Genomic DNA, 72,089 nt, shown 5'->3' on the forward strand with positions numbered 1-72,089 from the left:
ATAATATAAGAGCATAACAAATAGTTGGTGAATAAATTTAGCACACCTAAAACCTAAAGGAGGTAAGAGAGGGTAGATATCAGATTGTGGATATGAGTACACAGGTTGTTGCGGTGCTAGCATAGGAAAACGATCCCATACCCATAAATGAAGTAATGATAAGCATCCTCCAATCCCATTCTCAGTCGGGTTAGTAGCATTACATAATTTTCTTAGCTAAAACTGTCGATCCCCAACTAAATTTTCCAGCTTCTTGAAAATCACAAAGTAGTGGAAGGTACATTAGATATACCCTGCTATCTTATCTATCTGGCATGAGATATCCACCAATCAACTTGATGATATATGTACGAGTGAATTGTTGAACATGTATATCATCCGCATTATCAGGGAGGTGATTAAAGTTCTCTTCCAACCAACTTATAAGTAGTTGTTGCCCATTTAGTTTATCTATAGGTGGTCTAATACCTAGAAGACATTCACACATGTCTTGCTAATTAAAGTTAGTTCGGCCAATAACTGTCATTCCTTCACATGGAAGGCCCAATTGTTTAGCTACATCCTCTAGTGTTATGATGCATTCTCCACCTATAGTGTGAAATGTATGAGTCTCAGGATGCCATCTCTCAATAAGTGTTGAGATCAAACCTCGATCATAATCAAACTGTCCTACTCGAGCAACGCCATAAAATCCAGCTAATATAAGATATTCAATTATTTGATTAGGTGAGTTAATCAATCCAAATTGTACATAATATAACATGTTCTCTTTTCAGTACAGTTTATTATGTAATTGGACAGTTCTTTTTTTATGTTAGTTCTATTTGTAGCTAAGACAATTAGTTAAGAAAGCTTAAAAAATTACGAGTAAAAGCATATGGAAGATTATTCTCACAAAGAAATTTTCAAAATATTGCTATTTACTTACCTACTTGTAGAAGAAACAACGAAGAAATCATTCTCTCTCAATACATGGAAGATTATTGACCGAAAGTGTTCACTTAATAAAGAGCTTTGTGTTTGTTTAGTAAATAAAAAGCTTTGTGCTTTTTAAATGAATAAATGCTTTTAATAAAAAGAATAAATAGCTTCGCATTGTACATATTTTTGTTAAAATTTGTTTTCAACTTTAGTTGGATATATATATACATCTTTTTTTTTTAGTAGCAGGAAAAAAAGGGGAAAAAAAAGGAGTTCGATTTTGTTACAAAAATCAAGATATATAACATATTTACTTTTTATACTACAAAGTTCTGCTCCTATATTTTGCAGAAGTTTTTAATTTATGTGACTTCAAAAAATCATGACTTGTTATGGTTATAATGATTTTATATTTAATACTATTTAATTATACTCAAGCATTGTTAAACTCAATTGAAATAATTTGGTTACTATGATAACTTTGTAATAAAGGGAACTCGGGTGTCCATAATTTTACATTCTCAGCTTTTAAGTCTCACAGCATATCTCTCTAACCTTCAACTTCTGACACTTATATACAGGGATCGCGAGATAAGCCTCAGTTGGATATTAGACGAAAAATCTCAACCATTTTGTAAGTTGGCTTATAGCATGAACATGTATGATATAGGGCCAGGGGGCTATGACTGATATAAATGTTGATAGAAAGTATATCAGAAAAAGGAGATACTGATACATTGGCAAAGGATACAAAATCACATTGTATGCAATGAAATAGCCAAAGAGAAGCATACTTTCATAAGAAAAAATAATAATCATATACTAAAAAAAAATTAGAGCTTATATCTAAATCTTAACATGTTAAAACAATATAACAGATGATAGTTTTACTGTTAAAATAAGAGGCACCTAGTTTAGAAATAGTAAAAACATTCCAAGATTGTTGAACCCACCACTCACCTCCTGAAAATTAGAAGAATAAAATATTAACTCATCAAGGGTAGTATGCATGAAAAATCAAATTCTATATCACAGCTGCAAATTTTTTAAAAGAAAAAAATAGAAGAGAAACAACATACCCACAATAGCAGTAAAAGAGCTTGTCTTATTTGGAAACAAGAGTGAAAAAATAACAGAGCAAGAGAATAATAAAAATGAAGCAAGAAGAGAGAGCACGAATTTTAGAGATGAAGAGAAGAAGAAGAAGAAGAAGAGAGCAGGAGATGAAGTAATTCACATGTAATGTATATAAGACCACACACGATGCTGTAGCCTCACACGGGAATAGGAAAAATGTGAATAGGAAAAATTGGCAGAGTGTTATAGTGTCAAAAATTCTTATTCTTGCACAAAATTGGTAGAGTGTCAGAGATTCTTATTCTTGCATGCAAAATTGAGATTCTTTCGCATGAGGTAAATAGGAAAAAAAGTGAAATCGTTTTTGGTGTAAACTATTTCAGAAATCGTTATTCACGTGAACGATTTCACTTTTTCATTTAAAAAAAATTCAAAAAGTGAAATCGTTCACGCCAAGAACGACTTCTGAAAACGTTCACTCCAAGAACGACTTTTGAAGTCGTTCGCGCTAAGAACGACTTGTATGTAATTTGAAAGTTATTCTTACTAAGAACGATTTTAAGTGGTAAATACTTTTAAAAGTGCAACATATTGGCAAATAATTTTACTATTTACAGTATTTTGGTAAAAAAAACCTGGAAAAAGATGTTCAATATTGCTGAATGTGAGTGACTTATGGAGGAAGAAAATTATTGCATCACCCAGCTCATTGACAGTGACAAGGTGTTCAATGTTGCTGGGTTGATGACTATGGTCTTTCCTGTACTATAAATGAGCAAATTCAAATTTGTTGTGCTGGCTCATTTTCTTGTTATATCATAAATTTCACTGGACATAACTATCTCAATTTAAATTTAAATTAGGCAACTGAAGTATCATTAGAAAGCTCTTTGAATTTAGTTTCTAATAAAATAATACACATTCAGAAAATATTTATATTTTTAAAGCAATAAATAAGATAGTGAAAAAAAGATTAGAAACATCATTTTAGATGTGACCTTTGATTAATATTATTACAATATCTCAATTAATATTATTACAATATCTCACAAACCCTAAATATTTTTGAAGTGAAACTTGTTATGTATAAAAATAGCCTCTACAAGTTTTCAATAACATTTACCTCAATAAAAAATATTTTCATATGAAATATATATATGGTTTTTCAAATCTGGTTCAAAATATGGAGAAAAATGTTTTTGACCCTTACTCACTATTTTGATCATAACTTTAAAAATTACAAAGTTTTTTTGAATGGGTCTTGTTGTATTAAAACTAAACTCAAAGAGCTTTTCATGATAGTTACTTTCCCAATTTGAATTTAAATTGGGAAAGTTATATCTAATTGAAAATTGCTCTTTTAAGTATGTCCAAAACAGAGTGTCTTAGTAAGATATAATGAAATTAAAATTTTGTGCGAAAGTTAAAATGTATAGCTCATGAATTGGAATTTGTTGATTTCCAATTAATAGCAATAAACCCATGGATGAGCTTTAAACAACGGTAAAGAAATGTGTGCATTCAAATGTGATGCGTATATTTACTGCATCAAATTCAAAATTTCTTGTGTAGATTTGAATTTGATATAAAATTTGTTGAATTTTTGGCACCAAAATTGATTTTGTTTACTCCTTTTCTTATCGTATTAAAACTTAAATTTCATTGTACATAACTGTATCAATCTAAATCTAAATCTAAATTAGGTAAATGACCTATATCACTGAAAAGCTGTTTAAATCTAATTTCTAATTAAGTAAAATCCATTCAAAAATTTGAATTTGATCCACCATATGGCTTGGTGACAATTCAATAAAATCTTCTGCTCTTGAAGTTTTGAGTAGGAAGTGAAAATCTGAATTGATAGAGACAACAAGAAGTATAATGACCAAAAACAAAATATTGGAGGCATTCAAAACTACAAGCATTCGAAAGAAGGGGTTTCTGCAAGAGAATAGATAAGAGATCTTTGAGATAATCTTGCTTGTTAAAGCCGTAAGACTTAAACAATCCGTTTAAAAAAATTTTGCACGTTACTATTTAATTTAATTATTTATTTCATTTTTATTATTGTTAATTATTTTTTTATATAAGGTCATGCGTATCAAAATAAAATTGATTTTATTTGATATCTTAACAGAGGTTATCTCCGTATTATTATTATTTATATTATTTATTTAATTTTGTTAAAAATAATATTTATAGTATCTTTTATGAAAATCTATGATGCTTTTATATTTATATTGAGTATTTATATTTATTTATTTCAATTATAATTTTTATTAATTTAATTTTTGGATTATTGAATTTTTAACAATATTAATATTCTTTAATGTTAAAAAAGCTCTTTTTATTTAATAATATTAAATTCTCTCATTGCGGGTAACATGGTAAAATTGCACAATTTTCCAACCTGTTTTTATCCAATCAAACAAAACAAAAAATTTCATCAACCCATTTTGTATTTCAGTGCTTACGAAATATGCCATTACTCAGAAATTTTTCATTCATTTCCATTCTTTTCCATTTCAACTCATTATTCCTATCAAACCGGCTCTTTATAATTCTATTTTGTTGGATTATTTATACATCAATATTTTATATATTTATGGGTTAATACTTTTTTTTCAAAATTGTACTCTTTTCAGGATTTTATAAGAGTAATTTTGTCTATTAAATTAATATGCAAATCTACCTATAAAGTATTCTATTATTAGCTTTTGACGATAATTAAGTCAACTGACATTTTTCATAAACTTTTATGAGGTGCAAATTTATAGGTGGAGTTTTCAAAATGGTGCGAAAATGCTACAATAGTTAGGTCAACTAACATTGACAGTTTAAGTTTAACAAGTACTACCTCCAATCTTTAATATAAGACTTTATTTGATTTTTAGTTTGGCCCTAATTATAATATCAATTTACCTTATCTGTCATATTTATACATTTTTCTCAAAGTAGTCATTCCTATAATAGTAGTTCTATAAACTTGATTGGCAATGATATTTTAAGAAAGACAACACATATTTATTACAAATAACTAACTTAACTTATATCCTTAATCTCCTCAAATTAATCAATTTATTCTTATAATTAGGACCAGAGGTAGTATATATGTTAGTAAAAAATAATGCGAAAATACCCATGAAATTTCTAAACTGGTGTGAAAATGCCACAGCCTCTAAGTTAACCAACATTAATTGTTTAACAAACAGTCCCCACACGTGTTACATATTGTTTTTGCTCTGAACAGCCTTGTCTGTCCCTGTGGGTTTTCTTCAAAACACAATGGCTGCACAACTCCTCTTTTTTTTTTTGGTTTATTTTCCATCAATGAATATTATCCAAGGATTTATATGCGTTAATTTGTAATGGCAACGCCCCTAATTTGCAGCTCGTTAGCTCCTAGGCAAAAATCGCAAATGACAAAAAATCCGAAGTAAAGGACAATAGATTAAGGAAGCGGGGGAGAGGCATCTTCAAAACCGAGGAGATGCATCTATTATGTTGTGCCAAAAGACCTTGTGATGCCGGATAGGGCCATTGGGAGCAAAAATGTTGCACAACACGTGTGGGGACTGTCAAGGTTTGTTGACTTGATTGTGGCATTTTTATACCTTTTTTGTGCCAATTTTTGACTGATATGTTATGCTAAAATATTGGCTTCGTAACCTTGATATTTTTGCATTATCTTGAAAACTTCATATATATATATATATATATATTTTGCATTCAAGTTATAGTGTTTGGCGTTCAGAACAAAATATTTTATGGGTAGATTTTGTACTTTAATCTTTATATAGTTTAACCAAATTATATGATGATTAGGTTTATCTAGTTCAACTACAAATTTGATCACTGACCCTTTGAACCATACGTCAATCAGTTTATTGGTTGATTTTATTTTATATACCTTTTTTTTATACTCCATTTTATATACCCTGCTATACACCATCTTGGATTGAATTTGGTTTTGTTCATTAATATTAAAAAAAAATAAACATGAGTTTATAATTTACAAAGAATTACAATCAAGTTTTAAGAAAGGAATTTAATTACTTTGAAGTCTATTGACAAATGAAGAGCAAGTAATAACAAGTTTTAGAGTGAGAAATAACAACAAGTCCAAGCTGGTTACTTGTCATTGAGACTTTTTGGTAATTAAATTTATTCTTTAGATCCTCTTGGTAATTCTCCCTATAATTTATTATAACTTTTTTCTCTGTAGAATTTTAATCATCAGCATGAAAAGAAAATATGTTTATAATGTCTTTTCAGGTCGATTAAAATTCTACTATGGTAGAAACTATTATAATCAAAGGCTCATGTTTAAATTACCACTTGCACTTCAATATCTCTTCGTATATATAATTATCGAATTTCACTGCCAAGCCACGCGTGATTGGCCAGCTTGATCTTAATATTTCGTTTTGTGAGCAGATATATATATATATATATATATATTTCACATAATTGTGAGAAGATATTACATCACATAATTATTCTTAAATTATTAATTTAAGAAAATATAGCTGCCACTAGCACCTCAATTATCTTTGGAATATATGTATATTTATTTATTCTGTATTTGTCAAAATTCATGGTCAAGGCACATGTGAACATGCCAACTAGATCTTAATATTCGTTAATTTGTTAATCTAATTTATCAGCTTCTGGACAAAAAGCGGGTGAATATTAATATATTATATCACATAATTATTAATTAAAATAAAATACAGTAATCACCCCTATGTCAGGATAAGGCCTGATATAGTTTTAATATTATATATGTCATATTTGATATATTACCATTTTTGGCATAATATGAAATATTTTGTATTATTGTACCTTGTAGAAAATCAATTAATATCATATGGTTGGTGTATAAATCATTAATAATATCATCACATGTGAACATGCCAACTTGATCTTAGGTATTCCGATTTGTTAATTAATATGATTAATCAGCCACAGGACAAAGAACAGGCAGATATATTATATCATATCACCTATATAATTGTGAGAACACATTATATCTCACAATTATTAATTAAGAATAATTGAAATTGAAAACGAGGAGCTGAGATGGAATCTTATATATGCATGTCTCCTCTCTTCTATCGAATTATCATCTTGTACTTCTATATCTCTACCCTTTAGACATATATGATATACCCCTTTAGATTTTTATTTCAAAACACCTCTAATTACCTTATTAAAATTAAGAAAAAGTTGTAAGTCATTAATTTTATTTGAAAATCAAAGAAATGTCTAAATTTATCAATATCTAATATCACGATTAATTACATTCAAGAAGTTACATAAGAGTAGAAAATTTCAATTAATGAGATTTTAAATAGGGCAATCTTAAAAAATTGTAATTAACACCTCAATTGGTAACTTATAATAAGGATTGGATGGAGTATATATCTATTATATGAAGACAGCTAAATATTATAAAAAAAATACATTCATTTGTTTTTATCAATACAATAATAATACATTTTAAAATAATTTAAATATAAATAAAAAAGAGATACTGCATACACACACACACACACACTCACGCATGGAAATATGATGCAAAACCAGTATTTAAAGCGTAAGTTTTTCAATAAGCTTAAAAGGCCATGCCAGCAAAACCATATATAACCCATCCAAACATATATAAAAGCTTGCATATGTCTTGAAAAATTTTTGAAGCTATAAAAAAGTTATATATGATTTAATTATTTATTTAAATAAATATAATTTAAATTTACGATAAAATAAAAAGTTTTTCATTTATTACAATACTAACAGAAACAATCCCAAGAATTTAGTATTGCTGCGCACCAATAGTCTAATAATAATTTATTCTTTATTTATTAGATGGCTCTTACAGGATGAATCAAGTCATTGTCATTATGGAGCATATTCAATGCCCATTGGAAATCGATTTTGGCTAGTAATTGGCTAGAGAGTACAAAAAAAGAAAGCCCCGTGATAACAATTGTCTTAGTAAATAGAAATAAGATAAAAGCAAATCATCCGTTCACTAAGGAGTATTTTCTAAAATCAATAAATCACAACAACTGGCTTAAAAAATTAAATTTACCTTTTTTTCGCTTTCATAGAAAAAATTAGGACAAACTCCTAAAAATTATAACATTTCATTTGGACATCACTAAAATAAACTCAATAGTTATTATGATTCAACAAATGACACAAATCAAGGAAAAGAAAATGGCTAGTATTGCCTTCTTGAGCTATCTAGCAAAAAAGTAGTAAGAGAGGTGAGTGGCTCATGAATGAAAGGGTTGAGCTTACTTGTGAATGGATGGGATGTGAAATTTAGGATTAAATTAAGTTAATAATTTTCTAAATAATTCGTAAAATTAATTTAGATATATTATATATAACGGTGCAAAATTAAAAAGGCAAATACGTCAGACCTGTAGCCTTGTTGGCTAAAGCCTTATGAAAATAGGCACGGTAACTCCTGGTTACCTATTGACTAAATAGACTAAATTAGGCTTAAAATAAACTAGGCTATAACCAGTTAATAGGTGTTCAGCCTCCTTCCGGACTTACACAAAAGCTCCTTTGTAAGTGATACGTCCAGACAAAAGTTTGATCCCCTTAAAACCTTAAGTAATTAACGTCTATCCCTATACATCCATAAATATATATTAGTATAGTTCTAATGTTAAATATAAAATTCACTTTTGTAATGCAAATTGAACTATGACGTGAATTTATATTTCGCACAGGTAATTAAATACTTAAACAATACAATACCTATAAAGTTTACTTTTGGCCGACATACGCACATGATATTTTTTACTTAATATAAATATTATGAATACTATAAGTTTACATTCAGGGGGGGCGGCGAGTAGGGTTGTAGCCTCCAAAAAAATAAAAGAAAAAAATTGTGTACACAGATCTCAACTTTATGCTCTATGTCATGTTTCAAATAAGTTAAACTTTTGAGTTAATACAATTTTTTGTTTTTCAAATTTGTCCTCATTTTAGTTTTGATCCTTCAAATTTCAAACCATAGGTTTTGGTTCCTCAAATTCTTTTTTATTTATAAGATTGGTTCTTATAATCTAATAAAAATCTAGACGATTTTGCCCATTGATAGATCAAAACTTATTATTTGAAACTTGAAAGATTAAAACAAAAATATAGACAAACTTGAGGAATCAAAGATTATAATGCCTTTGGTCCTAATTATAAGATTTTGTTTGTAAACTACAAATGAGGTCTTATAATTAGGACTGGAGGTAGTATTAACCCTAAACTTTTATATCATTGAAGGGAATATTTTGGAAATTGGAGTAATATAATCATTATATTTCTGTTTTATTTTATTTTTCTCATCATCTTAGTTTTCTATAATAGTCAAATAGAGATTTTGAAAAGCCTAAATAGAGAAAATGTTGGGTTCGGGTATGATGAAAAATCGTGAGGATATGCGGAAGGGCCTTCGCTGTCCCAACAGTAGTAATTAAAACTACAATTAAATATAGTAAATCACCGGATGTTGACTAATATAATAATAACATTAATGTATCCCCAAAACGTCATTAATTATGGCACCACCCTTGTCCTTAATATAAATCACTTGTAACACATTCTTGCATATCAAAGAATGCATTAAATAGGCAACATTTTCTAATTTTACTCTTATTGAATTTTCATCTCTCCCCTATCTCTTCCTTCTTTCCATCCTTCCAATAAGAATTAAATAACAGTAAAATTGAAAGCAGGCACTATCTCTGATCCTTTATAAGACCTTATTTATAGATTACAAATGATATCTTATAATTAAGACTGAAGGTAGTATTAAATATTACTACAACTTTACAAGTGACTTGCATTTATGACCAAAATTTTCTCTGACAAGTGACTTGTACTTTGGACCAAAGTGGTACTGTGAACCTTCTTATAAGTGACACGTGAATGACATGTGAATATGTGCAGCTTTGTCTTCAAAAAAATACTCCTATATTTCAATGGGAATGGAGGTGTGTGTTCGTGTATATAAATGCACACAGGGCTTTGGTTTTGAATCAAGTTGAGCTTTGCTTCGGCTAATCAAAGAGCATAAGCAAAAACCTCTAGCTAGCTCTTTCTTAGCCTTGTTCTTCAGATATGGCATTGTCTTCAACTTTTCTTAACCCTCTCGCTACTTCGGTCACTCTTAATCCCCACCCTAAGGTTGCCATGGCACCAATCATTGGTTCAAACGCCTTATGTACCTTAAATTTACCATAAAGGCCTTCTTGTTCTAGTTATTGCAAGTATAGTTACCATGTGATAGTTTAATGTCTAACTGTTTCTCATTACTGTGTTTTAGATCAAAAATGCTGGAAAGAGCTTCAGAGTAAATTGCTTAATCAAAATTGAGCAGACTGTGACCAAACCGGCTGTTGTGGAAACCCCTGCGGTTCCAGCTGGTGATGGTTTGTGATGTGTTTCTTGCGTTGATGCTCTGTGTGTGTGTTTTGTCTTCTATGCTAGTTAATAGTTTTTTCTCCTATTTGCAGAAAAAGTTGTGAAAGATCCAAGTATGTCCACAGTGTTGGTGAATTACCATGCTGATTGGGATCCTTTTCATGCAACCTCTACTCCAATTTACCAAACTGCCACTTTCAAAATGGTGGGAAATTATGGATCCATATGCTTGCTAAGAATTAGAAACTAGATGAGTTTAATTAGGATCTCTGTGGTAATTGTCTTCTCCACTTGTTTTGTTTTTGATGCAGAAATCTGCGACGGAATTTGGTGAATATGGCTATTCAAGAAGTGCAAATCCTACCCGAAACACTTTGGAAAAGTAAGGAGTTATGATTGTTGTTGTCTTGATTTTTGTCTGTGCCTATTTCTTCTTTCTATGCATTATTCTCTTTTATTTGTTGGCTTAATGTTTTGTATTCTCATCAGGTTATTAGCAAAGCTTGACAACGCAGAATATGCCTATTGCTTCAGCAGTGGAATGTCTGCTTTGACTGCTGTTTGTGAACTTGTTAATCCTGGTGCTTATTTCTCTTCCCGTTGGAGACTATATATATATATATATATATATTTGAATTAAAGGGGCAGGCACTATTGTCATTTACTTATAAAATTCCAATGCAGGTGATGAAATCATTACTGTTCTGGATATCTATGGGGGTTCATATAACTTCATAAACAATCTAATGGCAAGGAAGGAAGGAATTAAAGTGACGTAAGAATGATTTTTCAGCTTTTTCCCTGTGGAGTAATATTATCGTTGGATTGATTCCCAGAAGGTAATGTGGTTGTAATATTCATGGACAGCAAAGTAGACACAAGTGATATAGAGAAGTTCAAGGAAGCTATGTCTGACAATGTTAAGTTGGTGTGGCTGGAGACTCCCAGTAATCCTCAGCTAAAAATATCTGATATCCGAGTAAGCTATTTTAATTTCTTTATGGGTTGGAATTTTTTTTTTTTTGGTTTATAAATTCTTCTCTTCAGCTATATAATGACCCATCAGTAGCTTTCCCTCTTCTCTTCTTGAATAAGTAAGAAGTATAGATCCATGCCTACTATATAACACTAAGAAAGTTATTCCATGGACCCAACATGTATAGCCGTTAATTATGGCAGATTTATATTGGCAAAATGTTAACCCGTCAGAACGTGGGTTGTTTCAACCCGTTTTTTGTGGAATAATATGTATGAATTATGAGTATCACTCACTACTAGTATAAAATTCTTTAAAATGTTGTTGATTTATGTCCAGAAAATGTCGGAGATAGCTCATGCACACGGAGCTATTTATTTCTTGACAATAGCGTAATGTCCCCGGTGTTGAGTCAGCCATTGGACCTTGGAGCGGGTATTTCATCATCACACACTTTCTAAGATTATGGAATATATATAATACACACACACACACACACACAAAAAACACACTTAAGGTTTAAACACTATAATTAAGGGATACTTCTATTTTTTTTTTTTTTTTTGGTTTCCAGACATTGTTATGCATTCGGCTACAAGTTCATTGCTGGAAACAGTAGTTGCCTGGCTGGTAGCCTTGCTACGAATAGGAAAGAGTAGGACAAGCTCTTTTTCTTTGTTTTTTTTTTTGGTTATCTTTATTTTCCATTTTTTATTCAACTAATAATGGGAAATTTTTTTTGGTTTTTTTTTTTTTTTGGCCTTTGATCATCATGGATCATCCTGTAAATTAAAGCTTGGCGGATCACATAAACTCTTATAAAAATGCGACCGGTTGTGGTTTGTCTCCGAAGGACTCTTGGATATGTTTGGAAGGAATCAAAACTATGGCCTTGCGAGTTCACGAGAAACAGGTACCTAACAAAACATTCTATTTTACTCATAGTTTCAAGTCATTATATGCACAATATAAATATGAATGATGTTTTGAGATTTGTTCGTAACTCTTTTATAGTGGCAGTGATTATTTCTACCAAAAAAAAAAAAAAAAAAGCAACTTAGAATTAACATATTGTATTTTGCAGAAAAATGCACAAATTGTTGCTGAGTTTCTTGCCAGCCATCCAAAAATAAAGGAGATACACTATCCTGGTCTTAAAACTGATCCTGGATATGAACTGCATAAATCTCAGGTGTGATTTAATTTACCTGTTGTAACTTAATATTAATATTTGCTAATAATATGTATGTCTGTGTGTGTGCTTGAAATGATTTTATTCATTAATGGAGCTCCTGTTTCACAGGCATCAGGGCCAGGATCTGTGCTTAGCTTTACAACAGACTCACTGCCGCTCTCAAAGCAGATCGTGGAACAGACTAAATATTTTAGCATGACTGTTAGTTTTGGTAGGTATTTTGGGGAATATACTTTATATCATTTACATATATATTTGTTTACTTTGAGAGTTAATCAAAATGGTGAGAAGGTAGGTATGATAGAGAATCTTGCTGCTATAATTAATGACATTTGTTAGTAAATTTATGTAGATAAAGAAATTTGGTTAAAATTAACTAATGCCTTCAAATTTTCGAAATTACCTCAAAAAAGTTTGTTACTTTGAGGACATTGTTTGATCAATGAGTTACAAGATTGTTTAGTTAGTCAGGGAATATCAAAATAAAGGACATTTAGCCAAAAAATGATTAATAATTTGATTAAGGGCTTGTTTGGGAATGATGATTGAAACCTTCGAAAACAACTTTCAATCGTGATTTATGGTATATGAGGTAAATATGTGAAAGAAGTTTTATCTCCATTTACACAAACATGCTTATGATAAACAACTCTAAACAAGCATACATTCATAGAAGATGCTAAACCTTGTATTAATTTTGATGTTGTATAGGTGGTGTGGGTTCCTCCATATGCTTGCCTTGGTATACATCCCATGGTGGTATGAGTGACAAAGAGAAAGAAGAAGCAGGTTTAACTAAAGATCTTGTGCGTGTTTCTGTGGGAATTGAGGATGTTAAAGATCTTATTAATGATCTTAACAATGCACTCTCAATTGTGCCGCTTTGAACTTCATGTGTCAGACCTACGGCTTACGTGCTTCAAATAATGAGAAGATCGAGGATGTTGATGATTATTTGGTGGTGGTTCTATTACCATGTTCTATTTCTTCTTCTTCTTTTGTTGTTTTCTATTTGCATTATTGTACTTGGCTGCAACAATTTGGAATAATAATAATAAGCTTGTTAAACATAGGCATTTTTATTATCTCACATTGGTGTCTTCTTTAATTACCTTTCTTTCTCCACCTTCTTGCTTGATTAATTTAATGCTTTTATTTACGTTTCCAGATGATGATTATATCAATGATGATGTGTTTTTGCTGTATCTTGAGATAATCATAATACATATACATGTACATACACATAAACATATATGCATATATATAATGTGGGGAGATTTGGCACATGGAACAAAAATTTTAAATTTAAAAGCTTGTAAATATTATCTTTTTGTAAAAAAAAATTGAACCTTTTTAGACTGCTTATAATAGTACCGAATGCATATTTTAGCATGGTTGTATGCACAACAGCCTAAAAGTTTTAAAATATTATTTCTTAAACAAATATTTTTAATGCTTGTTAAACCGGTTGTACAAATACCCAGTTTAAAAAGTATATTTTAAACCAGTTATATAAGGAATTGATCTAAAAAGTCTATCAATATTTATAAAAATAGCACCAATCAAATTTTTCAAACGATCTCCAATGAACGGTCTTAAAAAAAAATGGTTTAAAAATGTTTTTTCTAGTAGTGTAAAAGCGTCCAAATATCAAATTAGGTGTTTGATAACTAAATTAAACAATTTATATGGTATCTAATAGGTTAAAATTTGTCCAAAGAGCATTCTTTTGGTTTTTTTAACCACTATATTAGTCGATTAATATCATTTATAATAAGTTAAAAACACTTCTAGAAGCATTTGACAATTCAATAACTGATTAATCTTTAAAATTAATCATTAATATTTTAAAAGACCATTTGCAGAGGTCATAATTAACTCTTTCATTTTAGCTACAAATATAATGACCCATGATTCTTGAAGGAATGAATGCATGTATGAGCCGTAAATCTGTAGTGAGGGCCTACTGGGCTGGATCTGTGGCTTTCCCCAAAAAAATTGGCCTTGTGGGGTTTTCGTTTTAGTATCAATACATATTATATAAAGCATAATAATACGTTGGATTATTAATTAAGCAAAATATATTAACTAATCTCCCCTCTATTTCATCTTAATTACATAAAATTTCTTCTACTCCTCAAAAATCAAATGTCGTATAACATAAACTTCACTGCCCTCTTTTTTTTTTTTAAAAAAAAAAAAGATTTTATATTTTATTCATCCAATTGTTAATTCACCTTTAAATCATATGTTTTACATCAAAATACCCATCTTTAACTAAAAGTTATTTAAAATTATTTAGGTTAAAAAACTTTTATGCATATATTTAAAATTAAATGAGATTTGGATCAAGTTGAAGAGACCACAATATAATGAGCTATAATACTCAAATTGCCATTTTACTAAAGCTTTGTGGTTCGGCATTTTTTACTACCTATATCCAGCTTTAATGACTTTGGCCATTGAATTAGAACCACTTCAACTTCATAGAGATGAGGAAGACAATTTAGTTCATGGCATAATCATACTTTTCAATGTTGTTTGGCATAAAAGAAACATGTTTCATCAGGAAATTAGCAGCTCCTACCATGTTTCATCTGTTTTGTCTGAGAGCAACTCTTTTATGGATTCACCGTTCTGGACTAATGTCTTCTTCTGAAGTTCCCAACGTCATATGCATCAAGAAGCAATTTATCAGGCTTCAACAACCATCTGTTTCTTCTACTGGATCAATTGGGCAAGATCTTCAATTGCTTGTATCTTCTTTTTCAAATGCGTTCATATTCTTTAGTCATCCTCGTTTCCTTATGAACTTATTTTCTTCTTATTTTTGTCCTTATACACACTCTGTTTTGTAATATCATTTTATCTTGTATAATATATAATTGTCTTTTTATTAAAAAAAAAAACTTAGTATTTCTTGCAAGAGACCCTAATTTTCTAGCCATAGTATTGGTCAGTGTCCTATTTAAAGGCCCGCTTGGTACAAGGGAAAGGAAGGAAAGGGAAGAGAAGATTTTAATGAGTTCATTTTGAAAAATTGAAGGAGTCACGTTAAAATATTTTAATTAATTATTTTACTCTTTTATATTACATCTTTTTGTTAAAATCTCATTACCCCATTTCTTCAATTTTTTAAAATGAGCTTGTTAAAATTTTTCATCTCCTCCTATTCTCTTCATTTCTCTCGTAACAAACAGACTCTAAATCTAAGCAATAGTAAATTTGTCATTATACAAATTATATATATGGATGCATATATGCTATGCTGCTCTGGCCAATTAGGAAGACCGAATGGCTTATAGTTCATGGGGGTTTCTAACTCCAATTTCTTCATCAATTTTCTGCTTCCATGGATTCTAGAACTCTCCCATGTAATTGCTTCATTTTATTATACAATTTTGTTAACTTATGTTTCGCTTCAAATGGTATATAGAGCTAAGGTTTTATCTAGCAAAATTACCACCAATTTAAATTTAATTTATTACGAACGATCAGGAAATTTTGAAAAGCTCCCTTTTGGAAATAAATCAAGTAGGATTTGATGACTTTTTTAGGAAGGCTGATAATGCTTCAACTTTATATTGAGAGAATTATTTTAGTCAAGCCTTGTAATATTGTGCTTTACAATCTAATAATTCGAGATTTTTTTTTTTTTGATAAAGCTCAATTATAATTCTAGAGATAACTATATATTTAAGAAATTTGGAAATACTGAAGAGGGTGGAGGACTGTATGTAACATCCCATTTTTTTAATTTATTTATTTTATTTGTTTGGGGACTTAGTACGGGTAGTGTTATATATAAAAATTATTATAAAATAAAAGAGAAGGGAAACAATGTATTTATATGTAAAGGTTAAATAGAAAATAAGAGTCTGAAATAATTAAAGAGAGCTATGTATAAATATTTAAAGATAAATAAAAAGGGGATCAAATATTCAAAAATATATATATTTAGGAAAGAATGATTTAAATTTTAAATGTACCATATCTGATAGGATTTTGATAATAATAAGAATAATAAGTTAAGATCAGATAAGGGGATCGAGTTTAAATTTTATAAATTCTACAAATACCCAAGAACCTAGTTTCTATCTCATTGGTGGCTACCGCAATGCAAACCTAATCGCTCTGTAGGTACCTTCTTTGTCCTTCCCTTTCTTTTTGTATTTCTTCTCTTATTCCATCCTTTTGAGCCAAACCATCAGCAATCTTGACCGACCTTCCTTGTTCTTTCTGCAATCGACAAATCACAGGCGTTGTCTTCTCTCAAAGGTATATAAACATATATTATTTCCTCTCTCACACACTCCTTATATATATATACACACACGCGCGTGAGCGCATATCCCCACTGCTCCCTCTCTTTCTTTTCTACAATCTTCCCACCTTCAATATGTGTTCGGTTATGTGTCGATCACTATATACCCGTCCAATCATCAAGTTGTAGCCATATATATGTGTGTGTAGATAATTTAGTATTACATGAATGAAGTAAAACACTCATGGCGTGAGCTATGATCAAAAGGATGGAGTTCGGTAGAGTTTTCGGGGCTATGTATCTATTTATATGTATATATATGAATGTTTAGAATAATTTAGTTACCTTGCCCATTTTACGTTTCAAACTCAGAATGTGAACAAATAGAATAAAACACATAACTAATGATTTTGGATTAGAGATAACTTACTCCTTTTCGGCTAGTCATTGTTTCTTTCTCCAATACATATATGTACATATACATGATATTTTCGTCTCTCAATAATTTTATATCTCCTGTAGGAAAAATATATATAATAATAATAAAAGATTTGAGTAGATTATATACAAGATCATCTCTTGTCCTATAATTGATTTAAAAGAAGAAAGTCTATAATAGATAATTAAATAGGTATAAATTATCCACAGGTTTTACTAAATATATTTCAAAATCTATACCTATTTAGTTATGAAAATAATCATTATCAATATACAACATCAATCTAGTTTATAAGCAAAAATCTGAAGGTTTGGAAAGTTCTAAAAGAATTCAAGACCTTCATATAATTTACTATTATAGTGAACTAATTAAATTAGGAAGCAATATGAATTTAAAAGAAGATTTATATTTTCAGGGATAAATTATAAGACATTGGGATAACTTTGGAGAAACTTTGGTATAGGTCTAGGATAGACTTTTAATAGTTCTGAGCTATAGATATTAATATTATCGTATGTATGTGATTTTTGCAGCCTCTCACGGAGAGCCTTGGTTGTTGAAATTTCTATTTAACTACTTGTGGCTAGAGGATAACAGGTAATGTAGATTTCTACCTACTTTACTTGCTAGTGACTCCTATGAGTCCTTTAGGAAATATGGAATCTTTGGAGACATGTCTTTATCGTTTTGAGAAAAGATTTGCTAGGAATCATGAAAAATTCTTCTGGAGCCAAAAACCAGCCTTGTGAGATGATTTTCTTCTTTTTTTTGCAAATGACCCATAGTTGAGTCTTACTATATCATAATTAGTTTTCTTGGTTGTTTTTGATGCATGCTAGGTTATATGTCGTAATGCTACATATTGTGATCCTTGAGATCTGATCCTATGAACTACTTTACTATATGACATTGTTGTGATATTTTATGATTATAAAATATAACTGTGGAAAATAAATATGGTGGAGGATTGATGGGATATGGTGTGACATTGTGACCACATGGTAGGCCGTTATATGGTGCTCTATGGCTGGCCCATACTATAAGGGCAGTAACCCTTGGCTTGCGACACTCCAGAGGTATCTTGGGGCAGTAACCCCTTTCTGGAGGAACCCATGGCCCTTGTGTGCTCTGTCAACTTTGGCTGGTCTGCATCACACTTGTGGAAAGCTTGCGAGAGTCAGTTATGACGTGGGTAGCAATTAGCCCATGGGTTCAGTCGGCAGTTATAAGGAGGTTATAAGGTGGAACTGGAAAGCTAATATATTATGATAATGTGACAATTATGATGTATTTTATTTAATTTGAATATGATGATACAATGTGATCTTAAATGATATGCTTATCTGCTTGCTATCCATATGCTGTTAGTAACTATTGATTTTGAACTGTTAGTCATACCTGGCATCTTGTAAGGGTACTAGTAGGTAAGGTGGGTAGGATTTATGTTACTGAGACTGTGGTCTCATTCCATTACTTCATCAATTTCAGGTGAGAGCAGCAGGGGAGATGCAGCAAGGAAGGCACTGTAAGCGTGAGGTCACTTACACTAGTGACTGCGCTTCGATTCTAGAATTTATGTTTGGTTTACGTTTAATTGCCACCTAGGAGCCATGATGTTCTTTAGACTGTTAGTGGCTTATTTTGGACTCGTTATTACTACTAGACTGTTTTGCTTCTTTAGCTATGGATATTTTTATTGATTTCTCTAAGGGCCTTAGACCCACAGTTGAACATTGCGGCAATTGCATCTGAATAAGTGGGTCATTTAGTGATGCTTTTCTTGTGATTTATTTTATATAATGTCTATGATAACCAGGTATGTGGGATATTACAATTAGGCGAAGAAGTATGATATTTTCTTTTTATAACCATGATATGTGCTTGGGTAGGGTATTTCTTTTTATATATCATGGTTATTCAGCGAACTGAAAAGAAAGTTAGGATTCTTCTTTTGTGTACCTTAGTAAACATACGCATGTGCTACTTGTATATTTAAGTATGGCATAGTTTTATGTGGGATATTACACTGTATGAAGAGATCATCAGAGCATCACATAACAAACCTCAAACCTAACCCCATCATGTGATCCTTATTCTATTATTCCCACTCCTCTCTCTCTCTCTCTATATTCTCTCCTCTTTAAATAGAATCATTGAGCATAGCTACATATGTCATACAAATTTTATTAACAGCCTTCTTTAATTCAGAGATGGCATTGGCCTCAACTTTTCTTGCCTCTTCTGTCACTCCCATCACTATTAATCCCCACATTAAGGTAACAACAATCATTATTTCAAACACTTTTATTATATTATATGCATTCTTGTTCAAGTTGTTGTTATTATTATTATTAGTATTATTTGTGCATAAAGTTTATTACGCACGTTTGATTTCTCCTTGTTGTGTTTTAGGGCACAAGTGCTGAAATTACGTATAATAAGAGCTTGGGATTTAATAAGTGGGCCAAACTGAAGTCAAAACAACTGATCCATGGAAAGGGGTTCGTTGTAAATTGTTTAATCCAAACAGAGAAGCTGACTAAGAGCAAACTAGCTTTGGTGGACGATGTCACTAGTGGTAATTTGTGTTGTTGATACCATGTTTGTGTGTGCGTGTGTCTCTCTATACACACACACACACACTTTCCTCCTGTTCTTAATATAAAATGTTGTTGACTAATTTGGAGAGGGATTAATTAAGAAAGCTAAACAACTTATTTTAAAATATTTATACTTATCGTTTTTCTCTAAACTAATTTACTTGACTTATAAACTGATATATAATCTAATGATAGAGAGATCAAGGAATATGTGCTATAATTAAATCATTTATTTGACTTCATTAATCTTTCCAGATTAGTCAACTAGGTCTTATATATTAAAAATCAGAGGTGCTTAGCATATGATTTTTGTTTATATATTACTTAGTATATGATTTTTGTTTATAGATTAATAGTTTTAGTTCCTATTTTCAGAAAAGCAGACACACGAGCCTAGTATGTCCACAATGTTAGCGAATTACCACAATGACTTTGATCCTTTTAAAGCAACCTCTACACCAATTTACCAAACTGCTACTTTTGAAATGGTGAGAATTCGATCTGTATTATATATGTTGATGAGCTCTTTAGTAATTGTGTGTTATTATTTAGTATCTCTATTATATTCCTTAATATTTTTTTTTCATATTGTACTTTTATACTTTTTCTTTATGCAGGTTTCTGCAACAGAATTTGGTCCTTATGGCTATTCTAGAAGTGGGAATCCTACCCGAGACACTTTGGAGAAGTTTGACCTTTATTCCTTGCCTTGATGAGTTTTTCTATATTTTGTTTCCCTTAATTTTTTTCCCCATCAAATTTCACTTAGCATATTTCTTGTCCTCAGGTTACTAGCGAAGCTGGATAATGCTTACAAAGCCTTTTGCTTCAGCAGTGGAATGACTGCTTTGACTGCTGTTTGTGAACTTGTTAAACCTGGTACATTGTTTTCTCATCTTAGTTTGTTTTGTTTATTATAAATCATTGAAGCATATCTTGGCATTTATACAAATATTTAATGAGAAACTAATCTGACATTATAATGCCTAATACATATACTGAAATCCATATAATTTTATTTTCATTATATAAATATAACAAGGACAACTTGTGCGCGCATATATATACATATATGTATATATAATTCTCTCATAGTTTTCATTGGAGACTATGTATGCATGCATGCTTAAACTATCTCAAAATGAGTTTCGGTGCCCATTAGAATGATGAACAACACCCAAAACTTATCACATTTAGACCATTCAGATCTGATTTGGATGGTTTAGATTTAATTTCCTTTTTATTTTTATTTTTAATTAAAAATCAATTTTTTAAAAAATGATAGTTAAGATATAATTGTTATTTTAGATTCTATATTCGTCAAAATAATTATTTTAAAAAATAAAATAAAAAAGAAATTAAGTCTAGACCATCCAAATATGATGGATGAGCTTGCGGCGTTGAAACTAGTTCAAAGTATCTCTTTTATAGTCATATTTACTTGTAAAATTCCAATGCAGGCAATGAAATCATTTCTGTTGAAGATATCTATGGGGGTTCATATAACTTCATAAACAATCTAATGGCAAGAAAGGAAGGAATCAAAGCGAAGTAAGTATGATTTCTCAGCTATTAATTAGGATATATATTTTTTCCTTGTGGAGTAATTATGGATTATGAAAACAAATTATTGTTGGATTGATCGATTCCTAAAAGATATAAAATGTGGTTGTATTATTATTATTGCTTTGCATGGACAGGAAAGTAGACACAAGTGATATAGAGAAGTTTAAGGAAGCTATGTCTGATAAGGTTAAGTTGGTGTGGCTGGAAACTCCCAGCAATCAGCTAAAAATATCTAATATCAAAGTGAGTTATTTTAATTTCTTTGTAGGTTTGAAGTGTTTTTTATTTTTTTTGTGATCCATCACTACATAATTAACCCTTACCAAGTCCTCAAATAATAATATGCATGACTTGTGTAAAAGCAATAGTGGCATTAATAATAAAAAAATCTCTTTAATTTTGTTGATTTATGTGCAGGAAATAGCGAGGATAGCTCATTTATATGGAGCTATTTTATTTCTTGACAATAGTGTAATGTCTCCTGTGTTAAGTCAGCCATTGGACCTTGGAGCAGGTATTTCATCATAACACACTTGCTAAGATTATGGAGTATATATATAAATACACACACACAAAAACAAAAACACACTTAAGATTTAATCACTAATTAAGTGATACTATTTTTTCCTTATTTTTTTGGTTTCCAGATATTGTTATGCATTCAGCTACAAAGTTCATTGCTGGAAACAGTAGTTGCCTGGCTCGTAGCCTCGCTACGAATAGGAAAGAGTAGGACGAGCTCTTTTTCTTTGTATTTTTTTTTTGTTCTCTTTATTTTCCATTTTTTATTCAACTGATCATGTGAACCTTTTTGTTCCCTTTGATTTTCATCGATCATTTTGTAAATTAAAGCTTGGCCGATCACATAAATTCTTTTAAAAATGCAACGGGTTGCGGTTTGTCTCCGAAGGATTCTTGGATATGTTTGGAAGGAATCAAAACTATGGCCCTGCGAGTTAACGAAAAACAGGTACCTAATAAAACATTATGTGCCTCATTGTTATACTCATAGTTTCAAGTCTATATGTGCACAACGTGTCTATTTTCCTTCTAATTTATACAAGTACGATTCCTTTATTTGACAAACTGGTTTGTTTATATAGCCCCCGTACGTATACATTTATATATATATATATATGTATATATATAATAGTTACAAAGTGAAATAAAGACAAGTTATAGAGAGACTTGTTAATTATGAATGCTATGAACGAATGGTTTAATTTTTGTTTGTTCACAATCGTTTTCCATGCTTATCTATACTAGTTTTATTCAAAACATAATATGATTCGTTTTTCTTTTCTTTTTGATATCATTGCTTGATTATTATAAAATTATACAATGTGGTTTGCATAGACTAATGAATTTTGAATGATGTTTTGATTTGGTCCTTTATAGTGACAATATTTATTTCTACCAAAAAAAAAAGTGAGTTAAGGTCAACATATTATATTTTGCAGAAAAATGCAGAAATTATTGCTGATTTTCTTGCCAAACATCCAAAAATAAAGGAAACAAACTATCCTGGTCTTAAGAATCATCCTGGATATGATTTGCATAAATCTCAGGTATACATATGTTACTTACCTGTTGTAATTGAACAATAATAATATTTTTGATATATGCCTGAAATGATATATATTTCACTGCAGGCATCAGGACCAGGATCTGTGATTAGCTTTAAAACAGGCTCATTACCACTCTCAAAGCAGATTGTTGAAAAGACTAAATACTTTAGCATGACAGTTAGTTTTGGTAAGTATTTTAACTTGGGCAATACACCTTATCATTTGCATATATTTCTTCACTTTGAGAGTTATTATATATATATATATCATAATTAATCAAAATCTTATAAGAAATAGGGTGTATAGAGAATATTGTTGTTATATAATGACAAATTTCATAGCTAGCATGCATGTCAACTTCTGTATGGTTTTTCGTCTGGCCTTGCGATTTTTCTAGTCGTCTAGTAAACAAGTCAAGTAAATTAGTCAATTATAGGGCACACGTGACATGATATATATAAATATATATATATATATATATATATATTTCTCTAGTTAATTTTGTTGTTGTCTATATAGGTGGTGTAGGATCCTCCATATGCTTGCCTTGGTACACATCCCATTCCAACATACCAGAAATGGAGAAACTAAGGATGGGTTTGACTAAAGATATTGTGCGTGTTTCTGTGGGAATTGAGGACGTTCAAGATCTTCTTCATGATCTTCATAGCGTACTCGCAAAACATGTGTCGCTTTGAATAATAATAATTAAGGATATTGATGATGATGATGATTTGGTGGTGCTTCTATTGTCATCATCTTCTTATTCTGTTGTTTTCTGTATATTTGCATTTGTACTTGGATGGCGGTAACAATTTGGAATATAATAATAGTATAAAAGCTTGTTAAAGATGATGTGGCCATTTTTATTCTCTCACACTTGTGTCTTCTTTACCTTTCTCTCTCTAACTTCTTCCTTGATTTTTATTATCTACTTTAGCATTTGAACACTTATATTCTATGCAATCTCCGTCAGAAAACCGAACAAGATTCCCCAGAAACAGAAAGTTCAGATTTAAAAATGTCTTCCTCAACAACAATATTTAACATGCAAGCCATGAAACAACCAATAAAACCTATATTATTCATGTATTGTTTATTCATGCTTCGCTATGGCTTCTTCTCTCTACGAAAACCAGATTTCAACTCCTCATTGATCATCTACTTGCAGAAAACGCAGCCACAGGAGGAGATATTGATGGAAATACGCTTTAATTTGATTACTTCTTCTTCTTCCTCTCTTCGTTCCTCAACTCTCTTCTGTCTCTCCAGCTCATCAAATGAAAGGAAACTAATGTGTTCTTCTTTGTGTGCTTTCGAGTTCAGCCTCTCCAACATTTTCGATGGGTTCAAAGACAAAAGGGGATCATCTATTTTCCACTGGATCATTAAATCCTTACTCTTTTCACTTGGAATCACATTCTCTCTCTTTTAAAACAGCGAACTTTTTTCCTTGCTTCTTTTGTCATTAGTGTCATTTGGCCTTTCTAATCGAAAACAGAAGGGGGGGGAGGGGAACTGATATTTTGTTTACTTATCCTCCCTTTTGTCCTTTTTCTCCTTGGTCCAAATACATATAATCAGAGGCCATTGGGTCTGGTGGAGAACATCTCAAGCTCTACAAGTTGGGCTTGGTCAGGGCCCAAATTTATTTCTGAGCTTGGGATGTGAATTTATCATTTTAACCACTTCTCAATTGTGACTTAAACACCAAATAAATTTTAAAAATTAATCATTAATACTTCATATGGATTTTCTATATTAATTAGATTCTTTTCTTTATGAAATAATTTTCCTAAACATTTCAGGCCAAATATTAATCTGTAACTAGTTTTCCTTGAATGTTCGGGAAAATATGTCCCTAATTCTCAGAAATTAACTTGAAAATTATCATAACTCTTTCTGGAAAATAAATTGCTTCATAATATTTATAAATTCTTAAATTCATGGTTTATGATTTTTCTCAATTTTTCTGGTTCCTTACATGATTTTAATAATTATTTTCTCCTCCCTTTACTTAAAATTTCACTTGAAAATTGGCTTTTTAGCCAAATACATCATTTTTTGAGATATTTTCATTTTATATAATTTATTTAGGCCTCAAAAATACCTTGAAAAGCTCTGTCCTATTTTATCAGGATTTTCTTGAATTGTTCTCAACTGTTTGGGCATTTTTTCATAATTTTATTTTGGCATGATATTTAATCTTATTATACTTTTGCCTCTAAACTTTTCATAATCACATTATTTAGCCCTACTATCTTTTTCCTTTTTCATGGTCTTTCAACTTCTTACTTACTCTCATTTAACCCACACATATTTTTCATAATTTTATTTTGGCATGATATTTAATCTTATTATACTTTTGCCTCTAAACTTTTCATAATCACATTATTTAGCCCTACTATCTTTTTCCTTTTTCATGGTCTTTCAACTTCTTACTTACTCTCATTTAACCCACACATATAGCATAATGTCTTCTTGTCACTTTTTTTGGTACTACGCAGGAGACAATTCTATTCAAAGTATTGTTGAGCACTAAATATGGGTTTTTTCTCAGTAAAATCACACAGTGAGGAATTAGCTCCCCCCCCCCCTCAAACTGAATGCAATCCCATTGATTTTTCACTATTTAATAGACATTCAAGATACTGGGTGTTATCCATTCCTGACCATCCAGGTGAGCGCCTGCTCTTCAATCCTCGAACCCAGGCTTCATTGTCTTTGTTAGAACACAAGCCCAAATGCAGTTCCAAGCCCAAGATTGCAGATCTCTAAGTTGATCTTCATATTTTGTTTTTCTCTAGAATAATCTGTCCCAGGGCTACGTGTCTCATTGTTTTTCATCACCTGTATAACGTGACTATATGGTTTTGAGCTGCTTATGTCAACTATGCATAAGAACATTTACATGAGTTAAAATAAAACTTATTCTAATATATTTATTTTCTATTACGTAAGTTATGATTTTTTTGAAAAGATTCTTTTGAAATGTAAACGCGTGCTAGGCTGAGCATTTGGGTATTTGGTTAGGAGAGGAGAAAGGACGCAATAATTTGTGTACTTGTTAGGCCGGGACCATTCTTATGAGAGCGACCTAGCTGCCATGCCAATGGAACGTCTTGGCATGTCATTAATTGACAAGGCCTTCTTTTTGGATATTGCTAATCGGCTGAAGTCACCCTTTACTAACTCGTTTTCAGACAAAGTACCTTCTCAAAGTACTCCTTAACTTAAAAATATGCATAATACTCCTCTTTTTTCTTTTTTTTAATATAGGACCTAATTATTAAGTTAATTTTGATTATAAATATAAGACATATTTCTCATAGTTATCACCCTTTACTAACTCGTTTTTAGACAAAGTACCTTCTCAAAGTTCTCCTTAACTTAAAAATATGCATAATACTCCTCTTTTTTTTTTAATATAGGACCCAATTATTAAGTTAATTTTGATTATAAATATAAGACATATTTCTTATAGTTATCACCCCTTACTAACTCGTTTTCAGACAAAGTACCTTCTCAAAGTACTCTTTAACTTAAAAATATGCATAATACTCCTCTTTTTTTTTAATATAGGACCTAATTATTAAATTAATTTTGATTCTAAATATAAGACATATTTCTCATAGTTATCAGTTTTTTTTAAAATTACCCCTACGGATACTCTTTCAACAATAATAAAGTAAGTGAAGGAGGGAGGATATTAAGAAAAATAATTATAGTGTTTTAAGAAAAATATGTCATATTTCTTATAATTAATTAACTTACTTAACTTTCTTAATCTAATCATATTAGTTAAATATGTCTTATATTAAGGACCGGAGGAATATGAATATATTATTTTTTTATTAAGGTGCAAATTTATCCCGAAAATTTTTACTTTGAAGCATTAGATAACCAAAATTTTTTTAAGTATAAATTTATTCCAAAAAGTTTAAAATCGTAAGAATATTGCCCCTATTATTTAAGAAAACTAACATTGACCATTAATATTTTTAACAGAAAACACTGCTATAATTTTAAACTTCTGGGGTACCTTTGCACAAAAAAAAAATAAAAACTTTCGGATGCCTAACACTCTTCAATAAAACTTTTAGAACAAATTTACACATTCACAATCACAGATTCAAGAGTCCAAGTCGAGTTTTGCATTGTAATATGTTGCTTGGATGGAAAAATTGTGCATCAGATTCTCTGGAGGAAACGGCATGCGGTGGGTTTCTTATTTTATGGTCGATGTTTTCAAGCTGCCCTTAGTTGGATCAACTCATATACTTTAACGTACAATATTGGGAATGGGAAGGGAGATCTTCACATGTAGTGTATTGACAAATCTCCAATCAGCTTACCTTCTTTGAAAGGATAGAGTTTCAATGTTGTTGGGCAGGACATTCAGTTTGTGGAATTCTCTTCTTAGTGCCCCGTTTGGTACCACTGAACGGAGGAGATGGAATTGGAATTGGCAATGGAAGTGAGCTTTTGGCCTGCCTGGCTTCTACGAAAGTGTCAATTCCATCAAATATGGGATCCAGCACTTCCTTCCAAATCCTTCGAAACGCAGAAGAACAAAGCCATTCAGAGCAATTTGTTTTGGGTCTCGGGGAAGGAAATGAAGATGATTTTTCTTTCAATCTTTCCACTGAAGTTTGATTTCACTGAGATTGATTGCTTCTGGTGCTTCATTTCTAATTAAATTTCTGGTTAATGATTGTTGTTCTTGTACATTGTGGATGTTAAAACTTGTTTCTGGAAATGGAACAATGAAGAGGAGGAGGATTCAAGAGGTTGAGAGGAAGACGATGGTTTGTTTCCCTCAGCTGAGAGTATTTTGGTCATTTCATAATATACATTTAAAACGATATATCACTTCCATAATCATAACAAACACACTTTAAAACCCACTTCCATTTTCACTTCAACTTCCATAAAACATTCTTCCATGATACCAAATAAGCCATTAGTATTAAAGTTGTGCGTTGCAATTTTTTCCCCCATCTTTGATCCAGGGCTTTTATCTTTATGTTCCTTGTCTTTTGGTTCTTTTCAGTTTGTAAACTCTCCTTTGACTTAATGCATTTCGTCTCTGATTAGAACCAAAAAAAAAAGTGAGTTAGGGTGATTATCTAACAACCAATTATTTTTTTAATTTAAACCAGTCATCCCGAAATCTCACTTGCGAAATATAACAAACGTAATGGAATTAAAAAATATATAACTATTGTTAACCCTTAAGAAGTTTCTATTCATTAAAAAAAATTAATTATTTTTTAATAAAAAATACTTCTTCGATCTTTAATATAAGACTTATTTAACTAATTTGATTAGATTAAGGAAGTTAGGTAAGTTAGTTAATTATAAAAAATGTGACATCTTAGAATACTATAATCATCTTTCTTAATACCTCATGTCCCTCTTCTACTTAATTATGGTTGAGGAAGTATCCATAGGGGTAATTTAGAGAAAATTGATAAATATAAGAAATGGGTGTTATATTTAAGACTAAAATCAACTCAATAATTAGGTCTTATATTAAAAACAGGAGAGTATCTAGATAATTCAACATAGTCGCAAGATAAGCGTGCGTATTTGAGGGGGGAAAAAGACAAATCAAGATTTTAAAAAAAGGGAGAGAGAGGCGTAACCCTGCACTCCAGTCATGAATCACGAGGAAGAAACATGGGTCCCAAGGCCCAACCAGGCCCACCAATAAAGTCCAAATATTACGCTGTCCCTTTTGGGTTTTCGTCTTCATTTCACACGACGCCCATATCAATCACATGCGACAGAAGCTGTCCGCTGACAGCACTTGTTTTACTAGGACCCCACTACTCCTTGTTTTGGAAACTTGCTTTTAAAACTATGTTTTTGTACAAAATGTGTTTTTATACGAGTCTATATTATTATTTTTGATTTTGTTTTTTATATTTATATTTTTTTTTCTAAGATAGTCTTTATAATAATGGTAGTTCTAACTAATATATTTGATTAGTAAGGATATTTTAAGAAAGACATCACCTATTTACTACAAATAACTAACTTAACTTTTTTTTCTTAATTTCTTTAAATTAGTTAACTAGCTTTTATAATTAGAACCGAAGGTAGTATATTTTTAACATAAAATTAATTTTAATATCATACTTTACTTTTTATCCAAACATCCTCTTAATATAAGATTTAGTTTGTAGTACAAATTATACTATAAATTATATTCTTCCGATCCTTAATATAGGACATAATTATTGACTTGATCTTAGTCTTAAATGTAAAACTTATTTTTATATTTATCATTTTTTGTAAGTTACTCTATTGATACTCTTTTAATTATAATTAAGTAAGAGAGGAATGGAAAATATTAAGAAAGATGATTATCGTATTTAAAAAAAAACATATCATATTTTTGATAATTAACTAACTTACCTAACTTTTTTAATTTAATAAAATTAGTTAAATATATTTTATATTAAAAACTAAAGGAGTATTATTTACACGAGAAATTAAATTTTATACTTGGCACCCGGAAGTAGTTCTGCTTTTTTTCCCCAAATAAAAGCTATTTGGGATCCATAATGATGAAACAGGTACTCTGGAGTCAATAATTGAATAATTTAATGTAAAAGATGATAGGCATATTCACAGGTCAATAGTTAAATAATTCAATACTACTTCCCGTCTTTAATATAAGACTTTATTTTATTTTTATCTCGGTTCTAATTATACGACCTTAATCTACTTTATTTCTCATATTTATTTATTTATTTCCAAAATAATCTTTTTAATAATAGTAGTTCTAACTAATACATTTGATTAGTAAGGATATTTTAATAAAAACAACACTTATTTATTATAAATAACTAATTTAACTTATTTTTTTAATCTCATCAAATTAATTAACTAGCTTTTATAATTAGGACCGGAGGTAGTATATTTTTTATTTTACATGTTAAAAGTAATATTTTATAGCATAATTTTAAAAAATTGAATTTGTAAGAGTGTCTGATCTAGACTTTCAATAACAAGTCATCTTTCAAAAACATAAAAAAGCTATATTAAAGAAGCATATTTTAAGTCCGGTAAAAAAAAAAAAAGAAGCATATTTTAAGCGTATTTTGGTAGCATTTAATTGTAGAATCACCATTTAATTTTGTTGAGCTAACTATTTTCGTTAGTAAAACTAATGGTGTTAATCAACTGAACTAAAACTTGATGTCGGCTTAGAGAATCAAACATATACTTCCTTAAAAAAATTAAAGGAATATGATTGAAACTAAGTGAAATTATAAGGATGTAATAAAACATACAAATATTTGATGAAAAATCAACTAAAACTATTTGAAGATTAGGTTTTCTAATATTATTTTATTAGCATGTCATATTTACTAGAAAAAGTTATGAAGATCAGAAGTGGCTACTGATAATTGAGAAGAATTTCAACAAAAAAATAATAATTGAGAAGAGCTATTGCAAGCCTTATCACTAAAAAAAACATGTGATTAACTATAGAATTTACTGAGGAAAATTTCTGTGACAAAAATTAGTGAAGAAAAATTCTATCGCTAAAAATTTTATAACGAAAATCAGTGATAGAAATTTCTGACGAAAAAATTATGTTGTTAAAAATTTATTAACAAAGTTTCTGAAAAATTGGTGATGAAATGAAATTTTGTGACTAATGCGTCACAAATATTAACGGCAGAAAAATTTTATCGCTAATCCGTCATTAAATTTAGTAATGGAATTTTTGTTAGTTACATGTTAAAAATTAATGATGAAATAATTTTTTTACTGCTAATTCCGCTAGTAATCATCTGTTTTTTGGGTAATGTATGAACACTTGAAGTTAGCAAAGAAACACACCATTTATTTCCAAAATTTCTCTAAATTATATTCATTTATTGCTCAAGAGTACACATTTGTTGTGTACATAAAAAAATGACAAAGCATTTTGCATTTTTATGAAAATAAATTAAGGAGATAAATTTATTTTTATATATAAACATAAAATTTTTTTAAAAACTGTGATCATATTAAAAAGTGTAGTTTAAGAAATTAGTAAAATAGGTTAAGAAAAATGAAGATGAAAGACGCAACAAGATGCAGGAAATAGGGGACAAATGAGAAGAAGACAAAGTGGTGACAAATGCCACCTGCTTCTGGCGAGCTGGCCCCACAGCACAGGGGACCAGGTGTAAGGAATAGGGGAGCGGATAACGGCGATCGCATTAAAGGATGAGGTGTCACGCAATTTTCACGTGATGCTGAGCTGTGGTATGGTACAAATCATGGCTGTGGGCCCAAAGTTATCAATTTTTTTTTCCTGAAACATAGGTATCCTCCTATTGGAGGTAATCATATTCGAGACACTGTCAGACACTAAATGTGGACACCTCTCTCAGCGGAGATTTGAACCCTGGCTCATCACATTGTGAGGGACTAGCTCTTTCCACTAGACCCAACCCCTGTTGGCTTTACATGTATGTTATACGCTCCTTTGATCCAAAATATATGCATGTATGTTATACACTCCTTTGATCCAAAATATTGGTTTTGGTCTTTTGGGTACCCTGTGGAAGAAATTCTAGGTTCATAATATTCCCTCCTCCCATACTCTTAAAAAAAAAAAAATTTGGTTTAAAATATAAGCTATTAATGAGTAATTAATCCTTATTTATTAATTTTGTTCCCGTAATTAATATTTCAATATGACTCTTTATATTTTTCTATTTCCTTTACAACCTCATTTAATATGAATAAAGTTAAAATATTTTTAATTTGAAACACATTTAATGAATTAACTATCATTTTTTTTATATTAATGAATTGATTAATGACTTTTATTTTGGATTGGAGGGGATACGATTTTTCTACCGTTATTAACTACTCCTTCCATGCCTTATTATAAGAAGCAATATTAAAATCATGCAATTTAAAATGTTAGTTAAAGCTAGTTAAAAGCAATAAGTGTGTAACATATATACATATTTTTTTAATTATACACTTGTTTGTAAAGAGAGCGGCGCGGAATCTCTCCATTGAGCCTCTATTTATATAAAACGCAGCGTTTAACATTTTTTTAAAAAAAATATACTAAATGCTGGCATGACTTGAAGGAAAATTTCTGCGCCAACCCTACTATTTAATGGGAACAGCAACTAGAATGATAATTTTCTTGAATTTACAAGAATTTACAAGAATGATTAAACGGTGGTTTACGAGAACAAGCAAACAAGGTTAGATAAAAATTTTCTCCAGCTGTTCTTATCTATGTTTTTTCCTCTTCAATGTTAAAATTTGTCTTTAATAATCTAGAAACTCTCCTATTCAAAATTGTGGAATTGTTCGTGAATTCATGGATGCCTAGGAGGAATTTCGTTCAAGTCTTACTTTTATATTTATTCTATTTTTTATTCAAACGTTGATTTTTCATAGTGATCTACATTGATGTTTTTTCTTTTTCTTTTTTTTTATGTTTCTTTTTTCAGCTTATCTTCAAGTTTTAAGTAATGAATACCAATATAGTTCCCATACTTGGTCTTGAATTTAATAATACAGAAGAGGCATGGCAATATTGGATTGGCTATGGGAGAAGAATGGGATTTGGTGTTAGAAAAGAAAACTCTAATAAGAGTAGAAAAGATGGTTCTATCACATATTATAGATATGTTTTTCATAAGGAAGGAGTGAGGAAACCAGATAAAAGAGATTTCAAAACTAAGAAGCCTCGACAGGAGACAAGAACGGGATGTGAAGTCAGAATGATAGTTAGAAAAGTAAATGAAAGATATAAAATTACTGAACTGTTTTTGGACCATAATCATTCTCTAGAGCCTCATGAAACTGTTCATATGTTGGCATCACAAAGGAATTTACCAAAAGCACAAGGCTATGCATTTGAGATTGCTGAAGATGTTGGGATTAAGCAAAAGAAATCTTTTAATTTAATGAATAAATATGCAGGAGGGAGGGCTAATTTGGGCTATACTAACGATGATGTAAAGAGTTATTTAACATCAAGGAGGAAACGAAGAATGGTTTATGGTGAAGCTGGATGTCTATTTCATTATTTCCAACAACAACTAACAGAAAACCCTTCATTCTTTCATGCTTATCAAATGGATTCAGAAAGAAAAATAACTAATGTGTTTTGAGCGGACGCACGCATGTTGATAGGTTATGCTTGTTTTGGAGATGTTATTTCATTTGATACAACATACTCTACAAATCATGAAAATAGACCACTTGCCATTTTCTCAGGTTTTAAACATTATAGAGACACAGTGATATTTGGTACTACTTTATTATATGATGAGACCATTCAGTCTTTTGAATGGCTTTTTGAAACTTTTCTGGAAGCACATAAGAAGAAAATGCCATTTACTATATTTACCGACCAAGATGCCGCAATGGCATGAGCCTTGAAAGAAGTGATGCCATATGTATAGCATGGCTTGTGCACATTTCATACTAATAGAAACGTGGTAAAACATCTTGGAAATTTAATGAAAGGTGACTCTCATTTTTAGGGTAAGATTAGTTGGTGCATGTATCACTGTGATGAAGTAAGAATATTTGAGGAAGCATGGAAAGCATTATTATCAAATTGTAATATAGTAGATAATCCATGATTGATATCTATTTACGAGTTAAAAAAAAGTAGGCAGCATGTTATATGAAGGACTCAAAGACTCTTGGTATTAAGAGCACATAACTCGGTGAAAGTATCAATTCATTTATTAAAAATTGCACAAATCCTAAATGGGATATCAATCAATTCCTTGAAGCTTTTGAACAAGCTGTTGTGGATAAACAGTATAATGAATTGAAGAGTGATTTTAACTCACATCAAAAATTGCCGAGGTTGATTTTGAAGAGTTCAACTATGCTTCAACAACTTTCTCAAGTCTACACTCCTCCACTTTTTGACTTGTTCTAGGAGGAGTATGATCTACGTGATGCTATCTGTATAAAAGAGAGACAAGAAAGAAAGATAAAAGAATATGATGATGATGCTATTGTATTCGATTATGTTATCACAAGGATTGATAAGAAGGGAGAGTGGAGATTGACATTTGAACCACCAAGAGAAGAGAAGGAGGCTACCATTACTTGTAGTTGTAGTTGTAAAAAGTTTGAACAATGGGGAATATTATGTTGTCATGCACTGAGGATATTATATGACCACGATATCAAGCTACTTCCACATAAGTATATTTCAAAGAGGTGGACAAGAGAAGCAAGATGTGGTGTGGTGTATGATAACAAGGGAAAGGAAATTGAGGTTGACCCTAAATTAGAATGCTCAAATCGATATAAGCAATTGTGTCAAATGCTGATAAAATTAGCAACTGATGCATCTGAGTGTCCAGAAACTTTCTCTATGGTTCATTAAGCAGTGCTAGAAGTTCGTAATAAAGTGTCTGCACTTCTTATTAAACACTCATCAAATGGTGTTACCAATGAAGGTGATATTGATAATGATGATAGTAAGAATGATGATCAACGTATTGGATTCAAAAAGAGAGAATGCAAAAAGATTAATAAAAGTTGGGTTGACAAGCCTAATATGAGAAGAGGAAAAGTTAAAAATTTGAAAAGTTTAGTAATAAGTCTTCGCAATCTTCAAAGGTAAAAATTTTTTAGATTGATTTTTTTAAAAATAAACAGCAATATAACATCATGTTTCTTTGATGAGATTTTTTTTTTAATATTGTTGTAGAAGACTCAAAATACATTGGAAATAGCTAGCTCGTCAACTCTAGTACAACATGATAAACCTACATCATTGTCAGTGCAACATGGTCCTGTTATGTCATGTACAGTAGTGCCCGTGCAATATAACCCCCTATATCAAATATACCAGATCAAATGCAACATGGTTCTAGTACGTCATGTGCACCATTGCCAATGCAATATGGCCTCCTGTTTCAAATACACCAATTCCAGGGCAATATGGCATCTCTGTGTCAAACAGTCTACCACCAATGCAATATGGTCCCTCGATGTTGAATACACCAATGCCAATGCAACATGGTCCATTGATCTCAAATACACATGAACTAGGTCAAATGCCATTCACAACATTAATGATGGTGAGTCTCCCATACTTCAAGTCCTTGAGCAGTTTATTTCAAACATATTGTGATGTTTTCATTTTATTTTTTGTTCTTGTAGAGTCCAGCGGATTATAATGTAAAGTCACTTGAAGCATTAGAATTTAGTCAAGCATTTAACAAAGATAAATCATATCTCCACATGAAAATATATTGAAAAGATTGAGATAATTTTTTCCAAATAATTTTTTTATTACAATAAAATTACATGACATTTTTTGCTTATAGACTATATTACATGTGCAGTTTCACAAATGAACTTAAATCCTCCTAGATGAAGTCATCCAGCTCAGTTCTTCTTGTTCATGCTAGTGCTACAATTCATCTGTTTCTTTTGTGCTTCCTTTTGCTTCCTCATTTGGATTTAGAGTTAACAATTTTTTAATACTTTTTTTACCTGATAACAATTTTTTAATACAAATTATGCATTTTATTAAAGCACTGAGTAGAGTAATATTGGTTTAAAAAAAAGAAACAATTGGGGATAAATTCCTCATTACAAATTTAATTAGCAAATGATCTCTGTGATGATTGATTGCACAAGGAAATATTAGTTGCACATAAAAGAAAGTAAGTTGCATAAAGGGAATATGATTTGCACAAAATATTATTTAGATATAAGGGATTAGTTTGCGTATAGAGAAGATGACTTGCACATAAAAGAATTTCTTTTGCATAAAAGGAAATTGAGTTGCACATCGTATAAAGGAAGATTATTGCTCGTAAGAGAAGATAAATTACACACAAATGAAATTAAATTGTACATAATAGAAGTTAAGTTGCACAAAGTCTTTAGATCCCATTTGCCAATTAAATTTTTAATAAAATATTTATTTTCAATTTTTTAAATTACTTTCTTAATACCGCTTTTATTTTTTCCCAATATTTTTTTATTATTTTCTTAATACCGCTTTTATTTCTTTTCCCTTGAAAACAACGTTTAAGTGCTGTGGTTTGTATCATGGTTTGTCTCTTTGAAGGCTTGAAGTGAGGCCAGCGTTTAGTTTTTTTTTTTAAAAAAAAAAAAGATGTTAGACACTGCGTTTTATGTAAATGGAGGCTCAATGGAGATATTTATCAATAGAGAGATTCCGTGCCAGTAAAGAGAGTACATGAAAGATAACAAGTAAAAAATTTATTATTGAAAGATAATGAGTGTCATGTATTTAATAAGGATAAAAATGAAAAGACTAATTTAAAAGTTAAAAAAAATTGTTTTTATATTTATAGATACGAGAAAAATTATTTAAGAAAATGCTTTAAAAAGGCATTTAAATAATCCAAATTTTTATTTGGGTCATTAAATTGGTCAAATTCTTAACCAAATCGCATGACCTAAAAAAAATTTTAAGATTTTATGGAATAAGTCTAATGCCTTTTTTATTATAAACCAAAAGAGAAGAATTTTATATTAACATATTTCATTTCACGATTAACACATTTTAATTATAAATTAACGACTTTCTATCTCCATAACATATTTGCACAAGTTTTTTTAATAAAATTCAATCACAATAAAATCTTAAAAATACACAAGTTCAATTACGCAATTGTCAGGTTTCAATTCTAAACTAACAATTTTATGTTTCCCTAGCACAATTACAATAAGTTTTTAATAAAACTTGATCATAATACAACCTTGACAATTAACATGTTCTATTTCACAATTAACATGTTTCAAATATAAACTCATAACTTTTTGTCTCCATAACATACTTGCAAAAATCTTTGAATAACACATAATCACAATATAATTTTAAAAATTAACATGTTTCATTTCATAATTAAATATATTTCAATTCTAAATTAATAAATTTTTGTCTTCATAACACACTTATAATAACCCTTTGAATAAATTTTTATCACAATATAACCTTAAAAATTAATGCGTTTCATTTCACAATTAACATGTCTTAATTCTCAATAATAACTTTTTGCGAGCATAAAACTATCAGGATTAAATGAGGAATATTTAATATAAAAACTAACTCAATGTTAGTTGATTGATTAATTATTTGACTTTGTAATAGTAGATACTAAGTTTGTTCTTGTTTAGAGATCTTATACAATGCGAAAATAATAGAAAATCCTCATTTATTTAGGTTTCTAATGAAACAAAGCATTATAGCCATTTTATAGAATTTTAGAATCGTTCTTTGGGTCATATGACTTGATTAGGAATTTGACAAATTTAATAACTTAAATAAGAATTTAGATTATTTAAATGTCTTTTAAAAAATTTTCTTAAATATAATTATTTCTTATGAAAAAGGACAGATGCAGTATTATTTTTTAATTTCACCCTTATTTATTTATTGATAGTGCACATTAGATATTGAGAATGAGAGAAGAGAAGTGAAGGTAAAATCGTACATTCATGAAATGACTTAAATAAGACCAGAGAAATATTTTGAACCTGAAAAATGATATACACATGCTATCTCCAATTCAAAACATAAAAATTAGTTGGATACTCAATCTGATCATAAATATAAGATTTTAATTCATTTTGTTTTCTATATTTATTCATGTTTGCCCAAAATATAGACCTGTAGTAATTACACATGTTAAAGGGTTTCTATTCTAATGCATATATATGATTAACAAGTGTATTAAATTTTAGAAAAGAGACAACACTCATGTATTTAACTAACTTAATTAATTTTCTTAATATTTACAAATTAATTATCTAGCTTTTATATTAGGGAATAAAAATAGTACACATATAAGGGTGTGTGTTCTAATACAACAATAAGTGTTTAGATTTCAATACTCCCTCCAACTCTGATTATAAAGCACTTTTTTTTAGAAATAAATGGTTTTTATTATATTTCTACTGTCTTTAATATAAGACATAATTGTTAAATTGATTTTGGTCCTAAATGTAAGACCTATTTCTCATATTTATTAGTTTTTTTAAGTTACCTTTTATTGATATTCAGTTCACCATAATCAAGTAGGATAAGAAGACAGGATATTAAGGAAGATAATTATAGTATTTTAGGAAAAATACGTAATATTTTTTATAATTAACTAACTGACCTAACTTTCTTAATATAATCAAATCAGTTAAATAGGTCTTATATTAAAAACCGAAGGAGTAAATCAGAAAATAGGGATTAATATCAATGAAGCAGTTAAAAGTTTCTAATTAAGGACTGGCGTGATTACTCTTGCATCTAATTGATGTTTAAGATGCTAATTAAGTATTGTTCCAAGTAGATTAATTAGAATGAGTATTAATTGCAAACAATTACACTTACCAAAAAAATTGCCATATCGAATATTATTACAGAAATGAAAAGGCATATATGTGTGTGTGTGTGTGTGTAAAAGGGGACGAATAAATAATGTCAATTTTCATATATTTTTAGGATGGCATGAGAGTCAGAGTAGAGAATATTTAATAAGGAGAGGGGTAAAATAGGGATTTTGAAATGCTTCAGCTGAGAAGGCTGGGTTTCGGAATGAAGTGAAGGGGCGAGGTGGTTGAAACTTGAAAGGGTTTGAAGTAGCTGTCTGTCTTTCATCAAACTCATCTGTGGACGCTGGACAGTTGATTTAACTATATTTTAGTTAGCAATATTATATTATTATGAAATAATGAAGAAGTGTTGGCGGCAGCACCTGCAAAATAAATAATTAATCCGAGTCACGTCCTAAGGACGCTGTCCTTAAGAGCTATTCCGCAACCACCGGTAGATAAGGATGCGTCACTCCCCAGGATTAAACGGATCCTTCCTGTATAACAGGGTGAGCAGAACAGCAGAAGATAGTAGTAAACTCAGCAAGTAAGAGAGCACACAAGAGGGGGAAGAGAGGAGCTCAAAACTCTAGAGCTGTGTGTGCTTTGCACCTTTGCCAAAGCCCCTTATCTAAGTTCCAAAACAAAATGAACGTTGGCCCCCATGATGGCATAGAACATGATATTCAATGTTACGTTTTTCCCATCAATTCAAAAATTAAAATCGAATAAAAGAATTGATGATACATGGTTGAAACGGTGGAATTATATCCCTTCCCATGGACATCCGTTGCAAGCTTTATAATGCATTATAAGTTTATGATTTGACCGTTTTGCAATTTTGAAATTGGTGAGACATTAAGACTAGAAAACTGTTCGGATAATGGAGCTTCAATGCTTAGGGGTTACTGTTTTGATACTTTTAATGCATAGAAACCATGGACGTCCGTTGAGGTTTTGTTGCTCCATCTTTGAAGTATTAAAACCATTGATGATGATGATTTAATATTCAGTTTTTATTCACTAATGCTAATAACAAATATTATTTTGATATGCTCTTTCATTTCAAAATAATATTTGAATTTTCACAAAATCCTAATTAAGAATGTGCTCATTCTAATCCCCACATTACCAATTAATATGATACCTTTTCTTTGACACACCTCCACAAATATCACAACAATCCCCCACATGTGTCAAAGAAAATACTATTAGCTGAGTTACACACATGAGTACAATCATTGTATCTGGTGGTCCTTTGAACTTAAAACCAACATCTCTTGGTGTGTACTAGAGGTACTAATAGTCAGACTGTACCCCCACATTTCTGCTGTTAACAGCGTTTTTGCGCGTTAAAACGGCCATGCGCGTGCCTGGTGCATAACGAATGCTCTAGAGATTTTGCCACGATCTCATAGGAGCGGCCCCACTCCACATTCGTAGAGGTGATTTCATTAAGTGTACCTGCAATGAGCACACCGTCCTGTGAGACTATGAAATCATTAAGAGCTTCCGCTCAGCCTCACCAAAATGCATTCTAGCACTTTCTCACACACCATAGGAAGGGACTACTAGTTTATTTAGTGCTAGCAGAACTAATAGACGACTTGTTCTTACCCATTGAACCTTCTTCATGGGATCACCAATCACAAAGGTTGGGTTGCCATCGCTGTTAATTTCAAATTGGCTTCAGTCCCATTCCCCTCGATGTTTCATAAATTTGTTTCCTCCCTAGAGGTTTTGTTAACGGATCCGCTAGGTTCACTTCTGACCTCACATAATCGATTGAGATTACTCCATCTTTTAGCAGCTGCCTTATAATATTATGTCTCAATCGAATATGTCTACTTTTACCATTAAAGGTTTTATTTTTAGCCGTAGCTATCGCAGATTGGCTATCACAGTGTAGAGACACTGATGGTGTTGGTTTTTCACCCAATGGAATATTCGTTAAGAAGTTTTTCAACCACTCAGCCTCAGAACCAGCCAACTCCATTGCAATAAACTCAGAATCCCTCGAGGATTTGGTTAGTATAGTTTGTTTGGCTGACTTCCATGTTATTGCACCACCACCGAGATTAAAAATATAGCCACTAGTGGATTTTGTCTCATCTGAGTCTGAAACCCAGCTAGCATCACTGTATCCTTCTAATACAGCGGGAAATCCACTATATAGTATACCATAATTCATGGTACCTCTCAGGTAACTCAATACCCTCAATAGAGCCTCCCAATGCTTACTGCTTGGGCAATGAGTATATCTGCTCAACCTACACACAGCATAAGCTATGTCCGGCCTGGTATAGTTCATTAAATGCAACAGACTCCCAATGATCTGTGCATATCTAGATTGAGCAACTGGATCTCCTTCATGTTTTGTTAAATGCATATTGGAATCATAAGGAGTGCTAATAGGAGAAACATCATAGTGTTCGAACTTTCTCAAGATTTTCTCAACGTAGTGCTCTTGAGAAAGCAGAATACCACATTCATTCCTTATGATTTTAACGCCCAATATAACCTTTGCTTCACCCAAATCTTTCATATCAAAATTTGAAGCAAGAAAACATTTTGTCTCACACACAACATTTATGCTAGTACCAAAAATAAGCATGTCATCCACATATAAGCAAATAATCACACAATCACCATTTACAAGTTTTGTATAGACACAACGTTCTACCTCAACAGTAGAGAAGCCACCACTCAACAAAACTTGGTCTAGCTTTTCATGCCATTGTTTAGGCGCTTGTTTCAAACCATATAAAGACTTAACAAGTTTGCAAACTTTATTTTCTTGTCCAGGAACTACACACCCCTCAGGTTGGGTCATGTAAATTTCTTCTTCTAAATCACCATTTAAAAAGGCTGTTTTAACATCCATTTGGTGAATAAAAAGTTTGTGGATCGAAGCTAAAGCAATCAGGATTCTAACAGAAGAAATCCTAGTCACAGGAGAAAATGTATCAAAATAGTCAATGTTTTCTTTTTGAGTAAAGCCTTTGGCTACCAGTCTAGCCTTATATTTATCAATTGATCCATCTGGAAAATATTTTTTCCTAAAAACCCATTTGCACCCAATAGGTTTTGCTCCTGGAGGCAAGTCAACCAAAATCCATGTTTTATTTTGATTTAAAGAATCTATTTCAGCTTTAATAGCTTCTTTCCAAAACTGAGAATCCGGAGAAGAAATAGCTTCATGAAAATTTTTGGATCACCTTCTACTAAATAAGTATAAAAATCATCTCCAAAAGATGTTTCTTTTCTTTGTCTTTTACTTCTCCTTAAATTCTCACTCAAACTATCATTTGAAGTTTTTTCCAAAGAAGAGTTTTCAACTCTTTTAGGGACACGCCCAACTTTCAAAGGAAATATATGTTCAAAAAATTCTGCATCTTTTGTTTCAACAATCGTATTAGGATCCAAAATATCACTTTTCAAAACTAGAAAATGATAAGCAGCACTTTTTTGAGCGTAACCAATAAACATGCAATCAGAAGTTTTAGAACCAATCTTTCTCTTTTTAGAATCAGGTAATAAAACTTTTGCAAGACACCCCCACACTTTTAAATATTTGAGGTTGGGCACAAATCCTTTCCATAATTCATAAGGTGTCTTTTTAGTTTTTCTATGGGGTATTCTATTTTGTAAAAAACAAGCAGACAATAAAGCTTCACCCCACAAGTTATCAGGTGCAGCAGAACTCACAAGCAGAGCATTCATCATTTCTTTTAAAGTTCTATTTTTCCTTTCTGCTATACCATTAGATTCAGGTGAATAAGGAGGAGTTACTTCATGGATTATACCCTCTTTTTCACAAAAATCATTTAATAATAAATATTCTCCTCCTCTGTCTGACCTAACTCGTTTAATCTTTTTATTCAGTTGATTTTCTACTTCTGCTTTATACAAAAGAAACATTTCAAAAGCTTCATCTTTATTTCTCAATAAATATACTTTAGTATATCTTGAAAAATCATCAATAAAAGTGATATAATATCTTTTGCCTCCTCTAGTTTGAACTTGTTTTAAATCCCCTAAGTCAGTATGAATTAAAGATAACAATTCAGTTTCTCTCTGAGTAGAAAAGTGTGGCTTCTTAGTTAATTTAGTTTCTGCACAAACTTCACATTTGTTAAAATCATTACTTTTAATTCCATGAATTAACCCAAGATTTTGTAATCTCTTTATATATGATTTATGAGCATGTCCTAATCTAGCATGCCATATGTCAAAAGAATCAATCAAGTAAGCAGAAGAAGATGCATTTTCATTAATTTCAGCAACACTTAAAACAAACAGACCCTGATTACAATATCCCTTCCCAATGAGAACATTGTTCTTAGTCATGACAACCTTGTCAGACTCAAACGACACTCTAACCCCAGCTTTCCCAAGCAGCGCCACAGAGACTAAGTTTGCCCTAACATCTGGGACATACAGCACATCATTCAGCGCCAGGGTTTTTCCTGATGTGAGTTTCAGCACCACTTTTCCCTTTCCCTGAACCTTGACAGTTCGGGAGTTAGCGAGGTAGATGTGGTCTTCCCCTTCTTCAAAGGAGGTAAACATCTCTTTATTTGCACAGATGTGCTTAGTGGCTCCTGAGTCCACTACCCATTTCTTCACATCAGTCACAATAAGGGCTTGAGAGACCACTGCAGCTATGACTTCATCATCACTGCCATCATCTCCTTCAACCAAATTCACATTTGGCTTAGGAGGATTATCACCCTTTTGAGTAGCCCTTTCTCTGCATTGCGCCGCATAGTGCCCTGGCTTTCCACAGACAAAACAATTACCTTTCTTCTTGAATTTGGGGTTAGAGTCCTTGGATTTGTAATCAGATTTCTTATTCTTATTATTTTTGTTTTTGGGATCATACCTCTTGGAGCGCGGTTTCGATTCCACCAAGTTTGCTTTGGCAGCTATTTCCTTTCCCTTTGCGGCTTGTATGGCCTTTCTGTTTGTGTCTTCAATTATTATGTGGGTAATAAGATCTGATAGGGACAACTGCTTCTGTTTGTGCTTTAACTGCTGTTTGTAGTCACTCCATGTTTCTGGCAGCTTCTCGATCAGTATGCCAGCTACGAACTCATCTGGCAGGTTAATCTTCTCAGCACGCAGCTCCTCCAACAACTTGTGGTACTCGTTGATTTGCAGCTTGATGTCTTTCTCTTCGGTCATCTCCCATTTGTAGAAGTTCCCCACTACAAATTTCTGCTTCCCAGCATCCTCAGCAGTGTACTTGAGGATAAGAGATTCCCATATTTTGTGTGCTTCCTTATAGACACAGTACACATCGAACAAATCGTTAGATAAAGTGCTGATAAGAGTGTGTCTGCAAACCTTATTGGCATGTGTCCAGATATCTTTCTGGGCTTGATCAACATCTGGGGTTGGTTCGGAATGAGTAAGAGCAGCAGCTACTCCATGCATGTCAAGGACAGAGTAAACTCTCTCCTGCCACCGCCTGAAATTCCGTCCATCAAAAGTCTCTATTTTTGAAGTGTCAGGGAACGGCCTAGGAATAGGAACTGCTGTTGGAACAACAGTGACTGAGGCAGCATCATGGTTATTCTGAGCAGCAGTGTTGCGGGGTTGTTCCATGATGTGAATAGCTCTTAAGATTGTTGGCGGCAGCACCTGCAAAATAAATAATTAATCCGAGTCACGTCCTAAGGACGCTGTCCTTAAGAGCTATTCCGCAACCACTGGTAGATAAGGATGCGGCACTCCCCAGGATTAAACGGATCCTTCCTGTATAACAGGGTGAGCAGAACAGCAGAAGATAGTAGTAAACTCAGCAAGTAAGAGAGCACACAAGAGGGGGAAGAGAGGAGCTCAAAACTCTAGAGCTGTGTGTGCTTTGCACCTTTGCCAAAGCCCCTTATCTAAGTTCCAAAACAAAATGAACGTTGGCCCCCATGATGGCATAGAACATGATATTCAATGTTACGTTTTTCCCATCAATTCAAAAATTAAAATCGAATGAAAGAATTGATGATACATGGTTGAAACGGTGGAATTATATCCCTTCCCATGGACATCCGTTGCAAGCTTTATAATGCATTATAAGTTTATGATTTGACCGTTTTGCAATTTTGAAATTGGTGAGACATTAAGACTAGAAAACTGTTCGGATAATGGAGCTTCAATGCTTAGGGGTTACTGTTTTGATACTTTTAATGCATAGAAACCATGGACGTCCGTTGAGGTTTTGTTGCTCCATCTTTGAAGTATTAAAACCATTGATGATGATGATTTAATATTCAGTTTTTATTCACTAATGCTAATAACAAATATTATTTTGATATGCTCTTTCATTTCAAAATAATATTTGAATTTTCACAAAATCCTAATTAAGAATGTGCTCATTCTAATCCCCACATTACCAATTAATATGATACCTTTTCTTTGACACACCTCCACAAATATCACAACAAGAAGTCCAAGAAATTAAAGAAACAAACAAAAACATGTAAAATACACCTAAAGTTAGCCAAAAAAAAGAAGATAATAGAACACAAGTCAAATTTTTGTTTTTTGAATACCTGTACCGTCAATGAATCTATTGAATCAAATTACTTCAAAAAATATATATTTCAATCCATTTCTTGATAAATTCTTTTAACCATATTTTTTACACAAGATAATATCAAATCCAATATAATTTAAAAATAAAATCGAAGAAAATAATTAATAAATTGAATTAAATTATTGATTATGCATGATGATTGCTTGTTCAAAAATTTTATAAGCATCTCATTACATATTATTGCATTATAATACTACATTTTTGAACTATGGTAATTTGAATAAAGTTTTTATTCTAAAATTTTAAAAATTATAATTAAGTAGAAGGATCAATTATTAGAATATAAATAATTAAAAATATTAAATTACCCCTAACCAAAACCTGATACTTCCTTTGACTCTAGCTCCCATATGCTTTATGTTTTGAGGGATCAAAAAAGGTCATAGTTCATATCTTAATGGTACTGGATGGATGAGAAGTGAAAAAGATTATCACTTTCACTTAAAGCAACAAATAAGCAGGGGAAGTGAGCAATGCAAATCAAGTAAACCATTGGTTCCGTATGATTTTTGAGGTAGAAATATAACAATAACTAAAAATCAAATTAATCAACAGCCTTAATAAAATTTTCTTAACATCTAATGTTATTTTTCAGATACATCTAGCACCTTGATTTTATTTTAGTATATTTTAGTATTAATCCTTCTAAATAATTAATGCAAATTTTAATATGCACTCCAATAAATATCATTCCCTCATCTTTCAATCTAATTTTCCCTAAATGATAAGTTGCCCTCTAGATATTTTGCTCTAATTTTCCCTAAAAGATAAATTGCCGCCCACATAAAAACAAAGCATTAATGAAATTATTGTCCTTTTGAAAGGCACCAAAACATAGAGATAACGCATTAGAGGAATTATTGGCTCTTTTTAAAAGCGCCAAAGCGTAGAGATAATGCACTAATGAAATTATTCCCCTTTCAAAGAAAAAAAGGCACGTGGCAAAACGTGATTTTGGTGCTGTATGTGAAACTACTGGAAAGTGACATGTGATGAGTATATGTTCTCAAAAAAAAAAATTAATTTAATGTTATCGGCAAAAAAACAAGGGAAAAATTACTTTAAGAAAACCAGGGAAAAAGAAAAGGAAAATGCGAGTGAATTTTGTGTATATATATATATATGCCTGCATCGCTCTGATTCTAAACACTTCATCGAAATCCACGGCCACAAAGAGCATAAGCAAAATTTTAGTTGTTTGTATATCTTTAGTGATGGCTTTGGCTACAACTTTTCTCAGCCCTTTGGACACTTCGGTCGCTGCTAATCGCCACACTGAGGTAACAACTATTCGCGCAGGTTTTTTTTTTTTTTGGCATGTATTATTTTATAGTATTAAGGTGCAAATTTATTTCAAAAATTTTTATCCTCATACAGTTAATATATTAACTTTCAATTAATGTAACTATTTTAATGGTTAACATTAGTTCTTTGAAAGTATGGGTAATATTGCTACTATTTTAAACCTCCGGATACTCAGAGCTCGTGAGTAAAAACTCTTAGGACAAATTTACACCTTAATCCTATTTTATAAGTATAAGTTTAAAAAGAAAGCTCATTCCAATAAGTTTGTTTTATAGAGAGGTAGAATTTCTTGAACTTATAAATCACAACTTGTGAGACTTTTCTATGTGAGAATTATAATAATGCACCCTTGTTCAAGTACTAATGTCATCAGAAACATCAGCAGCTCCACTTTACGGCCGATCAATTAGAACCTTTTGTGGGTAGCCTTTTCTACCATGTTGGCTTCTTGGCAAAAACACCACTTTTATGAGCATAATTAAGTTCAAAAGAAAAGTAAATCCCAAAAGACCAGCGTACTAAGAAAAAAATTCGTTGAACTTATAAAGCCTGCCTCATTTGTAAAACTTCTAATGTTTTTTTTTTTTTTATTGTTAGAAAAGCTCTCGTAATGTTTTAGTTATATTAGTCTATGGTCATAATGTTTACTTTTAAACCCCAAAGGCATTGCTATGCGCTGAGTTCCAAGTATATGTTATGAACAAAAGTTTGATGAGAAAGCCTATCCCAAAATGCTAGTCTATTAGGAGGAAGAACTCCTTGAACTTATACATATCACATTTTAGTGGTGAAGCTTTCCAATTTGAGAGAAAACACTCCCTTTTGAGAGCTAATGTCATTAGCGGCTTCACTACATGACTTATCAGTCAGAACCTTTCCATAAGTAACTTTTTTTATGATTTAAGTATCTTGGTGAAAACAGCAATTTCATGAGCACTGGTTATGTAAAGGAAGAGTCAACTCCAAAGGACTGGCCTGTTGATGAGAAAAGAAGAACTTCTTGAATTTATAAAATCAATTTCACTTGTGAGACTGCGTGATGTTCTAGTGAATAGTCTATGCACATAGTGTATGTTTAAATTTCTCATTGCTGTGTTTAGACTAAAAGAGTATTAAATACGCAGGAGATTCTGGGATTTAACAAGATTATCAGTTTAAAGTCAAAACGACAGATCCATGGAAAGCGGTTCAGAGTAAACTGTGTATTCCAAACACAAACGCAGAAGCAGATTGAGGCCAAAACGTCGTCCACGTTGGCCGGGGATATTACAACTAACGGGGTTCCAACTACTGGTTTGTGATGTGTCTCTTGTGTTGATATTAATGTTTATAATATTCAATATTTTTGTTATGTGTATATATATAAATAGTTTTAGCTTCTTTTATTTGCAGAAAAAACATCAAGCGACATTAATATGTCCACACTGTTAGTGCATTACAATAATGACTTTGATCCTTACCAGGCAACCTCTACACCCATTTACCAAACTGCTACATTCAAAATGGTGAAGATTTGATCTCTAAATTCTGATCCCTTCAATAAATTTTGTGTTTAGAATCTCTAGTCCATGATATGTTATGTTATTCGTCTCATATTGTACTTGTCTTCTGTATTTGTTTTTTTCAGCCTTCTGCAACACATGGTGGTAAATATATGTATTCAAGAACTGGAAATCCTACCAGAGATACTTTAGAGAAGTACGTGTGTGTATAAATGCCCTAATTTGTTGTCTTGATATTTTGTTCGTATTCGTTTCTTCTTTATATATCCTCTTGTTAATTTACTTGGTGTACTCTAATTATATTCTCAGGTTACTAGCGAAGATTGACAATGCAAAATATGGCTATTGTTTCAGCAGTGGAATGTCTGCTTTAACTGCTGTTACTGAACTTGTTAAACCTGGTTTGTCTAATTTCCTCATCTTAATTAGTCTGTTTTAATTGGCTCTCATGTAACTCATCAAAGCTTGTATAAAGCAGAGTGCAAGCATGGAAGCGTTATTTGTGCGTGAAAAATGAGGAACTGAGTACACAAGTTAAAAGTACGACCCATAATCTAAGTTGCGACGGGCTTATAGACTAAGCCAACACATAACGCTACTTAGTCAAACAAGCCTAAATTAATTAAAAACACAATCACATGATAATACAAATATGTCAATGCCAGACTTGAACCAGGACCTCATCTAAGAATGTCAACGGATAGTTGCCTATGGCTATCTTGTCATTTACCTTCACTACTTCTCTGCTAGATATCTCAATTATTGGGTCAATTATTTATAAATGGTTCATATTTAATATTTTACAATATTATTATTAAAATTGTAAGTTTATGAAAAATTATTAAAACAAATCTAAACTATTATAACTTAATTGGTTTCAATAGTTTATAACTGCAGAAGAAAAAGAAAGATTATTTCATAAAATATTAGATCAATACATTTGAAAATTAGATTTAATAGTTGAGATATCCAGGGAAAAGATAGTGGAAAGGCATAAAAATGGAGAGGGAAGCCGACTCCTAAAAGTACGGGGGACCACAAACCGAAAATGACCAGCTTGATTTTTAATATAATACAATATTATAATGGCTAACAAGTACACATCATAATTACAAAATCAAATCTCCCTAATTATGTGTAGTCAATCCTAATCAAATGTCATCAATCACAATCAAGAGTCAACAAACGACAATTCTCATCTCATAACCAACATTAGACATAGCATTTTGTTTTGGTCCGAAAAGTAAATATTTGAAGTTATTTTAAAAATATATTTATCGCTAATATTTATAAGAGGGACCACCTGGGCATATATCTTCTCAGAGTTTTTATTTGGAGACCGCTTATGCTAAAACTTAATGGTTTTTTTTTTAGTGTCATTTATTTATATAATTTCAATGCAGGCGAAGAAATCGTTGCTGTGGAGGATATCTATGGTGGTTCACATCAATTCCTGGTTGACTATATTGCAAGGAAAGGAGCAGTCGAAGTGAAGTAAGTGTGATTTTCCAACTTTTGGGATTTTTTTTTCCTTTTTGGTTTGAAGTTTATATATATATGTATAGATATATTTAAATAGTTTTCAATTTGATGAGGTTGTAACTTCTAATGCTTAAATGCACAGCCGAATAGACACAACTAATCTAGACAAGGTGAAAACTGCTCTTGAACGTGGGAAGACTAAGCTGGTGTGGTTAGAGAGTCCTAGCAATCCTCTATTAAAAATAACTGATATTCGAGTAAGTTATTTGTTTTTTATAGGTTGTAAGTGTTCTGTTTATGCTTTTCTTTTTTAATTTAAAGAGGCAAATACTAATAATCTTAAAGTTATAAGCGAAATTGAACATACAACCTTCTACTTATAAGGAAGTTTTCGTGCCACTAAATCATAAGAATATTAACATTTTGCTTTTGCTTTTTGTCTTCTCCTTGATTGTTAAAGGTGCCTCAACAGTTTTTTTTTTTTTTTGAAAATAGGTGAAAAGCTTTTGTTTAAAAATTTTATTAAAAGGATATGAATCCGACTGACTACCGATACTTCTTGCATGTGAAATCCTGCAATGTATAAAAACACATGAGGCCAATAAAATTTTCAAACAGATCAAAGACTTCTTTTTCTTCGGTTTTTGTCCCCCCCCCCCCCCATCTCTTCAGGCAGCAGGGAGAAGTAAAAGTCCATGCCTATATGATTTTTATTTAATTCTTGCATGGACATAATCACTTCAAATGATCAATATTGAAAAAATATGTATATATATCTCACATATTGACTATCTCTAGTCTTTAATATAAGAGTTAGTTTGATTTTTAATTTAGTCATAAATATAAAATCCCAATCTAATTTGTCTCTCATATTTATCCATGTTTTTCAAAGTAATTCTTGTATTAATTGAATATGCTAAAGATTATATTAAATGGTAATTCTAGCTGATACACATGATTAGTAAGGGTATTCTAGAAAAAATAAAACATATTTATTACAAATAACTAACTTAACAAACTTCCTTAATCTACTCAAATTAGTCAACTAACTTGTATATTAAGGATCGAAAGTAGCATTATTTTTAACTAAATTTAAGTAATATTTTGAATCGGGTAATTGTTATAATTTTTTGTTGTAATAAAGGATGGGGTAATATGAAATTTCATTCATTTTTTTTAATTTATGTGCAGAAAATATCAGCGTTGGCTCATGAACATGGTGCTATTGTGATGATGGACAACAGCATGATGTCTCCTATGTTATGTCAGCCGTTGGATCTTGGAGCAGGTGTATATTCGCATCACACATTTTTAAATGATTTTACATTAGATAAGTAATCAGCTATATGTCGAAAAACATAACATAACTTATTTTAAGATTATTTCTAGCAGTTTTCAAACGTGTGTGAATTGAAGGAATTTTTATGGCAATTGTGTTCTTTTTTTTAAAAAAAAATAACTGTTGCTATTTTTTTTCCCCAGATATTGTTATGCATTCTGCGACCAAATTTATTTCTGGAAATAGTAATCTCTTGGCTGGTGTTCTTGCAACGAATGACGAAAAGTAATAGCTCTTGTTCCTCATGCTTTATATATAGTGCTTCTTTTTATTCAATCAATAATGTGGATGTCTATGTTTCCCTAATCTTTTTTTTCCCACCTTGATCATATGTATTGTGAAGGTTGTCAGAACAGCTGAAGTTTTATTTAAATGCCATGGGCTGTGCCTTGGGCCCATTTGATTCTTGGCTCTGTATGGAAGGAAGCAAAACCATGGCATTGCGAGTTGAAAGACAACAGGTGCTTCCCAAACATTCTGAGTTAATTATTCATGGTTTCAAATATTCTATACTTGATTTTTAATATAAGACTTAATTAATTAATTTATAAATATTAAAAAACTAAATAAAGTATTTTAAAGTATTTATATATTTTTTATACTAATTTACCTTACTTATAAATTAATATATAATCTAATGATATATATATATTAGTGTTCTAGATAAATCATATAACATATGCTATAATTTAGTAATTTATTCAATTTTCTTAATCAAGCTTAAGAAAGTGATTAAATAGATAGATGAGCAGGAAAAAAATCATGATAGTATGTTAATGACACCATATTTATATACATGTGTGTGTGTGTGTGTGTGTGTGTGTGTTATATTTCACAGGATAATACACAAAAGGTTGCTGAGTACCTTGCCAGCAATGGACAAGTAACCAAAGTCAACTATGTTGGTCTTCCATCTCATCCGGGACATGACTTGCACTTCTCTCAGGTATGATTTAATTCTTTGCTAAATTACGATTCAATAATAATACTCCCTCTCTTTCAAAATATAAGCATTAAATCTTTAAGTAGGCCTTTTTTTTTTTTTATAATCTACAATTTGGATTGGTCTAATCATTTAATATATATTTTTATTTTCCCCCCACTAATTCTCTCATCTCTTTTCACACTCATTTCTTCTCCCACTAGACCTCCCTACAGGGGTATTTTGGGAAAATAAATTCCATTTTAAAATTATCTTGAACCAATTTTAATTACCTTTTTGAACTGTAATTTGGTTATTTGATGATACTTATATTTTGGACTGGAAACACTAATAATTTTCGGTTGATATGCCTAGAATAATTTTATCCACATTCATTGTGTTTCTTGTTTCACAGGCAAGTGGGGCAGGATCTGTACTTAGCTTTACCACAGGCTCTGCGGCACTCTCACAACACATTGTTGAACACACCAAATACTTTAGTATGACCGTCGGTTTTGGTAAGTATTTTTGGAAATATACATTTATCATATAAACTGTTACATATTATTGACATTTATTTTCTTACTTTTCTAGTTTTCCATCATATAGTTGACCAAAATGGTAAGATGTAGGGTGCGAATGTGTGATATAGAGAATATATATTGTTACTATAACGGCAAATTTAGCAGTTAGCATGTTAGAAATATGTATGATTTCCCCTCTAACCATGTAATTTTTGTAGTAGTTGATTTGTTGGTCTAATAATATTCCTCTCTCTATTGTTAACTAAAATACTCCTTTTGATTTTTATTATAAAAACAAAGTAGCAACTCTGATAAAGGTATTTGATTAAAATTAGTTAATGTGCATTTAAAATTTCAAAACGACCATCAAAGAAATTAATTAATTATAGCAGGTTGTTTAATCAGTTAGAAGATTGCATAGATAGTTTAAAAGCATCAAAGCTAACGGCATTTAGAGGGAACAAAATTAATGCCTTAGATAAATGGTACTATCTCTTATAGTTCAATTTCTACTAAAAACTATATTTTAATTATACTAAGAACCGGAGGTGGTATTATATTGAGGATCACTAAAAGAAAGTGTCTTATGATTCCAATTGAAGGGAGTAATAATCTCTTATAGGTTTTGGGGATAAACTTGCTGATACTTCCTCTGATTCTAAGCATAGGAACTAATGATTAAGATGTTTGCTTTGGTACTAAATGTATAAGACCCGGGCCCAAGCCATTTTGTCTCCCAAATTTGAATATATTTTTTTTCAAACTATCCCTACTAATTGCACATATTACATGAGAGCAGTTTCCATGGCAAATGATTAAATAGAATATCTTAAGGAATATATTTCTTTTACAGATAATTAACTAACTCAACTAATTATTCTTTTAATCTCGGCATGTAAACCAGTTGTCTCACTACTGCATTTAGAACTAGAGAGAATAATTTATTGGTAGTTGATAAACACAAGTAGGATTTTTGTGCAAAATCCTAACCTTGGGAATTGTTTTGTTGTTTGTTAGGGGGTATAATTTCTGCAATATGCTTGCCCTGGTATACATCCCATGCTAGCATACCTCAAGCAGAGCGTGAAAGCATGGGCATAACTGAAGATCTTGTTCGTCTCAATGTGGGCATCGAGGATGTTAATGATCTTATTGATGATCTCAAAAATGCATTCGCGTCTTATCCCACTAAGAAGTCCTTTTGGTTTTGAATTGAGGATGATTTGGTACTTGTACTATATTCAACGTGTTTGCCTTGCATTTGGCTATCATCAACACTACAATAATTAAGCCATTTGGAATAAAGTGCTTATTAAAGCAAGGCATTTTTATTGATTCATCTGGCTCGTGTCTTCCTCTCTCGACCTTTTCACTTATTTTATTGCTTTTAGGTTTCATGGTGGTAGTATGTTTTTTTTTTTTTGGGGCTGATGGTGGTAGTTATATATAATGATGTGCCAGAATTATTAACGTGAAAAATCTCTCAATACAAAGCTAAAAATCATGGGTGGTCCAGACCAATGAAAATCATCACTATTATCATCAAAATAGGGTACAAGGGAGTCTTAATCAAATGTACAAAGAGTTACAAAAAATCAGTCAAATAACAAAGCAACAAGCTTATAATAAAGAATGAAGAAGTTGAAAATACTCATAAAGGCAAAGTTCAATGCGAATTGAATAACTCTCATGCTAGAAAACGAACCAACAATCCAACCGTTAAAAATAGCGCATTAGATGTCCCATGTTAACGAATGTGCAAACATTGATTTAGTGAGACTACCATGTGAAGATATGAAAATGACTCTCTCTCTTTTTTTCTCTCAAGTGACTGCACAATAAGACTTAGGGAGTGTTTGGATAAAAACAAAACCATGGTTTCAGAAGTATTTTTACAGATTACGAAGTAAATATGTGGAGGAGGTTACCTCATTTTGCGAAAAAGTGCTTCTGAAACCACGGTTTTGGAGCACTCAAACAGAGCTTTATTGTTTATGATCTAATTTGCCCCTTTCACTTTAATAAGTGAGATTGGGTTCCAAATATTGGGCCTTTCTTCACAAAGAAAGGGAGCCCAAACCCAACAATCATTCTAGTCTTCACATATTTAAAGAAATCAAAATATAAGCTTACAACTAAGTCAAACATCACATAGTAGCTTTTGTACATTTTTAGCCTTGGCCAACAAAATATGTCTTCATAAAGGCAGATGTATATTCCAAATTAAAACATCACGAAGAAGCACTACTATCTTTCTCTACTTCGCGACCTCTTTGCTTTTCTCTTTCTAATTTTCACTTGGTTGTAATTTAATTTTTGAAAGTTAACTTAGTACAACTCTATCTCTATAGTTTTGACTTGATTGTAATTCAATTTCTAAACTTTCACTCATTGCAATTCAATTCCTATAAACTAAACTGTAATAAGCCAAAGTTTACAAACCGAGTTAGAACGAATCAAAACTATAAATATTGAGTTACATCATCAAGTTAATATTTAAGGATCAAATTACAGTTGAGTCAAAATTATAGGAAATAAAAGCTTAATTTTCTCTTTATTTTATTAAAACTGAAATCCAATATTTGTTAAACCGTGACCTTGAGTCTGAAGTATCCCATCATAATGTGGCGGGTCGTACTATTTAATATAAGTGGATATCATCTTCATTGACTATGCCTTGTGTGGATGAACTGGCAACGAAGATGTCAGCCCATTAGTTTTCTGTTTGGGTATTGCTAGCCCATTGACTCATCTCATTTGATACCCATTAACATGCCATATAATGTCTCCTATAAGGGCTCGTTCTAAAATCATATCACCTCACCTTCTAAATAGAGATTTGCTTTAATTAAAAATATAAAATCTCAATTCAGTCTGATCTCCAAAATATATAATTTTGCTTCTTTTTTTTTTTTATCGAAAATGAACCCATGTGTAATATATAAAGCTTAAAAATATAAGACAATATAATTTATGGTTCATGTATAATATATTTTATCATATATTTTATATTTACGTTGATAATTGACATCAGTTTTACATTTGTTTTATACTTTAAATTAAATTAAAATTTTCGACTCGCAAGTCACCATAGATGTCAGTTAAATTTAAATATCAGACAAATGTTCATCAAAAAATTAGAAATATGAGTGTAGTTAAACTTTCCTGTTTATTTTCATTATTTTTCCATTGCAGGAAGAACAAATGACTAATAATTTCAACTAGTACATAGATCAAAATAATTTTCTTTTGAGATTTAAAAAATAATTATCTTTTTTATTATCATTTGAGGAGAGTAGAGAAATTAGATACTACTTTTTAATATATTAAGAGATTTCAAATCCTTAACCTTTATTCTCATCTGCCCTACTTTTAACTTGTGCTTCATTTAGAACATAAAATGGGGAAGATATCATAAAATAAAGGGGGAATCACAATTGTCACACCTCCTTTATCATCACATTATACATCAATTGGAATCATCACGAATCATTATTCAAGTCTTAAGTATGAGAAAATTTCAATTTCACAATTCCCATTTTCTGAATTTCCATACACTATTCACAACAATTTAGATCAATTTTGAAAATTCATAATTAGATGTAAAAAAATTGAAAGGGGATGGTTCTAAGTTCTATAGAAAGCTCTTAACATACTCTTTAGAGGAAAAATACTCATTTATATCCAGATCTCATACATCATTCCCAGGAAAAATTCATTTGATCATTTCTCAATTTTTCAGGATTTATATCCAACTTTGGAAGGGCATAACTTTTTGTACAAAACTTCAAACTTAATGAATTACCACTTGTTTTAAAGCTAAAAATGAGATCTTTAAGCATAACAAGTTTCAGATCTAGATTCATCCAATTACTTAAAATCACATTGGTCAAACTTTGCTCCCGAAAAGTTAACCTTTATCTCTTTTTCATACCACTCTTGCCTTTTCTTTTTCTTTTCCTTTCATCTAGCTTTTCCAATCATACAACACATGTATAGACATAATTCCCTAGTCAATTGTCGATAAATAGAGTATCCTTAATCATCAATACAATATTCTAACATCGTTTATAATGATACATAACAACTTATAATAATTTACAAATCATAACTTCAATGACATTTAGTTTAAACTCCTTCCAATATGACTTCCAATCCTTTTCTCCTTGCCCTTGGCAACATCACTTGAGGTTCCTATTATTGTTTATACATTGAAGGGGAATGAGATTTCATAGAAATCTCGGTAGCAATGAATTACAATCGTCATGTAAATCAAGCAAGTATAACGCGACATGTTATAAAACTTCAAACATCCTCAAGTCACATAAAATCATATTTTACATCATACCAAAAGAGGAATATCAACAACTTCACATTGACATATTTCTATGCATTTGGCGAAAGCACAAACAAATGTCATAAAGTCAACCACTATCACCACATAAATTCTTGAATTCAAGTAATCAACATAATCACATTAAACAAGTAAGATAAACAATCAAATTATAATTCAAAGCTATCTTTTAATACTTGTCCAATTCAGTCATCTCAAGGGACAATGATTCTCCTTGTCTCCTCCTCACAAAGCCTATTAAATCAAGCATAAATATAGGTTATATTAATAACCAAACAACTTAAGCACAATCCTTAAACTTGAACTTAATATTTTCTCTCATTTTCTTTGATTTTTAATAAAATGATTCCTCCTTTAGAATCAATAACCTCATGACTCATTTCTATACAATTTTTTATGAGGAATTCAAATATGGAATCATATTTTTGAAAATCAAACTCCTTCCCCTTGAATTCACCTTGGCCGAATTGCGTATATAGACTTTCAAAAATTTTATTTTTGATTTCAATGATTTCAAACATTTTCCAACAACATATCCCTACACAAAAACATCTTTTAAACCCATTGGAATCATCAAATCTATGCAAAACAAACTCCTCCTGCAAGAACACCCCTTGGCCGAAATGAACATATAGAACCCTAGGTGTATTTTCTTTCAAAAACCATTCCATATACCACTTAAACAAGCTTATTCCACTTGATATTTAAGGTTTTTATCCTTCCTTAAACCTTTCATGATCAGACCAAAATGGGGTAGCATCCAACCTTAAAATTTCAAGTCAAAACTCTAACTAAACTAGCTTGAAATGTAGGGATAAGAGGGTTTAAGCATACTTTGATATTTTCTTGATGTAATTTGAATGATTTCTTGTTCAAAACCTCCACAAATTCAGGCTCCCTTGGTCAAAAACGAAAATAGCAGCACCTCCCCTCTTTTTTCCAATTTTTCCAACATTTTCTTGTATTTTAGGGATATTTATAGAAAAACCAAGCTGCCCTTCCCCTCTGATTTTTTGACATCCAAAATGGCTGAAATAATGTGAGTTGACATCCATCAAATGCCTCATAGCTTCAGATTTATTCATGTGTCCAAGCTCTAGATTATTCCAACAATTATCCCTTAATTTTGCATTTTATTTAATTAAAAATAGAGCTGTCCAGAAGCTGCACGAAATTGGACTTGAATTGGGCCTAATGTGAGCCCCACAAATGGTTTAGGCTGGCCCAAAAAGATGGCCCATAATCCAAGTCAAAATCCCAAACCATGCCGAAATTTTATCGGTTACTATTCACTAGTAACATTCCATAATTTTTTCAGACCTCAAAAAATTCATTCCTCTCCATGATAATTCACCTTTTAACATGAGAACATAATCTAGAAATTTTTATAATTTTTCACCACCTCTAGGTATTTATTGTGAATTTTCTTCGATTAGACCTTTATCAGTATCACTGCGGGAAAATAAATTCTCTAAAATTTATTCTTGAGCTTCCGAAGCCTAAAAATAATTTTATAAATCCAAATAAATATTTAGATAATTTTTAAATATTTTTATCACAATTATTGAGGCCTCTAACTAATTAAACTAATTATTTTCCTCTAATTTTTTAATATTTTCCCGAAAAATCTCCGTTAACAGGAAATTCCGTAACAATTTATTTTCACCATAATTCTACCTTTTGGGTCTCAACCGAGTTTTTAAAACCTCTAATTTATATTTTTCCCATTTTTCAGAATTTTTTTAGAATTTTTCTTAAATTTTTTTGTTTTGTCCTTTCTAAACTGATAGTTATGAAAATGCCGGTCCAGACTTTTTTTGGGTTTCAGATCGTGTTTAGTTTTCTTAGCCAATCTTCTTTCTCTATTGGCCCTTAACCAAATTTTTCATCCCTTTTATCAATACTAAATTTGGCGGGATGTAACAATAATCAAGTCCCACATAAGAGAAATGACTACCAAAAAGTCTCAATAACAACCTCAATAGCCTATAATGATAAGTCCTATAGTGAGAATGACAACCTCTGAGACTTGTTTTTCAATTGTTTTCTTTGTTTGGAACCTCATTGTAATTCTCCCTTAAAATAAAAAAGGGGTGATAGGTGTAACATCCTAACTTTTTATTACTAGAATTTAAATAATATCAGGATGCAATTTATTAATTGATTTGAGATTTAAAGTAGATCAAATTCATTGTTTGAAGTTTAGAATTAGAATTGAGGAAAGAATGAAATATAATTGAAAATTTAAGGGAGAAAATACTAATAATGATAAATGTGACATAATTATATTTTCCATGTATCAAATAAATTATGTGCCTATAAAAAATATAGAAGATATTTCAAATTATGATTTTAATTTAATAGGGCAATTTCATACTAATTGAAATTCACAATGTAATTATTTGAGTAAGAAAAATGTATTCGAAATCAAATTAAATTTTCAACAAAGAAATTATTAAAATTATATAACAGTATTTTTAAAATAATATAATATAATTATGAAAATTTTATTTAAACAAAATACATAAACTCAACCCAATAATGAATCTTAGGTGAGTGTGAAAAGTTTTTTTAAAAATAAATAATAAATAAATAACAAAATAACAAAATAAAAAACAATTGAAAAAAAATGCTTTAATCAATAGTGGGGTTGTTGATTTTTAAAACCCATGCACCTCTCATCCAAACCCAATCACTAAATATCAAATTCGTGCCCCTCTTCATCCGCTGGCGAGCTTCCTTTTTTTCCCGCCCTCGTGTCGTGCCTCTTCTTCAATTTCTCAATGTGGCGTGGCGGGTGAGAGTAAGAAAGAGACATTGAGCAAACGTGGGTGTTTACTTGGCTTTCCTAAAGCGTTTGGTATGTGTTCTACCTTCTATATATTACTAATATTTCTTTTCTTTTATTTATGAATTGTTGATGATGAACATTTTATAGATTTTGAAATCTTGAGTCTTCTAGATTATTATTCTCTTTTTATTGGACTAATGAAGGTCAATAATAGTTCGTAGGATTTAGATTTTTGTTTAATGATTGATGATTGTTGTAAGGAAACCAAGTTAGGGTTTTGTTGGGAGATTATGATTTATGTTTTAGTTATTAGAACTTATACAGATGATTGAATGGGTTTATTTTGAGATTTGCAAGGCATTATGAATATTGGAAAATTTGGATGAAACTTCTTTTTTTTTTTTTGAGTGACCCCTCAAAAGGTGAAGTAGCTGACCAGGAGATTTAACGCTTTAATTTGAATGAAACTTTAAGTGTGAGAAATTAGTCGTTTTCAAGAAATTAAGAAGATGGTTATACCTTAATGATTTTTTTTTAAAAAAAAAGTACTAAATTCACATTAAAAATAGAAATTTAAAAAAATATTATTGGTCCATTTAATTTTAAGCCTTACAAGGCTGGCTTTCTTAAGTCAAACTTGTTTTTAAAGGCTTGAAATCATGAGTCCAGCTTTTGACTTAAACGGTCAAACTTGTCTTTAAAGGCTTGAAATCATGAGCCCAGCTTTTGACTTAAACGGGTTTAAAGAGGACAGTCCAACAAGCTCAAGCCATTTTGTTGTGATTGTTGTGTACGTAGGTGGTGTAGGATCCTCCACGTGCTTGCCTTGGTATACATCCCATTCTAGCATACCAGGAATGGAGAAACTACGAATGGGTTTAACTAAAGATCTGGCGCATGTTTCTATGGAGGTTGAGGATGTTCAAGATCTTCTTCATGATCTTCACAACGTACTCGCAAAACATGTGTCGCTTTGAATCATAATAATTAAGGATGTTGATGATGATGATTTGGTGGTGGTTTTATTGTCATCTTCGTCTTCTGTTGTTTTCTATATTTGCATTTGTACTTGGATGGCGGTAACAAATTGGAATAATAGTACAAAAGCTCATCAACAATTTAATGTCTTCTTTACCTTTCTCTCCCTAACTTGTTTCTTAATTTTGTTTATCTACTTTAACAATTGAACACTTACATTCTATGCAATCTCCATCGGAAAACCGAACAAGATTCCCCAGAAACAGAAAGTTCAGATTTAAAAATGTCTTCCCCAACAACAATATTTAACATGCAAGCCATGAAACAACCAATACGACCTATATTATTCATGTATTGTTTATTCATGCTTCGCCATGGCTTCTTCTCTCTCCGAAAACCAGATTTCAACTCCTCATCGATGGAAATAGGCTTTAATTTGATTTCTTCTTCTTCGTTCCTCAACTCTCCTACTGTCTCTCCAGCTCATCAAATGAAAGGAAATTAATGTGTTCTTCTTTTTCATTCTTGGGTGTGCTTTCACGTTCAGCCTCTCCAATATTTCCGATGGGTTAAAGACAAAAAGGGACCGTCTATTCAATTATAAGTGTCTTAGTTCCACTCTTTCCTGGATCATTAAATCCGCACTCTTTTTACTTGGAACCACATTGTCACAACTCTTGGTGTCGATTAAACTGTTTGCTCGAGCGGCTAATCAAAGGATAGGTGCAGGAAATGTTGTCTTGGAGGATATTTTGTCCTTTCTCTCTTTTTTTTTTTTTTTGGTTAAAGTCCTTTCTCTCTTTATTTACTAGTTTTGATATCGTAGTAGTTAATTCTTCCTCTTTTAAAACGGCCAACTTCTTTTTTCCTTCTTTCTTTTGACATGACCTTTATGATGTGCTTCATCTTTTGTTACCAATGTCATTTTGCTTTTTTATCCCAAAAAAAAAACTGATATTTTATTTATATGGGATCCACAAATAAATATTTTTTTTTGCTAAAATATAGATATTTTCTTATTAGAGGTAATTTTATTCGAGATACTGTCGAGTACTAAATATGAACATCATTTCTAGCGAATAAATAAATTTACTTATCCTCTCTTTTGTTTTTTTTTGTCCTTGGTCCAAATACATAGAGCCAGATGCCATTGGATCTGGTGGAGAACGTTCCACGCTCTACAAGTTGGGCTTCGTCGAGGCCCAAATTTATTTTTGAGCTTGGGATGTGAATTTATCATTTTACAGCCTTCTCTGTTGTGACTTAAACACCAAATAAATTTTAAAAATTAATCATTAATACTTCATATGGATTTTCTATCTTAATTAGCTTCTTTTATTTTATAAAACAATTTTCCTAAACATTTCAGGCCAAATATTAATCTATAGCTAGTTTTCCTTGAATGTTCGGGAAAATATGTCCCTGATCCTCAAAAATTAACTTGAAAACCATTCATAAGTCTTTGTGGAAAATAAATTGCTTCATAATATTTTCAATTCTTAAAATCATGATCTCTAATTTTTCTCAATTTTTCTGGGTCCTTGCGTGATTTTCATAATTATTTTCTCCTCCCTTTACTTAAAATTTCACTTGAAAATTGGCTTTTTGGCCAAATGCATCATTTTTTTTGAGACATTTTCATTTTATATAATTATTTTCTCTTCATTTTATTAAAATTGAAATCCAATATTTGTTAAGCCGTGAGCTTCAGTCTAAAGTATCCTATCATAATATGGATTGTCGTACTATTTAATATAAGTGGATATTATCTTCATTGACTATGCCTTTTGTGGAAGAACTAGTAGCGAAGATGTCAGCCCATTAGTTTTCTGTTTGGGTATTGCCAGCCCATTGACTCATTTCGTTTGATGCCCATTAACATGCCATATAATGTCTACTACGAGAGTTCCTTCAAAAAATCATATCACCTCACCTTCTAAGCTGAAAAGCCAGATAGAGATTTGCTTTAATTTAAAAAATAAAATCCGATCTCCAAAATATATAATTTTGCTTCTTCTTTTTTTTTATTGAAAATGAACCCATGTGTAATATATAGAGTTTAAAAATATAAGATAATATAATTTATGATTCATGTATAATATATTTTATCATATATTTTATATTTACGTTGATAATTGAAATCATTTTTACATTTATTTTATACATTAAATTAAATTAAAATTTTCGACTCGCAAGTCACCATAGATATTAGTTAAATTTAAATAACAGACAAATAGTTCATCAAAAAAATTAGAAATATGAGTGCAGTTAAACTTTCCAGTTTATTTTCATTATTTTTCCGTTGCATGAAGAACAAATGACTAGTACATAGATCAAAATAATTTTCTTTTTAGATTTAAGAAATAATTATCCTTTTTATTTTCATTTGAATAGAGTAGAGAAATTAGATACTACTTTTTAATATATTAAGAGATTTCAAATCCTTAACCTTTATTCTCTCTGCCCTACTTTTAACTTGTGCTTCATTTAGAAGATAAAATGGGGAAGATATAATAAAATAAAAATGGCGTGATAGGTGTAACATCCCAACTTTTTATTACTAGAATTTAAATAATATTAGGATGCAATTTATTAATTAATTTGAGATTTAAAGTAGATCAAATTCATTGTTTGAAGTTTAGAATTAGAATTGAGGAGAAAATACTAATAATGATAAATGTGGCACAATTATATTTTCCATGTATCAAATAAATTATGTACCTATAAAAAATATATAAGATATTTCAAATTATGATTTTAATTTAATAGGACAATTTCATACTAATTGAAATTCAAATGTAATTATTTTGAGTAAGAAAAATTTATTCGAAATCAAATTAAATTTTCAACAGATAAATTATTAAAATTATATGGGATTAAATAATAGTATTTTTAAAATAATATAATATAATTATGAAAATTTTATTTGAACAAAATACATAAACTCAACCCAATAATGAATCTTAAGTGAGTGTGAAATTTTTTTTTAAAAAAAGAAATAATAAATAAATAAATACTAAAGTAAAAAAACAATTGAAAAAAAAATGTTAAATCAATATTGATTTTTAAAACCCACATGCCCCTCACTCAATCACTATCAGATTCGTGCCCCTTTTCATCCACTGGCGACCTTCTATATATTCCTAAAGCGTTTGGCATGTGTTCCACCTTCTATATATTACTAATATTTCTTTTCTTTTATTTATGAATTTTTGATGATGAACAACCTAGGGTTTTATAGATTTTGAAATTTTGAGTCTTCTAGATTATTATTCTCTTCGTATTGGACCACTGAAGGTTAATAATAGTTTGTAGGATTTAGACTTCTGTGTAATGATTGATGATTGTTGTGAGGAAACCAAGTTAGGGTTTTGTTGGGAGATTATGATTTATGATACTGGGTGTGTTAGATTCAAAATTAATAAATTGTTTTACTTAGTAGTGAAGGGAATTGAAAGACGACGCGCAGCGAAAAAACTAAAAATTTTAAAACTTTCAATCCCTTGCCCGGATCTACCGATCGCGTTTAAGTCAAGTAGTAAGAAGTATTACCTTCGGTGTTCGGTTTCCGAGTGGCTTGGTGATTCCGCCGTTCAGGATGCCTCTGCTCGCCTCCTTTATCGTTCGAAGTCGACAACTCCGGTCGGCTTCCTCTACCGGTATCCACACGAATAGCTCTCCGGTTACAGACGGCTTGCTAGCACCCTTTTGTCCGTCTAGGGTTTTCAGAGAATCCGTCCACTCTTATCTCTCTTAGGCCGTCTCTTATCTGTTGGTACTCTCACGCTTAAAACCCTAGCTCCTCATATCAAATATATAGGATGCTATAGGTTTAATGAATAATATTTAATTTCGAAATTAACTCTAAATTAATTCCGAAATTAATACAATATCAAATATTGCCTAATCAGATAAGAGAACAATTAAATAAATATGGTTTAAATTAAATCCGTCTCACAGATTTAATTCACCTATTTATTTAATAAAGAGATGACGGAATTAATTTATATATATTTAATTTATCCTTATAAATTAAATCTAATAATTAATATCTCTTATATTTATATAATATATATACGAATTTATATATATATACACGTTCACCCTATATTATTCATTGAATCTGGACATATCTTAGATTCAATGAATCTGGACATCATAACTCGTGTTGGGCTATTTTGTGTGCGACCCTGTAGGCCCATATGAAGTTGGCAGTGGGCCATTAACTATAATGACTCACAAGTCGTAAGCGGTCTCTAGCAAGACATCACGACTACCCAAATCATATGAGGATCGTTGAACGTTGTAACCTTTCATACAATCATATCACGTCCCTTTTGTCACACGACATTTTGGTCATAGATGAGGCATGGAGAACGTCATCCTCCTATTCATGACCGTTACTTTCTCGATCCCTGAGTAGTCTGAGTATAGAAACGGAACTACCTTTCCATTATAGTATGGCCATACATTTCTCAGACTCACTCATCTAGGGGCCTAGTAATGTCTCTCTACGAATGTGAGGGATAAATTCCATCTTGACCATTCACATTCTTCCGCATGAAAAACCACTAAGCCTGAACATAGTCTTTATGATCACTCGGTCAAAAGTGACTTTTGACTAGGTCAAAGCTAAGCGTTTCTCATGTAGGAATCCATGATGATCTCAGGTCAAAGGGCACAGTGACATGGTTTGTATATGAGAGAAGCTTATGACTTAACCCATGCAGCTCTCTCATAGCGGGTCGGTCCAACACCTTGTACTCTTACATGTGCCTATGACTTTCATTTATATCTCTATGTCATACTGGTCTTATTTCATCTTTGCTCCCACATAGATGACCGACCAGGGACATTTAGGATAAACCATGAGTTATTCAAGGATAGTCATCACAGTAAACATGCAAATAATATGATAACGTAATTAATAAATTCATAAATTAACAATGTTCAAAACATAATGATTGGCCCCTAGGACACAATTTCCAACAAGTAGAACTTATATAGATGATTGAATGGGTTGATTTTGAGGTTTGCAACGCAATATGAATATTGGAAAATTTGGATGAAACTTTAAGTGTGAGAAATTAGGTGTTTTCAAGAAATTGAGGAGATGGTTATACCTTAATGATTTTTTTTTTTTAAAAAGGCACTAAATTCACATTTAAAAAAAAAAAAGAAATTTAAAAAAAAATTGTTCACAAGTTTTTAACAGGTCAGCTTGTTTAATTTTAGGTCCCACAAGACTGGCCTTTTTAAGTCACTTATCTTTGAAGGCTCCAAATCATGACTCCAGTTCTTGACTTAAACGGGCTTAAATATAATAGCCCAACGAGCTTAATCCATTTTTCCTGCTTGAGATGAAACAAATAGGTATGTTCCTCACTTTGAAAAACGAAATAAATGGACACGTTTCTCACTTTAGGCAACATTACACTTATTTTAATATTTATAAGGTGGAAATAGGCCCTGCGTCCTATGGCTTAGCCTGGCCAATTTCCAAATAGAAGCAGGTTTAAGTCTTTTTAAAAGTCTGTTTCTCTTAACAGGTCAGGTCCAAGCTCTCTAATAGGCATATTAGGCTTGTTAAGTGGCCTAGGCCTATTATTTTTTTTAAATATTATAAAGTAAATTTGTAACTACCTTTTTTTAGAAATAATACCATGTTTTGATTAATATTGTAATATGCCTAATACCACATTTTCATCCTAAATAAGACCATATTTAGATTACTCTTTAATATACCTTGAATGATTGTTTTTGTAATATGCGCATTATTGTTCATTCAAATTCGGCCCACCTAATGATGATTTCATGTTTATTATTTTTTACCTTTATTTACCTACACAAAACTACTCAGTTTTCCTGCTACACATTACCGAAAATTGACAATAAAAATAACTCCTTTATGAATTTGGTTTCTGTTTGTCCCTTGGATTATGACTTTTTTAACTACATCTTCTCCTCAAAAAACCATTTCAATTCAATTTATTACTGTAATTTGAAACATGAACAACAGAATAATATACTATCATTTGAATATTAAATATTTTAGATAATCTTTTTGTTTGTATTTTAGATCATTTGGATTGAGTTATTGCAAATTTGGATTGATTTAAATATGTTTAAAATATTTTTAAAAAAAAATACAAGCTTCTTAATAGGCTTCAGGCCAGACCAGGCTTAAACTAAATACAAAGCTTGTCACAGGCCACAGGCCACAGGCCAGCAGGCCTCAATACAGGCATAGCTTGTTAAAAATGATGCCTAGTTTGACTTGACCTGTTTTCACCTCTATTTATAGATATTTAAAAAAAAAAACTGAATATCCACAGTTTTTACACAAAACCTCTGAAAGCAAAAGTGTACCTTAACCAATAATCCCACACAAAAAGTTCGAATTCTTCAGAATTAGTATAAGTATAAAGAGTGTTGGGTTTTGGGTTCATATATAATTAATTTTTACATATATAAAGTGTTTGAATATTTTCTAAATAAATAATGATGTTGGTTACAATGGATTATAGTTGAGATCCAAACAGCCAATATAAAGACATTTACATGTCCAAATTTGCAAGTTTGTATATCAAATGGAAGACCTATGTGTTCCTTATTGCCTTAGCTGTTGATAAGACTTGGGAGAAAACAAGACCAAGATAAGCTCTATGCACGCACATTGTTTCACGTGTTTTGTGGATGTTTGGATTCCTTAAAATGTTATATTTATATTTTATGATTTCTCTCATATATATTTTGTATATTAAATCATTTAAAATAAGTTAAATCAAACGCCTAACAACCTTTAAACAGCATGAGATTATTATTAGAAAGCAAAGAAGAAGATACCAAAATAATGTGGATAGCCTGATTGACTCCTACAATATATCATCAAAGATAGTTCGTCGCATTGGAATCTGGGATATAAAAAAATCTGCCATATTTCAATCCAATATTCAATCAAATATAAAGGCTATTGTTTATGGTAGGGATAATATCAAATATCTAATCATTAAAATTTGACTTCATAGTTACCTAAAATTTGAAATTAGTGATTTTAGTTATTAAATTTTTTTTAGAGACAAAAAACACTCTTCTAGGAATCAAAATTTTTTAGACAAATCAAAATGAGATTAAATTTTAGATATCAAAACTAAAATATGGTCAAATTATAAGGATTAAAGATTATATTAACCCTGCATTTTATTAAAATTTAAATAATAATATAATAATAATTATAATAAAATCATGAGGTTGAGCCTCAGGTTATCCTATTTAGTAGTATAAATGGATACCAGGTTAATTCACTTTGTCGGGCGCTGATGAACTAATAATGGATATGTTAGCCCATTAGCGATCACTTTTCAGTTATGGCGTTGCCAGCCCACCATTGTCCTGTCTGGTTGAATTTCATCCATGCCCCTTTTTTTTAGGCCACGTTTTCATAATTACCAATTTGACCGCATAGCACTCTAACACTTTAAAATATTTTTAAATAAATTTAGTTTTAATATTTTAAAATATTTTATTGTGTATTTAATATCTCGAAGTATTTTTTCAGCTACATCTAACACTCTGAAATATATTTTGAAAAAATTAATCTTTTGGTTTTTTAACTTTTAACTTACTTGTAATTCAGTTCTTTAAGCATGTCTTGGTGCGATACAATTATGAACTTTTAACTTAGTTAAAACTCAATCCTTGTCTTCTCTCTCTTGTTTTTTAAGAAAATAATCCTTTTCAGTTCAGCTCATAACTAAGTCGTCCTATTAAGTGTTGATGAAGCTGGGCAGCATCTCTATCATCTTCAACCTCCTTTTGTGTGAGAAAGCTCGTGGGTTTTTTTTTTTTTTTATGTCAATTTAATTTTCTTGAAGAAATAACCTAGGAATCACCAACTTGTCCTTCAGTGGAATCATCTAAAGCGTGCTGGCGTCGACAAGAATCCTTTTCTGTCCACTCTGACTCTGTCTCCACACCCTCCGCTTTCAGTGTTCTTTCCCCATCTCCATCTATAATCATCATTTCATACTCTGTTTCCTAAACTCCTCTTCTGTGAATTTTAATTTTAACTCCTAAATTACAAGTATAAAGCTGTACAAAAAATATTTTAAGATATTAAATGTATTCGAAAAGAATATTTTAGGATATTAAATATACTCAAGAAAAAATATTTTAGAATGTCAGATGTATCGTAAAATACTTTAAGACTAATAGATGTCACCGAAAAAATATTTTAAGGTATTAGATGCACTTTTACCCTAATATCTACTATAATGAGTAAATTATCTAGTATTCATAAAAAATCATAATAATTTTTCCCAGAATCCGTTTCTTGTTATTAGTGTTACCACCACATGATAACAGAGTGGGGAATGTTTAGGTATATATGCTTATATCCACTACGATCAATTTTTTTTAACCAAATTAAGTTATACTTTTATTTATGATATAATTGAAGAGTTGAAGTTTAATTGAAAAATTAATTGTAAATTATATTAGTAAATGAATCTAAGTTTTGTCTTAATTTTCAAGAAAAATCTTAATGATTAAATTCTGAAAATAACTCACACGATTTATTTATATCTATGAATAATAATATTTATTATTTATTGTGAGTTTCATTTTTCATATTGTCAGCGTGGTTAGCACGTTAGATAAAATAATTAACACGTTAAACAACAATAAAGAGTGAGCAGTTATTTTAATTGTTTTCCAATCTTTGTAAAACCAAATATATAGTTTAACTTTCTCTTTGAAAAACATTTAAAAAATTAATTTCATGTAAGAACCAGAACTCTCTCTAATGTTCACATTCAAGAGATTTTAAGACTAAAAAAAAAAAAAAATCTAAGTCTTTTCTTGGAGTTGATCCTTTTGTCACAATAATGCAATAAAGCTCTGCAAAATAATCTTTTTACAAGTTTTGTTGTCATCAAAATAAGGTGATCCTACAACCATTAGGCAAGAGAATTATATGTAGAAACTTTAACTTGAAGGGTTTAATAATTTAGGAAATAAATTTCTGAAATTTTTAAAAAAAAAATTATCACGAAAATTGTCTCTAGTATACAAAACGTTACAAATAAATTTTATTTAATAAAAATAAAAAAGCATGATTCTTGTAGCTATAGCGATAGCTATAAAAGTTATTAAGACAAAAATTATTTTTATGTTATTAATGTTAATAAAATTTAACTTTAGTGTAATTTATTAAATACTTAACATATAAATTTGAGAGAATTACAACGAAGCTCTAGTGAAGGAAAATAATTATTAAAAAACCTCAATAATAACCCAAACAGTTTATAACAAGAAGTTTCAAAGTGAAAAATAATAACTTTTAGAACTTATTTTGTAATTATTTTTTAATCTCATTATAATTCTTATAAATTTTGCCCCCACTAGCTAATTGGGTCCGTCACGTCCCTCTAGGGGTGAGAATAGAGGCTGACCGAGCCCTACAAGACTTACAAGCTTAAAAGGGCTAGCCTTATAAGGCTAAAATTTGAAAAATATTCCAATTTAATAGGCTCGGCCTTTAAGTTGACAGGCTCAGGACCAGCTCATGGGCTTTTGGCTTATTTAAAAAAAAATGCTATTTTTCATATTTCTCATATTTTTATCAAAAAATAAAACAAACCAAGAAAATTATTAATGAAAGACATAACTATGTATAAAATTAAATCACAAATATAAAATATCATGATATGTAAATATCCACTAACATCCAAAAACATGTAAAACATCTATCAACAAACAATAACATTCAAATGTTTCGTCAATAGTGTAAATATGTAATAGACAAATACTATTATTAATTTTTTGAAACTTCATCATTACTACTTTTCTTTCGTAGCAAAGAATCAAGTTTTTCTTCTTTATAGGAATTTTACTTTTAAATTTTGTAGTCTAACTATTTTTTTAATTTTAGTTTGAGAGGCATTTTGTTGAAATTCATAAATTTCTAATTCAAATTATAGAATCACAAGTTATATAAGTATATAAATATTCTCTTATCAAATATATATAGTTTTAAAATATCAACACATATAATATAAATCAAATCATTATTAAATTCCAAATTAACTCATTTTTTAAAATTTAATTGGATAAATAATCATCTAAAACCAAATAAATTACACCATTATGTGAAATTTAATTTCAAAATGATAATAATAACTAAATATTTGAAATATCGTCAACAATATAAGAAGATATTAGAATTATATACAAAAAAATTTTAAAAAAATATAAAAAGGCCAAAACATAAGGGCCGGCCCATTTAAACCCTCAGCTCTATAGGACGAGTCATTTTAAGCCTTTTTTTTTATTTGAAAGGAAAAATTTCAAACTTGGCCCTTACAATTTTTAGGCTTAAATAGGCCAGCCCGATAGGTTCAACCTGTTTTTCCGGCTCCACGTCCCTCTTGCATAAAACAAAAATTAATCAGTTCTCTAACAAAGTTACTTTTTTGATCATAAAAGAAAAGGTGCCCTACTAGTTTATATATATGAAAATTTTGTAACCAAAAAAGTTATATGAAATTTTATGAATGATCCTTAATTAAAAAAATGTATTATACTATTTTATTTAAAAAAATATTATTAAAGAAATAATAAAAAAAAGTGAAGCTATAGGAGTGGGAGAGAATGATTCGATTTGAATCAGGAATAAAGGTAACACCAATGTCCACATGAATGAAGATGAAATTGTGAGTGGATGATCAGTTGTTGATCTTTCAGCGTCATGGGGCATTTTTGGATATGCTTCACTCACCTCTCCACTCTTTTTTTTCCTTCTCATCACACATCATTTCATATCAAAAATTAAATTTTTATATAAACTTAGTGCCTAGAGGATAAGTATCATCATTTATATTGAATTCGACATATTTCTCATATTATACTTCATCTAGTTCTAAACGTAGAAGCTTGATAATTAATAGAAATAATTTGAGAAAAATTATAAATTTAGGATATAAAATTGAGTAAGATATTATACTTAGTACCCAAAAAAATATTGATACCGGAAAATACCATCAAATACGTGTTGAATTTCAAAACAATTGATTGCTGATTATTTTTGTAGAAGTATTGATTATTCTTATAAAGGTTTTGATATGGTAAATTCAACAGGGTTTAAAAACCTTTTTAGAGACAAAGCAGAGCAGATCTTATTTTTCAAAATATGTCTGTATTCACATTTATATATTTAATGACTAATAAAATTCTGTCATTAAACGAGATTCCAATCTAACCAGTTTAGATGCCCATCATTACATTACAGTATGCCTCTCAATATAATTTCAATAGTCTAAATTTAACATTTTTAACTAATAATTTTTTTAAAAAATTATTTTTTCTTAAAAGTTAACACTTAAAAATTATTTTATTTGAATTCTATTCACATTAAAATAATTTTTTTTAAAAAGATAAAAGTAAAAAAAAAATTTAGACTGTCAAAAGTAGGTAGATATTTAAAATAGATTTGGGTGGTCTGAACTTCAATACCCATGACTCTTGATGGGTACCTAAACCACCTCTCAAATACTAATCAATATTATAAGTGTTATGAAATGAGTCAACAAAGAAAGCAAAGTAAAAATGAGATTGAGACAAGAAAATGAGATAATTAATTGCATTCCTTCACCTACTTCACCTCTCTACTCTACTGTCTTTGTTAATTCATTTCATAACAATAAGGCCTTGTTAATTAACAAGTATTATTAGTCTTTTTTTTAAGGAATTTGTTTAGTTTTAAAGAGTGTTAAATAATTTTTGCTATATGTGCTCATATTTAATAACGGTAGTGAAAAAATAAAAATTAATATGATGTTAGAGTTTAGTATAGTTAATAAAATAATATTAAAATAAGTTGAATTTTAGAAC

General features: G+C 30.7%; 1 protein-coding gene and 1 pseudogene across 1 annotated transcript; both read left to right on the forward strand.

The window, feature by feature from the left end:
• The first annotated feature begins 10,095 nt into the window (after window positions 1-10,095).
• Window positions 10,096-13,701, forward strand: LOC114750640 (cystathionine beta-lyase, chloroplastic-like; annotated as a pseudogene).
• Window positions 13,702-20,300: 6,599 nt separating this feature from the next.
• Window positions 20,301-53,288, forward strand: LOC114750639 (cystathionine beta-lyase, chloroplastic-like). Its single transcript, XM_028939235.1, has 11 exons — window positions 20,301-20,402; window positions 47,936-48,006; window positions 48,120-48,211; window positions 49,214-49,304; window positions 49,435-49,549; window positions 50,484-50,580; window positions 50,775-50,856; window positions 50,975-51,092; window positions 51,470-51,577; window positions 51,969-52,071; window positions 53,095-53,288. Exons 1-11 carry the CDS (start codon window positions 20,313-20,315, stop codon window positions 53,286-53,288), a joined length of 1,161 nt encoding a protein of 386 aa, XP_028795068.1. The 5' UTR covers window positions 20,301-20,312.
• The last annotated feature ends 18,801 nt before the right edge of the window (window positions 53,289-72,089 follow it).

Source organism: Neltuma alba, unplaced genomic scaffold (genome assembly GCF_004799145.2).
Source record: "Neltuma alba isolate B1F8T4 unplaced genomic scaffold, ASM479914v2 tig00006591_pilon, whole genome shotgun sequence".
Lineage (NCBI taxonomy): Eukaryota > Viridiplantae > Streptophyta > Magnoliopsida > Fabales > Fabaceae > Neltuma > Neltuma alba.

Excerpts from the sequence above, each read along its gene's own strand:
- LOC114750639 (XM_028939235.1), top strand. The coding sequence starts at position 20,313 with ATGTCCACAATGTTAGCGAATTACCACAATGACTTTGATCCTTTTAAA. Across the intron at positions 49,305-49,434 it reads AAAGGAGCAGTCGAAGTGAA|CCGAATAGACACAACTAATC; the intron begins GTAAGTGTGATT and ends TTAAATGCACAG. Across the intron at positions 49,550-50,483 it reads TAAAAATAACTGATATTCGA|AAAATATCAGCGTTGGCTCA; the intron begins GTAAGTTATTTG and ends ATTTATGTGCAG.